This window comes from Lissotriton vulgaris, chromosome 5 (genome assembly GCF_964263255.1).
Source record: "Lissotriton vulgaris chromosome 5, aLisVul1.2, whole genome shotgun sequence".
NCBI lineage: Eukaryota > Metazoa > Chordata > Amphibia > Caudata > Salamandridae > Lissotriton > Lissotriton vulgaris.
Window position 1 is genome coordinate 1,033,920,806 of NC_141693.1, and position 72,089 is coordinate 1,033,992,894.

The window sequence follows — 72,089 nt, forward strand, 5'->3', positions numbered from 1 at the left end:
GTTTTGATACTCACCTGACCCTCGCTGACCTTTGTGCCCGAAGACTGGATTTGTAAGTGTGATACTTACTTGTTTATTGTTTTCCCCATTGGATAGCATAGAACTGTCCTGAAAATATTCTTTTGATTTTTACAAGTGACATTTTTTTCAATTTAACAACCTACTGGCCTTATTGCGAAGATCTTGGTCTTAAAATAAAATACAAACAAAATGCATAAATAAATATTAACTTAATTTTCCAGCAGATTCTTTCTGGGCTTGCACGCTCCTTCTCATAAACTAAACAAGAAAATAAGACAAAATCAAAAAATAAATCAAATATGTCCCAGCTGCCATATCATCTTTCCTCCAATTTGCCTGAATTTAAAATAAAATGAACATAATTTCCCAAATATTTGGAAGGGTAGGGAAGAAAAAGTGTGATGCGATCCAGTGATTCTATATATAGGGAGAGCTAATACTGTAACTACAGTGTTTGCACCTCTCTATGGCCATTTAAGCTCCTTTTTAAACTTTAAAAAACATTCACTGTCTTATTTGTGGTAATTACATTTGTTAGTTAGTGTTATGTGATAGTAACTTCACACGGAAATTCAGCAAACAGGTGATGGAGAAACAAAAATGTACAGTTCCTAGAAACAGTGCTTTCAAATCCTTCCAGTTCCTGCTAAGTCGAGAGGAAAACAGTTGTAGATCTGATTTCAGTGGCAATCTGCTCTCAGTATTTTATACTTCTGATAAAATGTTGACATCCCTACTCGCTTTCAGCGGACAACTATATTCCACAAGTAAAGTCACAAGAAAAATATTTGCACATTTGATTTCATTAAAAACTGGTAATGTCATGAAATACTATACATTTACCCAACGAGGTAGCATTTACGAATTAGACAGTAGTAAGTACTCCAGTTGGGTAGAGGTGTTGCACAACTTTGTTTTTTGCAATTTTCACCCCGAGTGGGCTGGGTATGCTCAGACGTGAGTCCCAGGCTCGCCACACCACTGGAGTCAAGCTATCCAGGCTGAAGAAGGCTGATAGCCAGAAACCGGTCCTTGGATGCTTGATTCCGGTCTAGGAAAGACATGGCTTGGTAGTTTGGGCTGGACTGTTCCCATGAGGCACAGGGTCAAGGCTGATTTGCATATAGCCATTGTCTGACCTAGGGTGGTGTGGGGTGCAAAAAAACGATGGATTTAGGCCCAGATCTTTGTACTGGGGTGAATGTAAGACATTGTTCTGCATTCTGTCCATCAACTGTGTTTTTTGCAATTTTCACCCCGAGTGGGCTGGGTATGCTCAGACGTGAGTCCCAGGCTCTCCACACCACTGGAGTCAAGCTATCCAGGCTGAAGAAGGGTGATAGCCAGAAACCGGTCCTTGGATGCTTGATTCCGGTCTAGGAAAGACATGGCTTGGTAGTTTGGGCTGGACTGTTCCCATGAGGCACAGGGTCAAGGCTGATTTGCATATAGCCATTGTCTGACCTAGGGTGGTGTGGAGTGCAAAAAACCGATGGATTTAGGCCCAGATCTTTGTACTGGGGTGAATGTAAGACATTGTTCTGCATTCTGTCCATCAACTGTGTTTTTTGCAATGAAATACATTGAAGCACACAATAGTTCCGGATTCTTGGTGATCAGTCTCCGCCCATAAGCTTCTCAATGCACTGATATTCATTCATTATTCCAGGAGAGGATGTGGCTTGATGGCTAGAGCGGTCAACGTTGAAGCTGGGGAACCGGGTTCGAGTTTCGGCAATGGCACTCAACATCCTTTGATTCTGGGCAAATCACGTAATCTCCCTGTGCCTAAAAAAATGTGTTGGTCTGTAAAGCAACTGGTGCTCATGTTAAGCGCCCAGATACCAGATATCTTCGGGTCAAGTTCGCGCTATATAAAACTCCTCCCATTTGTAAATATCTACAACAACAGTTCTGGTTGCTAGTCACTAGGGGAGACGCTGAAAGACCTAGACCACCAACTAAAAACATTGCTGCGGCCACCTGGTTTGATCACTTCCATGCAGTATATTCGGGATCAGGTGTGACGGACACTGAAAGCTCTTCCAAGGATTATACCGGCACCCAGTCCAATAGTGATCTTTTCTCCTCCGCTGACATAACACAAAGCATAAATTCTATAGTTAAAAACAAAGCCTCGGGTCCTGACGGTGTACCCGGTGATGCCTTTCTCATCGACATTCCTTACTGGTCCAAATATATCTGGACACTAGCGAATGGAATTGCTGCTGGGGGCCCAATACCTCCTTTGTGGAAGGGAGCCGAGGTTATTCCAGTTTTTAAGAAGGAGGATCTGTCAATGCCCTCCAATTATAGGCCGATTAGCCTAATTGATGGTGCACAGAAGGTCTTCTCCCGTGCTCTTCTTACTAAAATCACTGAATGGATGGAGGAGAATAACATACTGTCCCCCTTTCAAGCCGGGTTCAGGACAAAAATCAGCACCATCAATCAGGTCTTTCGTTTCACTCTATTGGCCTGGAAGACAGTGACAATTGAACAGGGCAGTCTTTACACTGCCTTTATTGATCTAAAGTCGGACTTCGACCTCCTTCCCAGGTGCAAACTATGGCTCGTTTTATACGATCTGGGGATTCCAACTGACATATTGGCACTTCTAGTCCAATTGCATGAGGACAATTACGCTAGGGTTCGCTGAGGGTAATCAAGGGCAACTGTCAGACTCAATCAAAGTCGTTAGAGGGGTACGGCAGGGTTGTGTCCTGGCCCCCACCCTGTTTTCGCTCTTTGTCAACGGAGTGGTGAAACATCTAGCGGAGGTCCATGCTGATGCCCCCACAATGGGGAGTATAAAAATAGCAACTTTACTGTTTGCAGACGATATACTACAGGTTTCCAAGATCCCCAGTGGCCTTCAACTGTTACTTGACCGCTTCATGGCCTTCTGTGGAATGAGAGGATTGGAGGTTAACACCTCGAAAACCAAGTTCATGCTGATGAACCCCCACAAATAGTTTAGAGGGAAACTGTTGCTGGGATGGGACTTCTCTGGAGAGTGACCACTTTCGATTATTTGGGTGTAACCCTCCATCGTAGAAAATGACCTGGAAACATCACATCTCAAAGTGAATCCTTCGGCATGGAAAAACCACTGGGGAGCTGATTAAGGTACATAGGGCCTCTCAAACCAGACCGATTGCAGCTCCGATCCAGATGTATGATCAGAAGGTGGTTGGGTCAGCTCTGTATGGGGCTGAAATCTGGGGGTTTGACAGTCTAGAGGGCCTTCTCCGCACAGAAGACACGTTTCTTATTCTCTGCTCTTACCCCAGAGTACCCAGCTTCTCCCACTAAGGCTAGATCTGGGTAGAACCACTATAGTGGACAAAGCGAGGCTTCGCCCCCTTCTTTTCTGGCTGTGCCTAAAACAAACACCTGAGCTTATCCACTATGCAGTTTGCTTTGAAGAAGTCCTCAAATGTGATTGTTTTTAAAAAAAAGTGGGTGGTTTACCAAAATCCAGACACTGCTTTCCGCCATAGGCATGGGGAATCTGTGGGATGCGTCCGACCCCAGCTTACTGCCTAGCAGAAAATATGTTAATACCCATTATTGGAATTGGGTGGAATTGTTCCTCACACATCTGGAGGCCGCCTCATGTTTGAATTCATGGAGCTCAAGTTGCTAGGTGCTTCTGAGCAATACATGGTGGTCATTACTATCCCACATGACAGAAAGCTATACATTCAATTTAGATTCGGTTCCTTCCGTCTGAAATCATTCACAGCGGCATGGCATCACCGTCGCATCACATAACTGTACATTTTTCCCCAGGATTGTCGAGACGATCAAGCACGTTTTGCCTGTCTACTATATAAATCCCAGAGAAACAAATGGCTAACCCTGTCTGTAGGCTGATGGGAACCCAATACCACCAAGAAGCACTACGTACCCTAAAATCTGACTCAAGGCCACTAGTATTTTGTGCAGTGGCCAAATTCTTGGGGACTATGTGGTTTATTAGTAGGCAGGCACTCAAGGCCACTAGTAGTTTGTGCAGTGGCCATATTCTTGGGGAAAGTGTGGTTTATTAGGAGGCATGCACTACAGAATAGCTAAAGCAAGCCACCAGACTTTTCATTGATTTTATCTTAGTTAGTCCAGCGGCACATTTTATGTCCCTTGTAACAATAGTATTCTGAATAGCATCTACTCTATTGTGAACATGTAAATGGGTCATGTTAGAAATGGGATTTCTGGTAGGCTAGGGCTTGCGCCTAAGCCACGCAGAAACCACTACTCTAGTCAGGGCAAGGGAGTTACACACTGAAGAGAACCCCTGCTCACCCCCTTGGTAGCTTGGCACGAGCAGTCAGGCTTATCACAGAGGCAATGTGTAAAGCGTTTGTGCAACACACACATACAGCAGCAACATACTAGGCACACCACAAAAGAGACTTCACACAAGGTTATATAAAAAATAGCCTTTGTATTATTCAAAACACATTAGAATCATAATCACACATATAGACTGTGCCAACTGGCACTAGGCAATATTCACAGGAGATTATATACATAACAGGGCAAATCGGGCCACTGTCAGAACTATCACAAAGCACAAGTGGTAAAAATAAACCACTAACAGTAACTACTGGCGAAATACTGTACTCAGTTAAAATAAATGACTACCAGTAACTACTGGCAAAATACTGTACTCAGCATTAGCATTAGCAACATAAACATATTATGGCTGCATCACATTAGGCATAAAGCACATTATGCATAACCATAGGCATACACACATTAGGCATAAACACTGGCATGAACACTGGGCATAAACACATTATGCATTCCCTTAGGGCCTAGAGCCCTACCAGTAGACACATGAACCCAAAATGACCCAGGTCAACTGGCCTTCATTGGGGCCCAAATGCCCGTTGGCCCGGAAGTCAGGGCTTGCCTATAAGGCAGATTGCTCAAAACACGATCAGCAGTAGGGTACTCTAAAATGCCTATCGCAAGGTATATCTCCTGAACACCTCCTGCGACCAGGTGAGCACATTTCCAAGCGGGGACCCCGTCCTGGGCTTGCCCCACACAGCCCCATTACACACATGGGGGCTTGGGCTAGTGTGTGTCCCTCAGGCAACTGTCTGCCATCCGGTGGTGCAGCTGCAAACACTAATTTGTGCCCCCAAACTTAGGGCACACACCCAGCCGCGGCCCGTGGAGGGAGTTCCGTGGGGCAGGCAGGTGGGGCGGGGGAGGGGCAGGGTAGGGGGTCGTAAACACCGGAATATGGATGATTGCAGGTAAGTAAACAATTACATTTAAAAAACGAATTTCTTGCGCACCCTGCATCACAAAATGCGATGCAGGCGCGCTTCGAAATTTGTTTTATTAATTTAATTGTTTACTTACTTGCAATCATCCATATTCCGGTGTTTACCACTCCCCATCCTGCCCCTCCCCCACCCGCCTGCCTGCTCCATGGAACTCCCTCCAAGGGCTGTGGCTGCACACACCATAATTATTCCTGCAAGGGCAGCTGCCCACTACCACTCAGGGCAGCTGCTCTATGTGGGCAAAGTGGTGCCAGCAGCCCGCGCTTGCGGTGCAGCTGTGCTCTTTTCAAACAGGCACCAACAGTGCCTCCTTAGCCCCCTTCACCGGGGCTTCTATGCAGCGCAACAATGCTTCTGGGGAGCCCCCCTCACAGGGGCTCTTCTTGCCTAGCATGTCACGGGTACCCGTAGGCACCGACAGTGCTCCTCTCCCAGCCCCCACTCACCGGGACTTCTCCTTGGTTCCACTCACAGAGGAAAAGGCAGGGAAAAGAGTTGGTGCTACCTAAGCATCTAATGAAATAAATCTCAATGGCCCTTCGGGACTGGGCACCAGCAGGGTGGCCCGGGGACAAGGGGGCACTCACCCGGTCTCCTTCAGGACAGTCCGCAGGTCTGTGAGGTTCTCTGCTCCCCCTTGTGCCTCTCCTTCAGCCGAGGGAAGGCTCCCTCTTCTCAGGTAGAGCCTTTCCGCTCCTGTATACACAGGCTCTCCTCCTCCTGGATCAGGGCCCCACCCACAGTCAGGCAGCGTAGCCTGGCTTCCCCTCGAGCTGCAACAGCCCACTAGGCTCACCTCAGACCTCCTATGCCTCTCCTGGGGTCAAGCCCACTAACGACTCACCTTCCCGCAGCCTCAGGAGTCCGATGCCTCTCTGTACTCCTCTGCGACCCCCTCCTAGCTGGTGTCGGGTCAGGCTGTGCACGTCACACAGACTTTCCCTTTGTTTGGGCAACATGGGGGGCTCTCCCTTCCCTCACGGGAGCCCCGCCCACAGTCAGGCTTGAGCTGCCTGACTTCCTTTTTTGCTGCTCGACTCGGCGGTGGCTCTTCTAAAGTGCGGGGTAGGCTCCCGCCTTGAAATACTTGCAAACGTGGGCTCCGGCCTCAAAGTGGCATAAAAGAAATGCAGGATAGGCTCCCGCTTGCAGGCAGTGCAGGGGAATCCCACACGCTGGGATTCCCTTGGAGCACGTCGCAGCCCAGCGCTGCAGGACACACGTGCTCCTCTTCCCCTGGCTGAAAGATATAGAGCTCACGAGGCACTAGGGCCTCCAGTATTAGAGGGGCAGAGCGGGGCACAGGCAGGCCAGCACATTGGGAACCTCAGGAGCCAGCAGCTTAGTTCCACAGCGGTTATTTCTGTCGCCCAGCAGTCCTACGCCCCAGAACAGTTTCCAGCAAGCACACTTTCATGGGATCACAGTCCCAATATTTATACTACATTTTCCTTTCCTCTGCGCTGGCATAGGGCTTGGGGGAACCAGTTCCAACTGGTTCTGGGGGGTGATGAAGCACTTTGTGTACGTTGCTCACACCCTCCTTTGTTAAATGGGGCTCAGTCATCAGACCACCACAGGTGGTGGAGCCAGCTTTCACTCAGGCAGGCACAGACCTATTCAGGGTCAGGGGACTTCTCCTTCCACTACTCCAAATGCAGATCTACTATTCAGCCTAGCGCTGACTCACCCTGCCCTCCTTGGAGCCACACACACCTCACCAGCCCCTGCCACTCCAGAGCCAGACATGCAATACACATCAGGCAGGCAGACACATGATACACAGTAATGTCAACTTCTAAAAGTGGCCAACCACCCCTGAGCACACTTTGGATCTACGCAATAGTATTCTAAACCGTAATATTATACATATAATTCATATTAGCCGGCAATCCACAATGATCAAAATTATTTCAATTCCAGTCTTCAAAAGTTGTAGTCACTTTAAATCTTCATAGGTTTATTCCAAAAAGTTCTGAATACAATTTTCAGTACATCAGTCTCTGTGAGGATGGTACATCAGCCAACACGTGTTTCTTCGTGTCTATGTACAACACATAGACTTCCTCAGGGCTGCAATCAAATAGATATTACCCACTATTAAAATAAATCAAATATATGACTTGAAAATGTTGTGCAAAACCTGTCGTGTAGGCATTTTACGTGAGAAAAAAAGAGAAAATTATGACCCAATCAAGGTAAAAAAGTTAGCACTCAAAGTATCTGTGACTACCTTATACCCCAGTAGCATTTAGGTAAGAAGTAATATAGAATATTCACCTCGAAATAGTGATTCTCTCCTGGAAATATGACTTCCTCTTCTTGTTACCAGGTATAGCGTCTAAATGGTAAAATGAGCGCAAAAGAAATAAACACCAAACAAGATTACTGTATCTCCATATCTCACTGTCTCAGTAGCTACCTTAGTTCTAATCAGAAGTCTAACGACCCTAGTAAAACTCATATATGAGATTTGATATATATATTAATTGTTAGGGAATTATCTATTACCCTGGCAGTATGTAAATCCTATAAAAACTCCACGTTCCTGCTAAACCGAGTATGTACGTAGGCTAACAAAAATTATATCTAAATCAAGGTGTGGGGAGTGACACTCACCTAAGTTATCAAAACAAGAATCCAGTATTCCTCACAAATGTTTCACAAGTTTTGGTGTCCACTTCGATTTGAGTTTCAAGCCACTGCTTTCACTCAAATATCTATTGATCTCAAGGTCATCTAATAATTTAGCCACTGTAATCGGATCTTGTTCATTCTCAGTAAGTGATAAAAGAAGCTTAGTAGCATTAGCCCCTTCAATGCTCAAGTCACCCATAGTCTGTAAGTAGTCACAACCTTTATCTTTAATAGGTGCATGTACAAAGTGCTTCTTGATTTTCAGAAGTCTGACAAATTTATAAACGTCAATTTTTGTAAGATACCAATCTGGCATAACATTAGGACAAAATCCAAGACCTTTCTTTAACAGAGAAATCATATCTTCAGTTAGATTCACATGTGACAAATTAATTATTTCCAATTCACAGTCTAACCTGTTATGACTGTCTATTACTCTTTGCTGCTGTTATCAAGGTATGCTCTCAGTGATGTCTCGCCTACCCCGATCGTATATAATATTTACGATATTTATATGCAAGATTATTACATAGTCTCCTCTTTCTACAGGAGGAGTTTATATGGGTGGAGGACACGATCGGTTGTTACTGACATTGGGTAAGCATGTGGCAGATATTGAGTATTTTGGATCTCGGAATGGGAGTCATGAAAGTGATTTAGTTCTTTATGTAACAGCGATTTTTTGATGATAAAGTTCTCTGGACTTATTGCGATTACGTTTGGACACGTTACGATTACTGTGAAGAGACAAGTTGATTGGGGACGCCAGGGTAATTATATATTTTTGTGGTAAGATCTAGAACGATGAATACAGAGGCGATAATATGCTTTGGTGTTTAGATAGAAGTTTGAAGCAGATGTATATTTTATTTCACCGCACATGTCCTCAAACTATATTAAGAACGGGCGGTTTGGTGAGTTATGGCACTCTACTTTTGTTATAAATCACCCGGACTTATGTGATAGATGTTAACATGTATACTATGTGTTGGTAATTACAGATATTTAGCAGCAAGTTGATCGCATATTATTCTCACTTCGTTTAACTACTATAACAAGGTGAGCTGGTACTATAACTTACTATTGGAATAAGTACAGTGACATGAGAATGGTATAGAACACATGAGGTACTTTGTCTTTTTAGGAATTACCTAGAAGTGACTGAAACATTTGTGAGGAATACTGGATTCTTGCTTGATAACTTAGGTGAGTGTCACTCCCCACACCTTGATTTAGATATAATTTTTGTTAGCCTACGTACATACTCGGTTTAGCAGGAACGTGGAGTTTTTATAGGACTTAGATACTGCCAGGGTAATAGATAATTCCCTAACAATTAATATATAGATCAACTCTCATATATGAGTTTTACTAGGGTCGTTAGACTTCTGATTAGAACTAAGGTAGCTACTGAGACAGTGAGATAGGGAGATACAGCAATCTTGTTTGGTGTTTATTTGTTTGCGCTCATTTTACCATTTAGACGCTATACCTGGTAACAAGAAGAGGAAGTCAAATTTCGAGGAGAGAATCACTATTTTGAGGTGAATATTCTATATTACCTCTTACCTAAATGCTACTGGGGTATAAGGTAGTCACTGATACTTTGAGTGCTAACTTTCTTACCTTGATTGAGTCATAATTTTCTTTTTTTCTCACGTAAAATGCCTACACAACAGGTTTTGCACGACATTTTCTTGAGGTGAAGGGCACTATACCTTCTTTTTCCTTACAAGTCATATATTTGATTTATTTTAATAGTGGGTAATATCTATTTGATTGCAGCCCTGAGGAAGTCTATGTGTTGTATATAGACACGACGAAACACGTGTTGGCTGATGTACCATCCTAACAGAGACTGATGTACTGAAAATGATATTCAGAACTTTTTGGAATAAACCTATGAAGATTTAAAGTGACTACAACTTTTGAAGACTGGACTTCAAATAATTTTGATTATTGTGGATTGCCGGCTAATATGAATTATATGTATAATATTACGGTTTAGAATACTATTGTGTAGATCCAAAGTGTGCTCAGGGGTGGTTGAACATTTGGTTTCTGTTATTACAGAAGTTTGAGGTGTTGGATACACGCCCTCCCTCTAGATGCACCAAACGTAGATCAGTATAAAGAATAAGATTGTCCCTGATACCCAGTGAGGAGCGCCCAACAGGCTGTTAGTATCCCCCTTTTCTAGTGTTCTAAAAGTGGCATTTCTAAAATAGTGATAATAAATGTTATGTTATGTTATGTTATGTTAAATCTTTTTATATAGCGAGGTCTTATAAATCACTTTCACCTTATTCACAAAAAAAGCAGCCAAGTCCTCACCCTGCTGCTCAGGTGTAAATACAGAAATGGTGGAATCCTTCCTGCTTTTAAGATCGTTTAGAATTTTAAAAATACATCTGTGCACACCATTGCGTAGCATTTACTATTACTATTCCAAACATACCAAACTTGACCACACTGCTCCTCTCATATCAGGAATTACCACTGAAACACTTATTAGAATGTATTATTTTGCCGCTGCTATGCAATATATGCAGGGGTTAATAGGTGGGGGTGGTAATGAGCAAAAAGTGACAATTATATCTACAGAAGTGTATGCAGCTGTTTTAGGAGAGGAAGCAAAAAACTGCTTCTTAAACTGCACGGAGTATGGTTACTATAAGAGGACCAGATTTAAAATACTTAACGCAGCAGTTAGGATTTGGAATGCCTTTTTGAAAAAAGCAGGACTAGGAAGATATAACAGATATACCAGGCTGTATAAGAACAGGTCATTCCCGGCTGCAGTTTTCGCTGATGGAACAATGGCTAGATGGGCCGAAAAGGGAATATTACAGATCGGCGATTTGAGGGATTCGGAAGGGATAGTACAGTTTACAGATCTTATGGTGAAATATGGCATTGATAGAAGGTCTTTTTTTAAATACCTGCAGATTAGGAGCTTCCTGAGTAACAAACAAGGAGGGCCTGCAGGGTATGATAGAAATGAAATTATGGAGAAAATACAGGTATGTGCGGATTGCACAATTAAATCTTTTTATGCATGTCTGATGAAGGGGAAAATGGATGATATGGAGAGGTATTGTAATAAATGGGTAGAGAAGCTGGGCATTGCACCAGAAAATTTTCAGGAGTCCCTTGAATTGGGTCGTACTGTATTGTGCTCTGCTCCCCTTCAATCCCATTACAAGAATGGGGTGACCCTAACGGTATGGACCTGGGTATCAAATAATACAAACAAACAATGGTCCTAGACCTATAGATTTGTACATTGATCAAATCACGAGCAAGAGATTATTCAAGATGATAGCACCTTCAATTAGTCTGCTATCTGTAGAGGACTGAATCTGTTAAGACAAAACTTTTTCCACCACGGTATTTTAGGAAAAATATATATTCTTGTTTAATTTTTCAAATTTTACACAATTTGGTCAATATTGTCAATAAAAACATACAGGTTGCCCCAAGAAGGGAGTGCAGATAGAGAATGTGATTTCAAAGGGTGAATAAGTGAGGTGAAAGGAAATGGCACAGTGGTAAATAAGAAACAAATTTATAATTTAAACAATCAATACTGAATCCGGAAATTCACGAAATAACAGTATTGGACCCCTAGCCAACAAATATTAGTTCATTTGAATTTGCGAACAACGACATTGTAGGGTTCTCATAACAATATTTATAGTCTTGCACTGCCTACAAAGTTGAAGAGGTACTGGTCTAGGGTATGTATGTAAAGAATGTCGACGTTTCGACTCGACTTTTCCCAAACGGTAATTTAGACCAGGGGACTGCGAGTCTTCATCAGGACAGAAAACAAACAACGAGGCAACCAGGGAGTATTCAATAACCCTAAAAAACAAAGCGAAATCCGGAATTATTAACCGTGGTGTAGAGGTGCAGCCTATCCCCAAAGGGAAATGGCAAATACTCTTACCCTTTATGGCAGAGAGAATATTTTGTTAGGTGATCCAAATTCACCAACGTCTCAGAACAGGAAACCTGTAGAGACAAAAATTGGGGTAGGGTCTAGAATGAGTCCCAATCCCTAGGTAGTCAACATCCACCTACAATGATGTAACAAGGGCATCTAATTACCTTATAGTTGTATTAGGTCCATAGAAAAAAGGGGGGTTGTATTTTCTTGGACACGATGGAAGATACCTGCAATTAATTGGACATCATCAGTATACCCTCTATTCACTATCAGAAGGTAATGGTATATATGTATTTCTACAGTGTCAATTACCTTTCATGTATATGAACCCAGCCTCCATGAAGTGAAGGATTACATGTAGGGTAGAGATTCAAGATGTCACTCCTGCGTGGTGCACTGCAAAAGTAACAATAGTCACTGGTTGGTTTGGCTGGTTGGAGAAGGTTATGTAGAGGGGTTCATTTAAGTAAACCAAATGGGCTTACCTGAATGTATGCTTCAGGAGGAATAAATCCAAAAAGTTCCCAGATACAAGCTAAATTAAAGAAAACATAAGTGAAAAAACGGTTTCACTAAATAAACATGGAGCCTCTAAGTGGATCATTTCACAATGCATTACAAAGAGGGGGGTCGATTTGCAGAAACGACCTACCAGCTTTTCAGACGATTAGGCGTCACAATCCGAGCCTCTCAGTGCCATCGGATGTCGAGGTAGTGTGAAAGTTAATTTCACTCGATTCCGGACGCTGTTTTTAAAAAACGGAAGGATATGTTCAAATACCATATCAAGAGCATCGGACGGGAGCAACTAAGAAACAACAGGTCAGTTACACAACCTACCCATATCTCGGGTACCGAGTCTGCCGATTACGAGCCTCACAGTGATGCGGTATGCCTTCAGTTGTGCTGGCCGTATTTCCGCATTAATAAGTACCCAGACTGCAGTGCGCAGTCTACATAGAGAGAGGACTGCTCTAACAGGGTTCCCTGCTCCCGGGCGATTGTGATTCATAGCGATTACAATTAAAAATATGCTGTTTTAAGCATTCAAAGTTACTAAATTTCCCATCTTGCATTTTCAATTAAGGAATTAAAGAATTAAGAATTCAAAATTGAAAATTGAATCCAGTCATTGTAAAAACGGGACTAGGATATTATTCGTCCCGAGGGTTCACCATTGCAATAAAGATAGAGGTTCCGCTCAGTCATCTTGTGTTTAAGTGAAGGTCGGATCAAAATAATTGGGAGTTTCGAATAAAATCGAGCCATTTTCGTTTGGGAGTAAGAAATAAGAAATCGACAAGGGACTAAACTCCTATCTAATTCATGGAAGTAATACATGGAAGTAATACAGAGTTCATCCGACTAATATAACTATGTCACCAGAGGTGTCCATTGTATACAAGGGATATCCATAGGCCAATGCCTGTTATGTTGGTATCTGTCGCCCCTGACGTGGACTCTATGGACACATTTAAAAAAACGCATATAACAAGTTACATAGATGGCATATCATAAGATACTGCAGACACATTAACCACACAGTAAAGAAGAAGAAAAACAAGAAGAAAAACAATTGTCATCTCGTTAATTCGTGCTTAACATGTGCCATGTTTAAATGTATTTGTAGACATAGATGATTTGGAATAATTAACATTTCACATCAACAGTGACACTTGTTTGTTCAACTCTTCCAATTCATTTAGCCCCTTATTTACAGTGTCAAGAGTATATATCCATTTACATTCTCTCCTGTTTAGGATGTTACGTAGATCCCCCCCTCGGGGTTGGCCGTTATCTTTTCGATGACCCACCACTTGAGGCTATTTTCATGGTGTTCAAATCTTTGAAAGTGGTCCACGAGTGGCGCTCCCTGGGTCTTGCATCTAATGCGGCTCATATGTTGTAAGATCCGGCATTTTATTTTTTGAGTGGTTTGTCCCACATACAAAAAACCACAGGGACATATTACCGCATAAACTACCCAAGATGTATTGCAGTTGGTATGCTCGGTTAGCTTATATGTTCGCTCATTGTGATCAAATTTATCACCTTCTTGTGTGAGAGGGCACGCTTTACAGCTCCCACATTTTCTGTGGCCTTCTACTGGTGGAGCTCCCCAAATAGTAGGTTGGGCTGTGGGTGGTTTGTGTGGTAAAAGGGCTTTCACCAAATGATCACGGATATTCCTGCCCTTACGGAAAGCATGCAAAGGTGGAGGCATTCCACCAAGCTCACTGCTGATCAGGTGCCAATGGCGATTTATACATTTTTTTATGTTGTTACTTTTGGTGTTAAACGTTGTAACACACACGAGCCTCTCTTCTTTGGATTTTTGAGTGACACCAAGTAAATGTTCACGGTGATTATACCAGGCCCTTTTTCTTGCTTTTTTGAGGAGTCTGATGGGATAACCTCGGTCATTTAATCTAGACAGCAGTGCTGCTGATTCCTCTAGATAGTCTTCCTTCTTGAAACAATTGCGACGCAACCTCAGAAATTGCCCAAAGGGCAAATTATCCCTAAGGTTGCGTGGGTGATGGCTCGTGTACCTGAGCAGAGTGTTACGCTCACTACTTTTTCTATAAAGTGTGGTATATAATTTTCCTTCCTCAGTTTTTATTTTTAAATCTAGGAAATTAATGGACATATGGTCACATTCCAGAGTGAATTTGATGTTATTGGAACAGGTATTAATCCAAGTATGGAAATCCCTAAGGTTAGAGTCACTCCCGTGCCAAATTAATAAAACGTCATCAATATAACGTACCCACAAAGATATATTGATTAGGTACGGGTTACATGGATTGAAGACGAAATTATTCTCATACTCGCTCATATAGATGATGGCCAAGTTTGGAGCAAAACTTGCCCCCATAGCTACTCCACTGGTTTGGATGAAATATTCATTTTGGAAGACAAAAAAGTTTTTAGTCATTGCGATTTCTAATAATTTAACAATGAAGTCGGTGGGTACTCTATGAGGAGCAGGTCTTGTGTTAAGGGCACGTTCTATACAAGATAGGGCCTCATCTTGAGGGATGTTCGTATATAGCGATGTGATATCCATCGCCGCCAATATACAGGTGTTGTGGTCATAGGCGAGGCCCTCCACCAACTGAATGGTGTGTGTGGTATCCCGCACATATGTTGGGGTAGCTATGGCTATGGGCTTCAAAAAGACATCAATATATTTACATAATGGTTCTAAAAGTGACCCACACCCTGATATTATAGGTCTTCCCGGGGGGTCATTCAACCTTTTATGAACTTTAGGGAGCGTGTATATGGTTGGCATTCTGGGACTCTTGTTGTTTAGAAATTCGTGCTCTTGTTTGTTAATAATCCCCTGTTCCAACGCTCCTTTTGTTAATCTCTGAATCGTATCACTGATAGTTTTAGTTGGGTCTTTCCTCAGGTGCATATAATTGCCAGGGACGGTCAACTGTGTATGTATTTCTTTCTTATAACCTTCCAAGTCCTGTACAACAATAGCCCCGCCTTTATCGGCGGGCTTGATGACAATGTTGTTATTATTCTTTAGGGACTGTAGTGCAGATTTTTCATCCCTGCTGATGTTGTAAGGGATATATTGTCTTGAGTTCAGAGTGGCACTAATGTCCCTTAATACCACTTGTTCATAGGTTGTTATTTTGTTGTCTATCAATTGTGTGGGAGGATTAAACTTCAAAGGGGGTCGCAATCCACTCCCTGAGAACGTTGGATTTAAAGGGATTTTTTGGAAGTAATGTTTAAGACGTATTTTGCGAAAGAATTGTTGTAATTCTACCCTGAGGTTGAAGTCATTGGGTAAGTTGGTTGGAACAAAAGATAGTCCCTTCGATAGAACTTGTTGTTCAATGGGGGATAGTTGGTAGTTAGAGATGTTAATTATTGGGTTATCTGGGTCGTTTGTTACCACTTGTATTGCTGCCTTCTCGTATTGATTTCCCCGTGGGAATTCTGCTGGAACTGGGTTTGCTTTTTCCCTCGCCCTGTCCCCCTGTTCCATGGACGGGATCTCGATCCCCTGGGCCTCCCCCAGGGACGGCCTCTCGTAGATGAAACCCACCATTGGTCCTCCTCTAAAAAAGGTTGCTGATCTTGGTAATTCTGATTGTGAGAAGGGTTTGTGGCAGGACCAGTACTCGTACTGGGGCGTTCAGAATCACTGTCTGAACCACTTCCAGATGACCCTGAGAAGTTGTTATACCTCCTAAAACCACCTTTTCCTCTACTGGTCCAACCACCCCGTTGGTCTTTCTCAAAATATCCCTCCTGAAGGTAGGGGTACGTGATCTTTTTGTCGTACGCTTTTATATCCTTTGCCACTTTATCTAACTTGATACCTTGCGTATAAATTTCAAAATCCTTGATAGTTTTCTCTAGTCTTTCCAGAGCTTCTTTGGCATTAATTAAAGCCTTGTCATCAATGATCTCTCTACGTAGGTCTGCAATCTCCTTGGTAAGTCTCTCGACTTCCACAACAGCAGTCTCTATGCCCAACACCATCCAGTGTCTAGAACACGTGTTGGACACAAAGCTGAAGTTCTCTTTAAACTTGGGATTCTCAAGGAAAATTGCCGGCTCGTTTTTTACCTGGAGACCAATTGGGATTACATTAGATCGTAAATATTTCGCCAAAGTATGGCCATGCAGTCGAGTTCTAATCAACTTCTTTTCTAATCTCTCTAACTTCGAGATTTTTTCATTAAGAGAAAGATCACCAGATATTGTACTACCAGCTATGAGAGTACCCCCTCCTTCTTCTTCCAATAATTTGTCAATATAGTCTTCACTATATGTGAGGGTTTCTTTCTCGGACATATTCTGGTACAGATGTCTGGTTAAGCAAAAATTCTCTATGGCTAATAGTCACACATTAACTGTTTTAACATTTACACAAGTACATTTACAAAGACAAAACAACCCTCGCAGCTATGCTGCACAAAGGTAACCATTACAAGAATGGGGTGACCCTAACGGTATGGACCTGGATATCAAATAATACAAACAAACAATGGTCCTAGACCTATAGATTTGTACATTGATCAAATCACGAGCAAGAGATTATTCAAGATGATAGCACCTTCAATTAGTCTGCTATCTGTAGAGGACTGAATCTGTTAAGACAAAACTTTTTCCACCACGGTATTTTAGGAAAAATATATATTCTTGTTTAATTTTTCAACTTTTACACAATTTGGTCAATATTGTCAATAAAAACATACAGGTTGCCCCAAGAAGGGAGTGCAGATAGAGAATGTGATTTCAAAGGGTGAATAAGTGAGGTGAAAGGAAATGGCACAGTGGTAAATAAGAAACAAATTTATAATTTAAACAATCAATACTGAATCCGGAAATTCACGAAATAACAGTATTGGACCCCTAGCCAACAAATATTAGTTCATTTGAATTTGCGAACAACGACATTGTAGGGTTCTCATAACAATATTTATAGTCTTGCACTGCCTACAAAGTTGAAGAGGTACTGGTCTAGGGTATGTATGTAAAGAATGTCGACGTTTCGACTCGACTTTTCCCAAACGGTAATTTAGACCTGGGGACTGCGAGTCTTCATCAGGACAGAAAACAAACAACGAGGCAACCAGGGAGTATTCAATAACCCTAAAAAACAAAGCGAAATCCGGAATTATTAACCGTGGTGTAGAGGTGCAGCCTATCCCCAAAGGGAAATGGCAAATACTCTTACCCTTTATGGCAGAGAGAATATTTTGTTAGGTGATCCAAATTCACCAACGTCTCAGAACAGGAAACCTGTAGAGACAAAAATTGGGGTAGGGTCTAGAATGAGTCCCAATCCCTAGGTAGTCAACATCCACCTACAATGATGTAACAAGGGCATCTAATTACCTTATAGTTGTATTAGGTCCATAGAAAAAAGGGGGGTTGTATTTTCTTGGACACGATGGAAGATACCTGCAATTAATTGGACATCATCAGTATACCCTCTATTCACTATCAGAAGGTAATGGTATATATGTATTTCTACAGTGTCAATTACCTTTCATGTATATGAACCCAGCCTCCATGAAGTGAAGGATTACATGTAGGGTAGAGATTCAAGATGTCACTCCTGCGTGGTGCACTGCAAAAGTAACAATAGTCACTGGTTGGTTTGGCTGGTTGGAGAAGGTTATGTAGAGGGGTTCATTTAAGTAAACCAAATGGGCTTACCTGAATGTATGCTTCAGGAGGAATAAATCCAAAAAGTTCCCAGATACAAGCTAAATTAAAGAAAACATAAGTGAAAAAACGGTTTCACTAAATAAACATGGAGCCTCTAAGTGGATCATTTCACAATGCATTACAAAGAGGGGGGTCGATTTGCAGAAACGACCTACCAGCTTTTCAGACGATTAGGCGTCACAATCCGAGCCTCTCAGTGCCATCGGATGTCGAGGTAGTGTGAAAGTTAATTTCACTCGATTCCGGACGCTGTTTTTAAAAAACGGAAGGATATGTTCAAATACCATATCAAGAGCATCGGACGGGAGCAACTAAGAAACAACAGGTCAGTTACACAACCTACCCATATCTCGGGTACCGAGTCTGCCGATTACGAGCCTCACAGTGATGCGGTATGCCTTCAGTTGTGCTGGCCGTATTTCCGCATTAATAAGTACCCAGACTGCAGTGCGCAGTCTACATAGAGAGAGGACTGCTCTAACAGGGTTCCCTGCTCCCGGGCGATTGTGATTCATAGCGATTACAATTAAAAATATGCTGTTTTAAGCATTCAAAGTTACTAAATTTCCCATCTTGCATTTTCAATTAAGGAATTAAAGAATTAAGAATTCAAAATTGAAAATTGAATCCAGTCATTGTAAAAACGGGACTAGGATATTATTCGTCCCGAGGGTTCACCATTGCAATAAAGATAGAGGTTCCGCTCAGTCATCTTGTGTTTAAGTGAAGGTCGGATCAAAATAATTGGGAGTTTCGAATAAAATCGAGCCATTTTCGTTTGGGAGTAAGAAATAAGAAATCGACAAGGGACTAAACTCCTATCTAATTCATGGTACGTAACATCCTAAACAGGAGAGAATGTAAATGGATATATACTCTTGACACTGTAAATAAGGGGCTAAATGAATTGGAAGAGTTGAACAAACAAGTGTCACTGTTGATGTGAAATGTTAATTATTCCAAATCATCTATGTCTACAAATACATTTAAACATGGCACATGTTAAGCACGAATTAACGAGATGACAATTGTTTTTCTTCTTGTTTTTCTTCTTCTTTACTGTGTGGTTAATGTGTCTGCAGTATCTTATGATATGCCATCTATGTAACTTGTTATATGCGTTTTTTTAAATGTGTCCATAGAGTCCACGTCAGGGGCGACAGATACCAACATAACAGGCATTGGCCTATGGATATCCCTTGTATACAATGGACACCTCTGGTGACATAGTTATATTAGTCGGATGAACTCTGTATTACTTCCATGTATTACTTCCATGAATTAGATAGGAGTTTAGTCCCTTGTCGATTTCTTATTTCTTACTCCCAAACGAAAATGGCTCGATTTTATTCGAAACTCCCAATTATTTTGATCCGACCTTCACTTAAACACAAGATGACTGAGCGGAACCTCTATCTTTATTGCAATGGTGAACCCTCGGGACGAATAATATCCTAGTCCCGTTTTTACAATGACTGGATTCAATTTTCAATTTTGAATTCTTAATTCTTTAATTCCTTAATTGAAAATACAAGATGGGAAATTTAGTAACTTTGAATGCTTAAAACAGCATATTTTTAATTGTAATCGCTATGAATCACAATCGCCCGGGAGCAGGGAACCCTGTTAGAGCAGTCCTCTCTCTATGTAGGCTGCGCACTGCAGTCTGGGTACTTATTAATGCGGAAATACGGCCAGCACAACTGAAGGCATACCGCATCACTGTGAGGCTCGTAATCGGCAGACTCGGTACCCGAGATATGGGTAGGTTGTGTAACTGACCTGTTGTTTCTTAGTTGCTCCCGTCCGATGCTCTTGATATGGTATTTGAACATATCCTTCCGTTTTTTAAAAACAGCGTCCGGAATCGAGTGAAATTAACTTTCACACTACCTCGACATCCGATGGCACTGAGAGGCTCGGATTGTGACGCCTAATCGTCTGAAAAGCTGGTAGGTCGTTTCTGCAAATCGACCCCCCTCTTTGTAATGCATTGTGAAATGATCCACTTAGAGGCTCCATGTTTATTTAGTGAAACCGTTTTTTCACTTATGTTTTCTTTAATTTAGCTTGTATCTGGGAACTTTTTGGATTTATTCCTCCTGAAGCATACATTCAGGTAAGCCCATTTGGTTTACTTAAATGAACCCCTCTACATAACCTTCTCCAACCAGCCAAACCAACCAGTGACTATTGTTACTTTTGCAGTGCACCACGCAGGAGTGACATCTTGAATCTCTACCCTACATGTAATCCTTCACTTCATGGAGGCTGGGTTCATATACATGAAAGGTAATTGACACTGTAGAAATACATATATACCATTACCTTCTGATAGTGAATAGAGGGTATACTGATAATGTCCAATTAATTGCAGGTATCTTCCATCGTGTCCAAGAAAATACAACCCCCCTTTTTTCTATGGACCTAATACAACTATAAGGTAATTAGATGCCCTTGTTACATCATTGTAGGTGGATGTTGACTACCTAGGGATTGGGACTCATTCTAGACCCTACCCCAATTTTTGTCTCTACAGGTTTCCTGTTCTGAGACGTTGGTGAATTTGGATCACCTAACAAAATATTCTCTCTGCCATAAAGGGTAAGAGTATTTGCCATTTCCCTTTGGGGATAGGCTGCACCTCTACACCACGGTTAATAATTCCGGATTTCGCTTTGTTTTTTAGGGTTATTGAATACTCCCTGGTTGCCTCGTTGTTTGTTTTCTGTCCTGATGAAGACTCGCAGTCCCCAGGTCTAAATTACCGTTTGGGAAAAGTCGAGTCGAAACGTCGACATTCTTTACATACATACCCTAGACCAGTACCTCTTCAACTTTGTAGGCAGTGCAAGACTATAAATATTGTTATGAGAACCCTACAATGTCGTTGTTCGCAAATTCAAATGAACTAATATTTGTTGGCTAGGGGTCCAATACTGTTATTTCGTGAATTTCCGGATTCAGTATTGATTGTTTAAATTATAAATTTGTTTCTTATTTACCACTGTGCCATTTCCTTTCACCTCACTTATTCACCCTTTGAAATCACATTCTCTATCTGCACTCCCTTCTTGGGGCAACCTGAATGTATTTATTGACAATATTGACCAAATTGTGTAAAATTTGAAAAATTAAACAAGAATATATATTTTTCCTAAAATACCGTGGTGGAAAAAGTTTTGTCTTAACAGATTCAGTCCTCTACAGATAGCAGACTAATTGAAGGTGCTATCATCTTGAATAATCTCTTGCTCGTGATTTGATCAATGTACAAATCTATAGGTCTAGGACCCCTTCAATCCCAGCATTATAAAACCTTGTATTCATTATATTTCACCCCAGCGAGAATAGTTAAATGGGGAGGTACTACAGGTATCACCTGCCCACGCTGTAACTCTCTTGAGGCAGATATCGTACATGTATTTGCTACCTGCCCCCAATTGCATACCTTGATTAGAAATATAGAAGGCTTTTTAGATAGGTCATTAGATATTCAAATAACTCTAACCCCCTCCTGGCTATTGCTGGGGGTAGGCCCAGATGGGGGAAATACGCAGAGAGAATTTATTTTTATGGCTGTCGCAGTATATAGATTAACTATAGCCAGGGCATGGCTTGATAGAAATCCACCAGCTATGCAAAATTGGTTGGCTAATTTATTAGCGGCTTATAATTTGGAGAAACCTATATATGCTCGGAAAGGTATGAGGGGTAAGATGCGAGGATTAAGAATTTGGGAACCTATAGCTAAGTGGAAAGACAACATGGGCCCACATTAAGATTCTTTATAATAATGTATAGATAAAAACTGTACTGTATATATATAAAATGATATTTTGTAGCGTATGAATGATATGAAATGTCTAAATGTACAATGTGCACAATTTGGAAAAATAAAAAGATATTTAAAAAAAATAAAAAAAAATAAACACTTATCAGGGAATCCCCATTGCATTCCTATGACAGGGCTGCCCCACAGCAGTGAGAAACCCAAAATGGCTGTTTGTCACTACCAGGACATGTCACATAGTTAAGGTATATGTTCTACCTTTTACCTACAATGCACCCTGCCCATAGGGCTAGCTAGGACTTACCTTAGGGGTGAATGACTGCAGTAAAAGGGGGGTCACAGACATAGCACACACTTTAGGTGCCACGTCATAGCGGCAGTAACACTGCGCGCACCAGTCCTGCAAAGGCAAAGGCCTGAGACAGGCTTGAAAGGCTACTTTGGTGGGTGGCTCAAGCAGTGCTGCAAACCCACCGGTAGCATTTAATTTACCGGCCCCAGGTATCTGAGATACCACTTTACAAGGAACTGACAGGTAAATTAAATATGCCAAACAGGTGTAGACTAATCTTACCATGTTTACAACAGAGAGCACATGCACTTTACACTGGACAGCAGTCTGCCAAGAGTCTTAGAACCACCAACACCATGTCAGAAAACAAGCATTTGCAATGCAATAGGTCTCGCATTCACGCGAGTTTGAGCTATTAGCATTGTAAATGACAATGCCTTTTATTTACGTTTTAGGTTTTAACCCCTTGCATGCTGATGACGGCCCCCATCCATCATGCACTACGGCGCTCGTGTGCTGATGACGGCTGGGGGCCGTCATAAACCCGCCCACTCACGATTTTGCCGCACAAGCGCAGAATCGCGGCCGCATGCAAGGGGTTAAAGCATAAATAAAAGGCATTGTTATTTACAATCCTAATGGCTTAAACTCTCGCAAGTGTGAGACCTATTACGCTGCAAATGCTTGTTTTTTGTTCCCTGTAAAATGCCAAAATCAGCCCAATGAATTATCATTTCTAAACCTTTCTAAAATGAAAAGGAAAAGAAAAGCATTTTGCTAGATATAATAGAACAATGCTTGGAAGTGAAGAATAGCTATGTCCCCGCCCCGTGTTAAGCATACTAAATGGGAAGTCTGTCTTCAAATTGCTGCATTTTATTTCTATAATTCCGCTGAATTTCCATTTCAGCAAGCAGGCATTTATATTTCTCCAAGTTCACAACAGCTGCCTGGCATCTAACAAACCCCTACTAGTTACTCACATGTTAGGAGTGGGCCCGAAACAGTCCCTGCAGCTCACGAGATCCAGAAACAGGCCACAAACCAAAATCACTATCTCCACCCAGCCTCCCCAGCTGTTTCAGTCAGGGGCGTAACAGAGCCCCCCGCATCCCCCGCGGTGCGGGGGGCCCCCGAGCTGCAGGGGGCCCCCTTAGCACAATACTCAAAGCTGCATGCTCTGGATTAAATCCAGAGCGGGACCCTATATGTACACTGCAGGGGGTCCCGTAAACTTTTGTTACGCCACTGGTTCCAGTTAGCAGAACACCAGCAGCACCGCTCTGCCGATGCCCGACCATGGCGCCTTCTCGCGACTGGTGCACCCACGAAGCTCTACCTGCACTTCTGTGGAAGGCAATAGTGATGTTTACTGATTGGTAGCGAATGTTGTTCGTCCTAGGTCACTCAAGTTTAGCAAAGTCCCCAACACACGCCCGGAAAGAGAAGCAAAATGTGCTGAGCAGGGCCTGGCCTAGCTTTCCCCTTGTGAGCGCTGCCTGTTGAAAACCAGCGGTATAAACATATTGCCTTTTTAGCTTCCACTGTTGTGGCCCGATTACATTCAATCCTGATACCTCGCCTATTCACTTACTAAAATACGTGCTAGTTATCATGCATCTAAGTAATTAAAAGCACTGCCACATGTTGAAAGAGTAGGCAAAAACTTTAGCTCCCCTGGTGTTAAAATTGACAAAGCTGTGAATTAGTTTGGGACAAAATGTGCAGCCTATTGACCTTCCATGCTCAGTCCAAACCACCAGCAGACAAACGTTAAAACTCACGGCAGCAAGACCAACATCACCACAGATATCCTAACATTTTCTTCTTATTTAAAAACTGCAGCCCGCTCCGCTTGCCCCCATATAAACTCGGAGGAGGGCGTGCATTTAACCACTGAGGCACAGTTACCTCTGTTACGCTCCAGTGCCTCGTGAAACTATAGGCACAGTACTAGAAAGAACGGAAACCATAGATCTAATAACCCCATCCCAACAAGCATTTACAATGCAATGGTTTTGCCTTTGTTAAAGTTAGAGCTATTGGCATTGCTCTTGACATTATTTTTATTTATGTTTTTTTAACATAAATAAATGGCATTGTCATTTACAATGCCAATAGCTTAATCTCTCGCAAATGCCACACACAAACACCCACAGAGAGCCCCCCCCACACACACAGAGCCCTCCACACACACACCCACACAGAGCCCCCCACACACACAGCCACACAGAGCCCCCCCACACACCCACACAGAGCCCCCACACACTGCGAGCCCCCCCCACACACTGCGAGCCCCCCACACACACTGTGAGCCTCCCCCACACACTGTAGCCCCCCCCACACACTGCGAGCCCCCCCACACACTGCGAGCCCCCCCACACTGCGAGCCCCCCCCACACACTGCGAGCCCCCCCCCGACACAGGAATGACTGGAGAAGGCCAGGCGCTGCGGCAAGTAAGGATGGTGGGGAGGGGCTTTTCTGCGTGGCCAGGGTCCAGTGGCAGTACATTTCTGGTCATGGGCCATTGAGCACAGCTCCCAGGGATCCAGCGACCGGACAGTCTCCACTGTGTAGGTAGGCAACAAGGCGCAGAGCAGGCACTAGGAAGGGCAGTCGGAAATAGCCAGTGCCCGCTTTGTCTGAGAAGGCCGCCTAGGAGCAAGATAGCAACGCAGCCCACGGCCAGCAGAGCAGGTAGGCCCCAGCAGAGCTGTAGGGGTCTGCCCTTAGACTACAGGAGCCGCACCTGCACCTGGAGACGCCCGCCCCTACTCCCTGAACCACCTCTCCCAGGGCGAGGTGCCCCGCAACAGATGCTAGAAGAAAAGGGGCCCGGTGGTGTAGCAGCGCCGTAGGTACTGCGTCCCCCCTGGGACACCGGTTGGATAGTCATTTGATTCGAGTAGTGTGTATGGTGAGTGTCCCGGGCCTCAGGCACAGCAGTGGGCAGGGATATATTTCACGGTGCTCACAACTCTCCGCACCTAGACTCTGGTCAGTAGGCTCCTCCGTGGTCTGGCAGGGAGCAAGTTAGGGCCTGTGATGTGCCACGTTCGCCTGGTCCCGCCAGCTGTCCCTAGCCAGACACCTTGTGGCAGCGGGCCTTGATTAGGGTCTCTGCAATAGTCCGCTTGCCAACATTAAGCAGCATCGCAGTAACTGCTTCAGCTGCAGGGTGACTCCAAAGTCAAAACCGGGGACACAGGTGCTTCAAAGGTGTATTGGTTGCCAGGATTAATGTCGGATAAGGGGCAGCAGTGCGGTGCTTCCTGGCCTAGGGTGCATCCGCCATGGGAATCATATTCACTCCCTGCACTCTAATACATCATTCACCCACCAATGTCTCACACACAACTGTCTTCCCCAGAGGTTGCTGTACACGCATCACCCCCACTCAGCAGGTATGCACGGTTTAATGTACCCTCGGTGCAGTGCTCGATTGTGGGTGTAATCTACACAAACATCACAAGCGGTGTCCTCACCCTGCCCCTGACATGGAGCCCGGCTCCCCTGCACAGTGCACTCCCCCCATCTAGAGTGCACCCGGCTTCCCTTCCTCTCCTCGTAGCCTCCTACTACGGGGAATAAACAGATTTTCCAGAGACCTGGTCTGCTAATGCGTTATCGATCACACATGGCGATGCACTGTGTGAGGAGGTGAGCTTCCACCATGCACCCCGGGGTGCTGCTCCGGGGCTGCTGTAAGGAGGCTGTGTATAGAGATGTATCACAGCCCCCCACGTCAGGGGTGGGGACATAGGGGGGCATGGTAAACGGAAAATTGGGGTTTCTGTGCTTTTCTCGTGGGGTTTGTCGGTGTTAGCTCTTACCATATAGATGTCACTATCGACCATGTTACTTGCGGCAATTTTGCCAAGCACATGAAAATAAAAGACCGAATATGCCCGGCTGGGTTCGAAATCCGTGGCCTGCCGGCGCACAACCAGCTGAGCAACTTCAGCCCGGTAAAATGACTTATACACGCATTGGATGCATATAAGGGAGCATTTATAGAATGTATGCATGTGTGATCTCCTATGCTGAGGGAGCGGTTTCTATGGAAGGGGTGAGCTTGAAGGAGCACAAGGGGCGGCAGCCCTGAGCCTGGAGCATGTGTTCAGCGTGTGTGGGGGTGCGCATGTATATAGAGGCGTGGTGTGTGGGGGTTTGCAGCATTGTGGGACCATGGGGTTTCTCTGTGGAGATTAACGAGGCAATGTCTGTGTGCGCTGGAGGGAGGTGGGAATGCTGTATTTTCTGGAGAGATGGGGATGTGTGTGTCTGGGTGCAAGTGTGTGAAAGGGGTGTAGAGGAAGGAGTGATTTATGTGTTTTTCAGCAGGGAGCGCTCTGATTTTAAACAAATGGCGCAATCAGAGCCGCCCATTGTGCAGCGCCGGGGACACTTGGCGCTTTGTTTACAGCCGTGATACCTGAACCTTCTGCCTGGGGGCCGTGGGGAGCCCCGCCCCCAGCCCAGCAGGCAGCGCACACAGCGCCTCTCTCCTTTTTCAGTTGACATGAATAAATCACATTCAAACGCGTTTTTGCCATGAAAGTGAAAGAAGAATGTGCGCTATTCTGGGAGAATAAGAGGCGTAATAAAAAAAGTGCGATAGAGATTGAATTCTGCTCTGCCTGCAGCCCTCCTTCCTTTCTGCCGCCGCCCCTCCTCAGTCGGAGCTCGGCAGCGGGAGGGGGGGGCGAGAACGGGCTCACGGGGGAGAGAGAGGAAAGATTAACATAGAACGTAAAAAAACATATACACATTCAAAACTAACCGCACTTACCTGAATAAGTGAGTAGCGTCGGCCTATGTCCACATGATTATATAGGAGAAGCCCGTCCCCCCTTAAGTTGTTCTGTGTGACCCTCAAGTGCGTAGACTTGTGCAGGGGCCTTCGCGCGCACTCCTTGTCACTGTATAATCCTCCCGAGCATGCTGGTACAGTGTGAGCTGCTTCTGGCTTGCAGGATTCTACGGAGCTGGCCTCGTGTTCTCATGACTGTGCCAGGGGAGCCTCACGTCACTAGATTGGTACAGTTTGAACCTCACAGTCCTGGAATCTCACAGCGTGAGCCTTGTCTGCGGGACTGGACAGAGTGTACAATGTGAGCGCCTAGACATAAAACGTGTACTGTGTGAGCCCGCTGTCCTTACCATCGTCCGGCAAGATGCCCATGTCTCTAAGAATGGACGTTAAGAGCGAGTAGCGAGGCCGTGTCTAAGGGTGTTCCGTACGAGCCTCACATCCACGGGTGTGTGCACTAAGGTGTGTCCAGGGTGCCAGAAAAAGGAATCCGCTTAATATCGTGCACTGTAGTACATTTACTTTTCGAGGTGAGATGACAACTAGATGTTGTTCAGCTGCGTCTGCAGGAGGGTCCCCGTCCCTCTGCAGGCCTCGGAGGAAGGAAGGGTCACTGGGAGTTCATGGCAGACAAAAGAGCGGCCGGATCACAGCGCGTCCCCACATTAGCATTCTGGCCTTTGATTCCAACTGGCCCAACAAGCGCCCGTACAAAACACCAAAGCCTCAGTGAGAGCTCAGCCCCCGGATTAAGATGTCGCGATGTGTGCCTGGCATGAAGATGCATGTCAAACAAGGAACAATGGCTGACCTGTGCCTACAGTACCGTGCCCGCCCTGCCCACGTCAGGACTGCAGCAGGTTTGCGCTCTCAGGGGGAGTGTCAGACAGACTCTTAGTGATTTGCGCCCACAAACCGAAAGCACTAATGACGTCATTTCTGCTCTTGCTAATATTAGAAACCAAGACCAAGATATTAACTTATTGTTATATCTTGGAGAGCGCTCCGTACCTGGCCAGCAGAACGGTTCCAATACAAAGCACTCAAACCTCATTGAAACAGTACGTTCCCAGAGACGGCATTTTAGGTCATACTAGAGATAACTCCCATTTTTATCATCCTCATAAAAACGTGGTTAGGGCTAAAGGTATTTAAAAGCCCTCTGTAAAGAACTATGGATAACGCCAATCTTACACCCCATCGACAGCGCTTACTACTAGCCAGAGGAAAGACAACGCAAAAAGTAACCTGGATTGTCGGATCTGAAATCAAACAAGCATTCAGGCACTTCGATTAAATGAACCCAAGTCTCTAAGCACTCAAATGTGACACCTTGATTGCCGCATCCCAACCCTCTAACTGTGCGAAACCTTACATTGCACGTCACGGTGTTTGCCATATGTCACCAGGGTCTCCTCGAAAAATAGCGATCTACTTTGAGACACGTCCTTTCTGTTGCGGTGAGTGTACACGCGTAGTTTGAGGATTTCATCGAATACTACATTCAACCCTAAATGAATGCGAGTTTATGCAAGGCGCTCCGACGGAATGGCACCCAAATCTGTTTCTACGAGATTCCAGCCTATTTATAATCAGGGGCCTGGTTTTAAACGGACTGGGGTGTAACAACATTTATTTTCCGTGTTTTGGTGCGCACATAACATGCCACACAGCCATCTTCTGAAAATTCAAAACACGTAGCACATTTTTTGGAGCAGAGAATTTACCACATCATGCCAGCCAGGGGGCACTTCGAAAGATCAGAGGAGACCTCTAGCCTGGACAAGACGCCCCCGCCCACCTTTGCGAAGGCCAGTTTATACAATCCGTTGCAGAGTATTCCAATAAAACGTTGGTTTCTGCGAGGCACCCTTCTTGCCGTCAGGGAGTGTCCATCCCTTACCTATTGTAGACGGGGAGCGATGGATCGCACTTATTACCTTTACAATCTTCATTTTAAAACGAGTAGAAAGACACCGTGCATTACCGAGGGTGGAGTTCACGAAGCCGCTCCGGCTGTACACATAATCGCTCCTCGGCAAACTCAGGGCGGCTCCAGCGATGACGCGGCGGCTCAAGAACCAATCCTAGCGCGGCGGCACTGAGGGGGCTCGACCGCCTCAGCCAATGGCAGGGCAGCTCCTTCGTTCTTCTCCCGCTCCTCGGACACACTGACAGTGGGGAGGGAGGGAGGGAGGGGGGGGGGCGCGAACAGACACACACGGACTCACTGACAGCGGAGGGTGGGGGGGGGGGGAGCGGGAACAGACACACACGGCAAAAAAAACAAAGCACTCACGCAAGCAGGAAGGCGGGTGCCGGCTCAATGCCGGGACAGATTCGGGGGCGTTCCCGGCTTTTGGCTGACGTCGCGTGACGTCGGCAAAAGCCAAAGAATCTCGGGAACGCCCCCGTGTCTGGTCCGGCATTGACGGACAGGCCCCTCGTCCAATGGCAAGGCTCCGTTTACGGAGCCAGCCAATCAAGGACGAGGGCCGAACCAAGCCACACTACAGTTCTCAACAGGTTTTCGCCTGCGCCGAAAAGATGCGCAGAGCGCATCTTCGGCGAGGCAAAACCTAAAAAGAGAGAAACATCCCAGCCTTACCACTGGAGACCGCGCTGTTTGTGTGGCAAGCAGTTCAACCACTAGATGGGGAGTAGAATTTGAAAGTGTGCACAGGATCACATGTTGTGGTGGTGCTGCGGTTTCATCGTCTATTAGACGAGTAAAACAAAAGGCGTCCAGTTTACCAATTAAATTGGCTCCAGTGACACGGGTGAAGCAGACACTCCCTCCCATACACCATCGGGTGCACACAGCTGTGCAACAGCAATTACCAATCACATCAACCTTCATACAAAATATGCACCTTATAAACCAGATTCATTCCCGAAGCATCCATTGTCCCATATTAGCACTGCGTTTCCTCCAACACAACCAAATTACCCCCCACCCTTGCAATACACACTGCAGCAACCAAGCACACGAAAACTCAAGGAACTGGCATCCAGCACCCTGACCGCGACTGCTCCCCCCTTCATGCCAGGAGCGGTCCCCAAAGCAGCCACTGCACCCAGGATGCCTAAAGAAACAGGAGTGCTGACGTCAGATCCTCTGCCTCATAGGCTCACAAGGAAAGCAGACTACGAAACGGAGTGCTCTCTCACCAGGAGCTGGGCAGCCAGTAAACTACAAGCAGGCAGTATGCAGATTTATTCACCGACGGCCGCACGGGAATGAATGAAGGCCGTCACAGACTGAATGAGCAACAGCCGTCTGAGGCTAAACTCGGACAAGACCGAGGTACTCATCCTCGGAACCACCCCCTCAGCCTGGGATGACTCCTGGTGGCCGACCACACTGGGAACAGCACCAACACCCACCGACCATGCACGCAACCTAGGATTCATCCTTGACTGCTCCCTCTCCATGTCTAAACAGGTCAGCGCCGTCTCCTCCTCCCGCTACAACACCCTCCGCATGCTCCGCAGGATCAACAAGTGGATCCCGACCGAAACAAGAAGAACGGTGACACAGGCCCTCGTCAGCAGCAGACTGGACTACGGCAACGCACTCTACACAGGAATCCCAGCCAAACGCCTATGATGACTACAACGCATCCAAAATGCCTCCGCCCGACTGATCGTCAACGTCCCCCGCCGCAGCCACATCACCCCCCACCTGAGAGTCCTACACTGGTTCCCTGTTGACGAGAGGATCACCTTCAAGCATCTCACCAACGCACACAAAGCACTCCACAACGCCGGACCAGCCTACCTGAACAGCAGACTCAGCTTCTACACCCCCACCCGCCAGCTCAGCTCCGCCAGCCTTGCCCTCGCCGCTGTACCCCGCATCCAATGAACAACCTCCGATGGCAGATCCTTCTCCTACCTCGTCGCCAAGACCTGGAACACCCTCCTACCCACCTACGGCAGACCCAAGACCTACTCGCCTTCCTCAAGACCTGGCTCTTCGAGCAGTAGGGGCACCCCCTCCCCTCAGCACTTTGAGACCCTCACAGGTAAGTAGCACGCTTTACGAGTACTCTGATTGATTGATTAGAACACCAATAATGTTTTGGTTGGTAAATCAACCATACTGTGGGTTGTTCAGTTACCAAAGAAGAGCGGACTTATATCCCAGAACTGGGATACAAGTCTTAGTGGGCCGCAAATTTTAAACAAATGTCTTTCTTGTCAAGGTGGTTGGCCTACTGTACTTTTTTTTTTTACAGAGTTTTATATAGTACGAACCGGGTATCAAAGCACTTTACATAGCACCAGTAGCATTACATGAGGACACATTGATTGAGATTAAGTGATTTGCCCAGAATCACAGGATGTTCAGCTATCATTGCCGAGACTCGAACTTTGGGGCATATTACCAACAACTAGCGATAATTATCGCTATGTTGGCTTAGCAGCAATATTTTTATCGCCGATCTGCGGCGATTTTTATCGCTTAGGAACCTTGCTATTATCAAGGTTTATCTCCTAAGCGATAAAAATCTGCCGAAATGCATGAATATCGCTGAAAAGTCAGCGATATTCATGCATTACCGAGCTAATGCTCTTAGCCATGTTATCCACCTACCATTGGATAACATGTCTAAGAACTGCTCAGGGGCAGGTGTTAGCTTTTGGAGATATTCACGCTTGGCGCGAATATCTCCAAAAGTTGGTAATAGGAGATAGCGATGCTAGCGACTGTTTCCAGTCGCTAACATCGTGGCATGCCCACTTTGCATGCCATTAGTGATAAATGTCACTGACATGCAAAGCGGGGCCCAAGATGGTCGCTATCTCCTACTAGCTGTCGCTAACTGGTGTTAGCGACAGCTAGGTAATAGGGAGATAATTTTATCTCCGCTTTCTTGGCTTTTAAAGCCAAAAAAGCGGAGATAAACCCCCTTGATAATATGCCCCCTAGTTCCCCAGAATCGAGGGCGATAGAAGTAGCCGTTAGGGCAACTCCTCTCCCTGTACTCTGCACAGATTAAATAGGATGATTACCACAGTTCCCGATCAGTGATTTCATTGTAAGTTAGATGGAGCATGGGACTGGCTGCATATTTATTTTTACATGCTTTGCTCTCCATGATTTCCGGGAGAGTATTTTCCAGATGCTTACAAATAATACGCACCTTCCTTTATCCCTGGTACCTATACTTGTATGCTTTGGTTCCTCTCACGCCACTCGAAAGGCCAATAAAAGCGTTCAGAGCTTGCTGTATATTTGCATTAATGTGGCACGTAGCCTACTTTTGCAGAAGTGGAGAATGGTAGAGATTCCTTCTCTGGGACACTGGCAGACTAAATTGCAAAGAACTGAGGTATTTGAGGAGGTTTACGCCAGACGGGTGAGGTGCTCGTCAAGGTTCTCTGCAATTTGGACTAGTTAGCAGTTTGATCAAGCTTAACATTGGTGGGAAAGGGTAAATACGGATGATACTAGTTAAACATCTATCTGATGAACCGAGCCACTGATTTTACCAGTGAACTAGACAGCTATCTAGGGTGCATAGAAGTATGAAGATTTTATTCTCTGTGTGTTTTCAGATATGCCAATTTACTCTTTTCTGCATGCGCTATACATTTACTTGGTTCATTATACATGTAAAAGTCCTAAAATTGTCTGTCTTCCGGCACTATACAATATGTACTTGCTCGATGAACTGCACTTGGGACTTTCAAGCTAGCACTTTACATTGACTGTATAGAATATGCTACATTTTATTTATTTATTTTTTATTTTATGCGTTTGATCTGATGGGTATTGATGCATTTTGTATCAGTATCAAAATATTTGCGTTATTTTTATATCATGTAATGGCTATTCACTGCTCAAGATTTTTTTTTTAACAATATAGGTGGAATGCTTGCATCGTATAGCTTCAACAAATTAGTAAAATGCCATCTTCCATAAGATGTATACACTTTATATATTGCATTACTGTAAAATCTCCTTGGTATCCTGCTGCTCTAAAAGCTTTGCAAAAGACAAGTCCTATGGAAAAAAAGAGTCCTAAATAAGCAAAGACCCTCTTTTAGAGATTGGAGGGAACTGAGAATCCTCTAATTTCTGAAGGAAACACTATTGAGTAGAAAATACTGGCTGTATTTCCTCCATCATAGAGATAGTACTGTGGATGAAATGCAGGCGGTGGATTTTACTGTGCATGTAAAACGTCCTTTGGAAATTGATTGATTTTCCGTTTCCTTCAAATTCTAAATCAGACTCATAGTTTTTGACTTGCTCTAGTCTGTTTTTATGAATTTACCAACTAAAGTTATTTTCTTTTTTCTTCTCAAAAATACAACATATTTACTTTTGGAAATACTTATTTTCAAAAAACGTGTTTTGGAAAACTCATTCAATGCATGTAAACCTTGTTCAAGGCCTAATGATGTTAAACCAAAAATCACTATCTCATCTGCACAGATTCATGTGTGAATCATTTTATATTCCCTGTGCCACAGAGTCCCTGACATTACCATTTCTTCTTACTATGCGGTTCTCCTCCTGTTCACGTTCAGCTGACCCCCTCCATTTGTTCTCCGCCTTCTCTCTCTATTACCCTTCACCCACTTCTGTCTTTGCTAAATACCAACACACTCTTGTAGCTCACCACAGAAGGAGAGGTGCAAGGCACTAGAGACCAGAAAGTCCCCCAGGAATGCACAAGCCTGGGATATCAGCAGAAAACCTTTGCATGCGCAGTAGCACCTCTCCTTCTCTCTTCTCAAGAGATCATATGTTAGTAGAGCATGCTATGAGAACACTGAATCAATCAACCTTTATTTTGTTAGAGGACTGGCATTTCTATCCCCAACACTGTTTTGGAACATTGGAAGCAAAGGGGTTCACCAGGCTAGGCAATTTTAGGTCTCACTGAGTCAAAGCACATGCGCTGCTCAGAGAGACATTTAGAAGCTGCTTTAGGAAGTGCTCCCAAAGCGGCGACCAGCTTGTTAGAACGCGCTACAGGCACGCGCGCTTGCGCGCGCATGCCTTGCGTGTTTAGCGCGTCATCGCAATGACTTTCACTTTCACAGCGATCGCGATGACTTTCGTTGCCATTGCTTGTTGTTGATCTGTCTGCAGACTCAACAGTCACTTCATATTGAGCTTGCAGTGTTTCATAACCGTGACGTCAGGTGGCCTTTGTCTCTTTCGTTCTAAGAGGTCAGCTGTGCTATTGCATTCTTATAGCCTTCCCTGGCCCTTTAGAGGAATTCTATGATTGGTGACACACAGAAAATATGCTAAGAATTTCCATCTTACAACACAAATCCTACATACACTCCACCCACCCCTGACAATCCCAGATTCCTGTTGTGTTCACTTTTGATTTTTCGTGGAACTTTGGTGCCCGTAGTAGTAAACTACTGCAGCGGTATTTATTACATGAAATGGGCAACGAGGCAGAATCAGCTAGAAGCTTCACGTATCTTGGAACTGTATTAATTCCACCGCCTACCATTAAGAGGTGCCTTGATTTAAGAAGAGGGAGTTTGGTCTGCAATAATTAATCCAGAACATTCTGGAAACAATACTTTACACCATAAATATGTTCTATTCTCTCCCATCAGCCTAGAAGACTACACATTACTGCAAACGTAAATGTTTCATCAAACACACATCATTAGAGCAATGCCTCTCGGGGGCATAGCCAGTTTCTTCCTAGACTCTCACACTTACAGGGAGTTACCCCATATCCCCTTCTTAACGTAAGAGATGCACCATTCTGCCCACTGAAGTCCTTCTTCTATGGCCAAGGCTTTCAGGAGCGTATTCCTACAAGGGATGCTCTGGGAAGCACATTTATTGATGTGACAAATTGTAGTGCTATCTATAAATGGGTTAGGGGCAGGATTGATTGTTATGTAAAGCACAGTGTAGACCTTTTGGGAGAAAGTTCTCCTTTTAAGAAACATAGATTCTGAACCCAGAGGCAACCCTCTTTTGTTCAAGAGCAGTTGTGCCTATTCCTGAAACTGCCATTAGCGAGACTACCAAATCCACTGTGGCACAAAAAAATTAAAAAAAACAAAATCTACCTTGGATCACAAAATATAACAAGCATTGGCATAGCCAATAGGTCTCACCTTTGGCACTTTATAAGAGTTTAGCCATGCAACAGTTGATGTTGTTGCACCAAGGATATTGTGCTGCATAACTAAATACTTATAATGTCCCAAAAGCGAGACCTATTGGCTATGCCAATGCTTGTTTCAATGGTGAAAGACACTTAACTTGGGACAAAATAACCCTGTGCCTGGGGGAGGAAGCCAGAGGTTTGATATTCAGTGGCCAGCTGACAATTAGCCTTCTCTCCTCAACCTACTCTATTATGAGCCCTGAGACGCATGTGTTGATGCCTCATGTATATAAAAGTCAGTTAACAGACTTGGGGAACTGGTACCAGGCTCTACGTAAGAACTCCAGTTGTGCATCTTACCCTCCATTACATACACTTCCCTCTGCTCTAAGCTTCTCTTACCCCATTATTCACCCCATTTCAGTTACAATTCACTTACCTTCCACTTCTACCGCATAGGGGCTGACATAAAGCGGAAGAGAACATAAGGACATACATCAATCTGGAGATTTCCTTCCTTTAACTCCATCTCTGATCCATTTGTCCTAAAACTCCACCCCTCCTATTCTTCCTTCTCCTCCCTGCCCACTTTCACTCCTATGGGCTAGTGGGTATGCAGCTGGAGTGGGTAGAATGACCTTCTATTGTACAGGATGCAGTAAACTGGCAGCATAGATAGGTATGCTCTCTAATCACATTAAGCATATCTGTGCACTGAATGTTTAACAGCAACAGAGCTGTCTCGGCAACCTGGCCAGACTCAAACCACCACGTTTGGAATGCACTGATCAGAGTGATTACAGTATTGTAAAACGACGTTCTTCTTGGCATATGATACTTCTCCATAAATGCGCGTCATCAGGGCTAAAGCCCCTATGCTATGTTGTTACAATAGTGCGGGTGGAAAAATGTTAGCATAGTATGAAATGGCATTTAGGTGAGAACAAAAGTGGTAACACTTAGTTAGACCGGGTGCCATAGTTACATGAATCATATCAAGTTTAGAAAACAATGTCACTCGAATATTTTGGGTGTTGTAGTGAACTTTCGAGAGAGGTTGTATGAGTTAATATCCCAGATCCGTCTGTTTGGGTAGTTTGGAGAGTGTGCAGACAGAGTAGGTGCAGAGTTATTCGATGATTCTCCTCATTAAACACCATATCCGTGATGTTGAAAAGCAGCAACCTACTGATACATTTCTTGTTTGTGAGGTCTGAGAACTAGGGGTTTGAAGTGCATTAAAAAAGTATGGAAACTGTGATGCACCTCGCAGTGGGGTGTGGTGGCTGAGGATGGAGGCGGGATCAAAGACGCAGCTAAAAACACTAAATATTCTGTAACTTTTTTCATCTTTCACCTTTGGGTGACTACATATAAAATAGCTCATAGCTTAAATGAAAATAAATGCAAGTTAAGTTAATCAGCGGGAAATGCTCTATTTTACATTATGAAACCTCTATTAGTTAATGTACTGGAGAGGTCTGTGTGTGTAACCAGAGAGCCACAGAATTAAAACCTGGTTGGTGCAGTGGAGAATAGGTATTTTAAACTTCCTTACACACATTATAAGACAGACTACTCCAAAATGTGCAAAAAGTTTTAAGATAAAAAATGATTCTAAAATATAGATTTTAATAATACCCAGACTGTATGTAGAGCATTTTTCTTTTAATAAATGTCAATTTAAAGCACGCACTTCACCACTCTCTTGTAATACCACTCAAGGAGAATAAACTTATCCTCAGGAAGCTTCAGGTGATTCTGTCAATTAAAGCCAATAAGGGCTTCCAAACAGCATTTACGTTTACAGCGGTGGCGGATCCTTTAAAGGAGAAGAGGAGCGTTGCCCCGCTGGAAAATATTTACATTAATTTTAGGTGAGATTTTGTTCATAAAGCTTACTTTGATGTCACATCCAAGATGCAGGGAGGGGGGCGTGGCAGTTGTATGTAGAGGAGAGGAGCTGCAAGATTAAGCTGCTCATGACAGACTGGCCGGTCTCTGAACTCGGCCAGCGTGTCATGCGCACTTAAGGCTTTGCATTTCAAATTCACTCTGCCTTGATGGCAGGGGCTGGGCCAGCTTACACGTCCCTCGTGGCTTCACTGGAGGAGCTGTTTTACCTTATCCATCCAATCCCGGCAAAACTCTCATGCTATTTGATACAATAACTATCATAAGAGTTACGTTGGTTGCTCTTGGCGGCTGTTCCCCGTGTTAAGAGAGCGCGCCTGGGTGGCCGCTCCTTCAGCCTGCTGGCTCCACAGATGTGGAATTCGCTTCCGCTCCCACTCAGGGGGGCTTCGAATCTGCTTGACTTTAGGAGAGGTCTTAAGACCTGGTTGTTCACTCAGTAGTCTCTCTAGCAGTCCCCTCTTTTTTGCCTGTGTGTTCTTTGCTTTTTTTTAATGTGTTATGTTATTGTGAATTAGTTCTCCTTACCCAAAGCGCCGGGACACTCTTTTTGAGTAACCGTTGCGCTATACAAAAGAATAAATAACATAACATAACATAAATAACGTTGGCATCAGCTCTTTGCCACAGCAACCTCCAGGCTTGGGCCCAGTCTGCCGGGGTTCCACTCCTTCCATTAGTGAGTGTGAACGTATGAACTTAAGAAGTCTGTGCTGAAGCTGAGCTACGTGTTGTTTGTCAGACACTACAAACAAGTAAGGCACCTGCAACTGTAGAACTCGGTTCAGGGATAGATTTAAGTGAGATAGATCCGGAGTATGCAATTAATTATAATTGCACCAGGAGTCGAAAAACCGTATGGAACGGGCATCTTAAGAAAGGCCTTTGTAATCCACTTGTACAACATAAAGTTGTCCTAGATTCTACATTTTTTTTCTTCACAAGCACACTTACTCCACCAGTGTCCACACTATAGAAGCGTGTGTTTGTAGCATGGGTGTGACCATGTCCTTTATGTGCAATGGCTTAAAACAAACGGACGAGCACTTGTGCGGGCTGACTGTGTTGTGAGATGCATCGCGCACACCAGGCCCATCCCAGTTAGGGTTTTTATGGCCCTGCAAGGGTTAACATCTAAACAGACCATGTGCTGGCAAAGGGTTGGTTTTACCCAGACCTGGGCAAGGCAGCAAACAAGAAGTAAACAGGTCGTGCTCTGGGGTGTGGGGTTTTAGTAGGAGATGGGGGACAGGTTGTCTTCAGTAGCAGCATGTTCCCTCAGATGCACAGCATTCTCTTTGATGGTAGCTAAAATAATTGGCAGCCTCATGTTGCATGAAGCTGCAAAGATTTTTAGAAACATTATGCATAATTGTGAATTATTGTACTGTGCATATCCCTGTATGAAACAAACAAATAAGTATATAATAAAGTTTGATTCAGGACCCATTTATTGAGTATGTACCCTACAATTATCAAACGGATTTGAGTATGTGACCGTTGAATGTCTTTAGTCTAACAGTTCTTGAATGGATGCCTTGATTTTTGGCTTTTTGCATCTGAATTGTCATGACTTAATTTGAAATATTGCAATCATTGTCACTTGTTTTTTGACTGTGCTTATTCTCTTTGACTTTACACTTCCTTGAGCACTCCCCTCCCTTCCCTATCCTTCCTTTCCCCATTTGGGGCTATTTATTGAATGTGAATGTAATTTGATAATGGTCGATATCTGGTGTTGAAAAATAAATGACAATACCTGTAAAATCCCTTTGATATTTTTGTTTGTTAGTCTATAGTAGTGTTAGTGTGTGTAGCATACAACACGCTTCCCTTGCGGGGACCCCTTCCCTAGCTACTTGCCAGGATCATAGCTAAACGTATAGTCCCGTACATTTCTGATCTGGTCCACTTGGACCAGCCGGACTTCATGCTGGGCTGCGCCACGAGCCATAATATATGACATGCACACAATGCCATTGCTTCGGTGGACCGTCCGGGCTAACCGGCTGCTTTATTGCTCGCAGACATAGATAGGGCCTTTGACCCTCTTAGCTGGACATATCTCTTTGTGCTCCTCAGTCACCTTGATTTTGGTCCTCATCTCCTGAAATATATCCAACTTCTCTACTTAGATATCACTGCCTCTGTCCGTGTGGCGGACACTGTCTTACAAACCTTTCCAATCGGGCGTGGCCCTCATCAGGACTGTCCCCTCTCTCCATATTTCTTTGCGCTCGCTATGGAGCCTCCCACAGCTTGGGTACAGGTGGATGCACTGATCCGTGAGTTTGAGTGGTCTGGGGAGACATCCGACTGCATAGCTTTATATGCGGACAACGTATTATTCTTCCTTACGCGACCAGACCGATTGGGACCCAGACTGCTCAAGATATGCAGATCTTTGGCGACACATCTGGGTTATATATGAACCCCAATAAGTCTTACCTGGGGCCTATGCGCAATGCAGGCCCTCTGGGCCTATAGTCAGAGAAGGTGACAGTGGTATGTGATGGCTTTAAATATCTGGGGATTTTCCTGGATGCCTCGCAGTCCCTGTCCTGGGAAATAAACCTAGCTCAGCTGTGGCTGCAAATTAAGGAACAGACTCACTCCTGGTCACACTTGCCCCTTTGTTTATTCCGTAAGTCTGCCATTTTCAAGATGGTCTCCCTGCCCCGCTTTTTGTACCAACTTCAAAATCACTCATATTTGATACCTCCTAGTTGGTTCACGCAACTAAACTCTACTCTTCAGCACTTTCTCTGGGTGGCTCAGCCCAAGTGGCATTAAAGACATGCTTTCAATCAACATACTTTGGTGGACTGGCAACACCGGGCGTTCAGCGTACAATACGGCCTTGCACCTCCTCATACTAAATGATTGGTGGTACAGGGATAGGTCGGACCCTTCGTATGCAGTCGAGTGGTGGCTGATGGCCACCACTCCCTTCCATACAATCTTTTATGCGGGCAGACCTGAAAAGCTATGCAACCGGCGACCGTCACAGTCTTTCTATTATGGAAATGCACACTTTGTCAGCTGGGATATTGGGGCGGAATAACAAAGGAGGCTCCCCTCTGGCACAATGGCCTCTTGCCGAAACATGCTGGGCTACCTGACTTCTCGGGATCGGAGGTTATGGTAATCTCCACTATGGGAGACGTTCTCCATGGTCAGACCCTGAAGTCCTTTCAGGAATTACAGCAAGAATATGTGATCCCTCAATCACAATTTTACAAATATCTTCCATTTCACCATACCTTCTCTCCATACCTCACACTCCAGGAGACTATACCTGATTTCAGCCCTCTTGAGGCAAAGGTATTCATGGGAGAACTAGGGGAACACAAGATCGCCAGAATCTATTGTACACTTGTCACAAACAGCCATACTATGCTTTCTAAAAGAAGAGAGGCCTGGCAGACAGACTTGGGCCCTTTGGACGATGAGGATTGGACCGAGGTACTAGCTTCCCCACGAGGTGCCACCATACCGACTCAACTACGATACATACAGTTCAAGTACCTCCATAGGATATATTACACTTGGCATCGGCTCTGGTGGGCAGGACTTATTGCTTCTCCACTCTGCTTGAGATGCCACGTGGCTGAGGGAACTCTCACCCATACAGTAAGGCAATGCACATTACTCTTAGGGTTCTGGCACTGGGTTATTGCATGCTTGTCACAGGTTTTGGGGTGGGACATCCCTTATTCACCTAGATTAACACTTCTGCATATAACTGACGATATCTGGGGCAATATACATAAACGCCACCTACTGTTACTGGACATTACACTGGCGAAGCGGGACATGACGAAGGCCTGGAAGGACGCCTCCCCGCCCTCTCTTGGGGCTTGTAAGAAGGGCCTTGATTTCTGTATGGAGCTGGAGATACCTATATTTGCTGCGAGGGGCTGTCCCCAGAAACATCCCAAGATCTGGAAGAGATGGGCAGACTTCCGAGGGATTTGCTTAGAAACTATCCCAGATCGCACAATAGAGTGACATTAGCCACAACTACCACAGGGCCGGGAAACACGGGCTCAGCTACTTAACTATTTACTCTGGGGATGACTTGACATGCATTGTATTACATAATGGATATATGACACTCCAGTTGTTTGTTAATATGATATGTTGTTATGCATATGATCCTACTATGCTTATTTGGCTACAAAAGGTCGACATCACCATGGTTGCAATGTATATTTTGCTGTTATGGTACTTGGCTGTGACAGGCATATTTTGGCTGTTGACAATAACATTTTGTCTTGAAAAAAAGATAACGGTCTTTGAAAGACGGTGGAAAAAATAATGCTGTTGAGAAATAGAGCGAGGGACAAGGCGGACTGGCAGTAGCAGGCATCAGGTGTTTTCCCAGTGTGCTGGAAGGGCGGGGCCGGTTGCGGAGGGGGGGGTCGCTTTTGTTACAGGGGGCTGGTTTTGCAGCAGTGCTGCAATATCGGCCCCCAGTAACAAAAGCAGCAGCAGTGCTTCTCACTAGCACCCCCTCCTCCGGCTGGTGCTTCATATTAGCGCTATATAAATTCCTGTACATTGTGGTTGTACACTTATTTAAACCCATCTGTATACATGTGCCTGCCCAGTGAAAGCGGAGACAAAGTCCCTGTCCTTCACCCTGAAACTCCCTTGGGTTAGTTGGTGTCACACGGTCATCTTATTCGGTGAAAGTCAAAGGTGACTTTTACGCCTCACACTTCCAAACATCACCAGCCGTCACTGATTTAAAGCTTGACCAGTTAAGCACACTTACATTTCTTTCAGGCAAGGCCTCTCCTTTGATTTCACAGTGCAGGAGACTCCCTGCTGTGGTGTCTTGGGCCCTAGGCCCTCATGCAGCTGGAGTAATGACCTGGAGGCAGCGTCGGATTGGTAATGCGGGCACTCGGGCAATGCCCGAGGGGCCGGTTCCCAGTTACAGCAGTGGGCTGCTTTTTTGAGCAGCCTGGGGTGATTTGGGCGGTTTCTGCATTTTTTTGTTAAACCCCGCCCCCTGTTTTAAAATAAATTGTCACCAAAGCAGTGTTTTGCGGAAAGGCAATATGCAAATGTGGGCCAAAATTCTTTTTAGCTGCCCGGGCCGAATTTTAATCCCAATCCAACCCTGTCTGGAGGCACAGTTCTAGTTACTGGAACTGGCCCAGGGCGAGTGCACCCGGCCCCTTTATTTGCAGGCCCACGTCACTTGTGACACCTGTGGCGGATGGGTGTGGGGTAGGTATGGAAGCCAGCCGTCAGGGAGTGGCTGGTGACAGGAAGCATTTATGGTAACACTAGAACGTGTCCCTCAGTTCCTTACACCTGCCTCCCACTTCAGTTGAAGCCGTCAGAATTCACGGTCCCCGGAAAGGTTGTCTTTTCACAACAAGCATTAGAAATGCAATAGGTCTCGCAGCATTAGAGTTAGTGCTTTTAGAATTGTTAATGGTTTTTTTTGTAAATCTTTAGCATGAGGTTGAGGGTGAGTGAGGGTGAGTGAGGGTGAGTGAGGGTGAGTGAGGGTGAGTGAGGGTGAGGGTGAGTGAGGGTGGGTGAGTGTGAGTGTGAGTGAGGGTGAGTGTGGGTGAGGGTGAGGGATTGAGGGTGAGGGGTTGAGGGTGAGTGAGGGTGAGGGGTTGAGGGTGAGTGAGGGTGAGGGGTTGAGGGTGAATGAGGGTGAGGGAGGGTGAGGGGTTGAGAGTGAGGGGTTGAGGGTGAGTGGGGGTGAGTGAGGGTGAGGGGTTGAGGGTGAGTGAGGGTGAAGGTGAGTGAGGGTGAAGGTGAGTGAGGGTGAGGGTGAGTGAGGGTGAGTGTGGGTGAGTGTGGGTGAGTGATTGAGGGTGAGGGGTTGAGGGTGGGTGAGGGGTTGAGGGTGAGTGAGGGTGAGTGAGGGTGAGGGGTTGAGGGTGAGGGGTTGAGGGTGAGTGGGGGTGAGTGGGGGTGAGGGGTTGAGGGTGGGTGAGGGGTTGAGGGTGAGTGAGGATGAGGGGTTGAGGGTGGGTGAGGGTGAGTGAGGGTGAGTGTGAGTGAGGGTGAGTGAAGGTGGGTGAGGGGTTGAGGGTGAGGCGTTGAGGGTGAGTGAGGGTGAGGGGTTGAGGGTGAGTGAAGGTGAGGGTGAGTGAGGGTGAGTGAAGGTGAGGGTGAGGGTGAGTGAGGGTGAGGTGTTGAGGGTGAGTGAGGGTGAGGGGTTGAGGGTGAGTGAGGGTGAGGGTAGGTGAGGGGTTGAGGGTGAGTGAGGGTGAGTGAGGGGTTGAGGGTGAGTGAGGGTGAGGGTGAGTGAGGGTGAGGGTGAGTGTGGGTGAGGGTGAGTGTGGGTGAGGGTGAGTGAGGGTGAGGGGTTGAGGGTGAGTGAGGGTGAGTGAGGGTGAGTGAGGGTGAGTGTGAGTGAGGGGTTGAGGGTGAGTGAGGGTGAGGGGTTGAGGGTGAGTGAGGATGAGTGAGAGTGAGGGTGAGTGAGGGGTTGAGGGTGAGGGGTTGAGGGTGAGTGAGGGTGAGGGGTTGAGGGTGAGTGAGGGTGAGGTGTTGAGGGTGGGTGAGGGTGAGGTGTTGAGGGTGAGTGAGGGTGAGGGTGAGGGGTTGAGGGTGAGTGAGGGTGAGGGTAGGTGAGGGGTTGAGGGTGAGTGAGGGTGAGTGAGGGGTTGAGGGTGAGTGAGGGTGAGTGAGGGGTTGAGGGTGAGTGAGGGTGAGTGAGGGGTTGAGGGTGAGTGAGGGTGAGGGTGAGTGTGGGTGAGGGTGAGTGTGGGTGAGGGTGAGTGAGGGTGAGGGGTTGAGGGTGAGTGAGGGTGAGTGAGGGTGAGTGTGAGTGAGGGGTTGAGGGTGAGTGAGGGTGAGTGTGGGTGAGGGTGAGTGAGCTACATCTAATGACTTCAGAGGACTGCTTATAGACTGTTTAAATTACAACCATTGTCGATAGTAAGTACTATTGACCCTGATAACGAAAACACACAACACCAGCTGTCACGGCAGACTGAAACACCCCTCTAACGCACGCTGGTTAATAAAACGAGGCACAACACCGAGGAATATTGACCAGATCACTAATAAGATTGGAGCGCCAATTGATTTTGAACCAAATCAATAGGAGATTAACACAATATTTGTAAAGCAGTGGAATGTGGTGGGGACGTGGCGCAAACAATAAGTGCAGCTAGATCATATACTCAAATACATCCAAGATAGGGTGTTAACGAATAGCGGGTAATTTAACTGAGTGATGCGGCTTCGCACTATGTCCTCAAAGTAAAATGGAGATTAGCAAGCTGGAAAATCTGGAGGGTTACTTACATGCCGCTGGTACCAAAAGTGTCTGCCCGCTTCCCTCGATGTGTACACGGGCTTGTCTTGGCCGATTATTTTTAAATAGGTAAGCCAGAGCGCGCCAAACCAGATTGCTCGGTATTTCCGGGTCACGTGATCAGGGCATTCAAGTCTACGCAGTGCCAGACTCTATGGTGCGTGCGTGCTGGTACAGCAGGCAACACTAGAATGCTGACCCTTAAAAACAAATCAGAAGGCGCTTCGTGAAATCGGCGACACAATAATCTTCGGCACAATAGTAAAAGCAAGCACCAGTAGAGGCGTGTTTGGAAACCGAAGACTGGGTAAGGGGAGAGATGCATGGATTGGAGAGATGCAGGCTGTACTATGCAGCCCCATTAACGATCCCGCCCAAGCAACCATTTTGTATTTATTTACCTGGACAGCCGCAGTGGCGGACTGAGGAACGCTCGCGATATTTACAGGCAGCGCTACTGGATATGGAGCCTGCGTGTAGAAATAATTGGAAACAAGGCTAGCGGCAGGCAGGCAGGGGAGGAGAGGAGGAGGGGGGAGGAGAGTAGGGGAGGCACGGCCTAGCGGCCGTGCAATCAAGTAGTGAGGGGGCGGAGCTGGGGGAGGCTGTGGAAGAGAGTAGGCAAGGCGACACGGTGGGAGGGGGCGGAGCGGGTAAACAAAGACGGACATGCACGCGCCCGTGACTTTTAAGGTCAATGCGCATGCGCATAAGCTTAATGCGCATGCGCATTGACCTTAAAAGTCACGGGCACTGCAAGGAATCGCCACGATTCCTTGCAGTGTGGATAAAGAGTGGATAACTCGCAATACTCTCGCCTTGCTCGATGCGCATGCGCATCGACAGGCGAGACTTAAAAAACGAGGAGAAATAAAGACATTTCTCCTTATTGTGCCTCCCTTGGTGAGGCGTACGTTTTTGGCGCTCCCTCAGACTTACAATTTCTGGTAGGTCTGGGGCAGTGTCAAACAGCCATGCATGTTACTGGACACGCCCCCAGCAACACCCATGGAACGTCTCTTTCACCCAGCTTGCTGCGTGAAAGGGGCGCACATATTTAAAAGGCCATGAAAAGCCATGTGATGTGGCTTTACGTGGCCTTATAAATGTACCAGTGGTACATTGCGCCACTGGAGCGTCAAAAAGTGACGTTCCGGCAGCGCAACAGTGCCGGTATGAGGTCCCTCAGTATTTTCCTTTGAAATCTAGACAAGTTAGATATTCTATCATTTTATTTCCCGTTTTGAACTTAATTGCAATTATCACTGATCTCTGATCTATTCTGATACCAGAAGCGAGTGCTATGAAGCGCTTGCAGTTGACCATGTTGTCAACCCAATAAACAAGAATGACACACATGATGGTGTTTCCACAGCACAAGTGGTTGATCACAATCACTCAAGAATCTGACCTCACTAAAACATGTCATGTTAGGACCAAAGGAGGTTGCACTGCTACATTTCACCCAGGTCTGCAAAAAATACCTCTGTAATTGAAAATGGTAGATTGTTGAAGGCTCTCAGATGGAATTTGTGAAGATGGGGAAAGGGTGGGAAAGATGGGTTTTTGCAGTAGACCAGCGGCCTATTGGCAAAAATGGAATCAGTGAATTCGAGAATCTTTACGAGTCCCTCATAAACACGAGTCTGCAATGGCGTGTGGATTCCTATCTGTGCAGACATCACCACACCTGCAGGATTATCTAAGCAGGACTTTCACCAGGTAAAACCTGACAAAGTTTGTGCAGAGAAAAATTGCAGCTCACCGAGACGTACCTGTACTAAGGATGAAGAGACGACGGTTAAAAGGTGCGCATCCTTCTTTTAAAAGACCAGAGCGGGAGGCAAAGTGTGTGCGCGAGCAGGGGGTAGAATGCATATAAATGCACCCGCCCTGACAAGTAAAACGCTGCGCCAAAGGGAAGCAATTTGTGGCTCGAATGGGTGCAGGGCCGCCGGCGTATGGTTAAGGGGATGGAGACGAGAAGGGGGAGATTGAAAATATGCACGACACCGTAGAAAGAAAGGATGGAGGCTTAAGGCACGCTGAAGGGCGAGGAAGGCGAGGGAGGGAGGAGAAATGCGAGAAACGTGTGAAGCAGGGGGCGGGGGTAGCGGATACCTTTGAAGTGCACTTCAAAGGCTTGTTTGCAGAGCGCACGCTGGGGGATGACTGTGGGAGGGAGGCTGGTGTCTGTGCACGCGCTTTTAATGGCAATGCACATGCGCATTGAGCGAGCTTTCACGGGCACTTCATGGAATCGCCCGATCTCGGTAAGCTCTGTATAAGCCCCTTTATATCGAGCTCCCGCTCTCAATGCGCATGTGCGCATTGAGATAGGTCGCTCGACCTAAAAATTAGGGGGGTGGGGCTGTTTTTCTTAAATTGAAAATGCATGCCCCTCGGATCGTGCCCACTTCAGCCACTGCTATGAACCAAACGGGCATCCGTATATTGTCACTATAAATGGTCTTCCCAATCGTTAGAAATGCTCACTTGGGCCGAGCACCCTTGGCCATCCAGTGCTGAGGTAACACGCACTTAAAATAAACCTCTGCAGTCCAGGCAGCTTGGAACTGTTACCGCCTCTCCCCGTCCCCTCTCCTCCATCCCTCCCCCAACAGCCAGTTCACTTTCACTGTTGCATTATTGACCTGCCATTAGTTATAATGCCGGAGCCCAAGTGCAAGGTCACCGCAGGCTGGCCCGGCCATAAATCACCGCAATACTGGAGCGTGGCAGCGGGAAGGGAGGCGAGTGAAGGTGACAGAGACAAGGCCAAACCGGCATTCTAAGGATGGAAGACGTCAGCAGAGCCGTATTTCTTCCGGAATACGGCCGGGCCCGGCTAATTTCCAACAAGGCTCTTGAATTTGACATGATTGATGCTCGCAGGCGGCCGACAAACAGCTGGCCCACTGCAAACAATAGGATGCCACATTTAAGAAGAACCCGTGGTGTTTTCACAGTAATTTCATGATAATCACATGCTTCACTGTGATTGATGGAATGTGATGTATTGGTTATCAATTTTCCCCCGAAAGAAGTTAAACGAGATAAAGGGGCTTTATGTTATCTGTTAAAAAAGTATTCTTGGTGCAATATCACTAGTCTGATTATTAATGCAAAGAAGCACTGATTTTGAAAATAGGCTAACTCACCAAGCAGTAACTTTTACAAGTGTTAATTCCTTTATTTTCAACAGAGTTAACGATTCAACTAGCCATGCCATAATTAAAATAGGTCAACTTCAACGTGTACACAAATCACTTCAGTCGGCATATTCACCAACTGAGCATTTTTTTCAGCCTACAAAATGGAATAAAATGGAATGGATAGAAAGGAATGTACTGTTTCACAAGGTCTGGTAATCCATCGTTTAGTTCCATGCCACTCTTTGTTCCACAGAAATCAATCGAACTTTCCATGGTTTTAGAGCCTCGCATACTCTTACATATTCTTGCAGGAGTTTTTCGCTTCTCACTATGTAATGGATGACGCATCAGTGAGGCGTGTCCTAGAGATGACCCCTCGTCGTGCGCTAGTGCTCCAAATTCGGATGGAAACTTGCCTGAGATACCACAGAAGTGTTGGAGAACCACCAGTTTTCCAGACGCACTGCTAATGTTAATGTATTTATATTTCACTATCTTGTGTAAAAAAGAACCAACACTTTTCAAAAACATGCAAATTAGACACTAATCTGAATAAATTAATTATTCATTGTATTTAAATGCAACCTGGCTCGGTTGGAATACATTGTGTTCAATACAAAGGATTGCAAACATCACACTTCTTCACAGTGCAATATGTAAACAATGATAAAAAATGAATTTCTGTGAAACAATCAAAAGCTCTTGGTCATGCCCTCATGCCCAATGCATTTCGGGAAGAAAATCCCTTCTTCGGGGGCCGCTGTAGGAAATAAAGAACAAAACAAACAGAAACAAGGTGTAGTATTGTGGGATGCAGTCTAGTGGTTGCAGGGTGGAGTCAGAGGGAGGAGCAGGAACAGGAGGAGCCGGGGACAGGAACCAGGGAACAGTTAGAGTAGGGACAGGGACATATGCAGATGTATGAATAAAGAGCTCCTAGATATACAAGTCGGTGTCCGTGTGTGATTGATATAGGACACGACAGCTGGCGACGAGGGTGGGATGGGCATGACCATAGCCCACGGAACCCCCCAAGAGAGCCCTGTCCCCAGGCAGCCTCGAGGAGAAGAAACGCTGCCTAAAGGAGACGAAGTTGCTGCCTGAGGCAAGAAACCAGCAGCAGGTGACCCTGTTTCCCCCAACAGGTGAGAGGGATCTAAGAGGGAGCCGAGACACTGAGCGTTAAAACGCTCGAAGAAGAAGAGACCCCTTCGCGCCAAAAAGCGCCTCACGCTGGAAGCGTGTGCCCCGGGTGAAGAGCCCGTGTGCAGGAATCGGGAGCCCACTCCGACCCTGTGGAGTGCCCAGAGAGGTAAAGAAGTGCCCCAGAGTTGTGGAAGGCGTCCTTAACGTGCCGACAGCAAGCGCTGCTGAGAGCGCTGCAGTTCGAGACCGGGCGCCATCGGACGTTAGAAAACCTCACGCCTAATGCGTGAGGTCCGGCAGGTCACTGGCGAAAGAGAGAGCGGGAATTCAAGAATCGAGTTGGGAGCCCACCCCAACCCGATCTGGTGACTGTGGTGGCCAAGAGACACATAAATCAAGGGGTGGATTGCCCCACGAAGGCCTGCTGTCGCACGCTGCTGAGCGCGCAATGACTGGAGCCTGGACTCCGATGTCGGAGAATCTCACGCCGGATGCGTGAGGATTGACCTGTCGCCGCCGAGGACTCTGCAAGGGAAGGCGGGAGCCCACCCCAACCTCACCTGACAGCAGTGGTGACCAGAGGGAGTCGAATTGGAAAGATCCTGCTCCTGGAAATGACTGCCGGTGAGTCCCGAGTGAAGAGGAGGGCTGAATGAAGAGAAAGAAAGTAGTGCCTGCAGATAACCACGGCGGCCATCTTTGAGTCAGGCAACTGTTGGGACATCCTCCCTGTGCAAACTGTAGGCGGCCATCTTTAAGTCAGGCGAGCAGTGGGAATAAGCATTGGTAAAGGAAAAATAAACAAACATTGGCAAAGACCAAACAATCATTGGCAAGGGCAAGAGGCATACAAACAAGCATTGGCGAATGCAAGTGAAGAGTAAACAAACATTGGCAACCGTAAGTGAAGCAAGCATTGGTGACTGAAACAAAACAAACATTGACGCATGCAAACAAGCATTGGCGAATGCAAGTGAAAAATAAACAAACATTGGCAACTGTAAGTGAAGCAAGCATTGGTGACTGCAACAAAACAAACACTGACGCATGCAAACAGGCGTTGGCGAATGCAAGTGAAGAATAACAAAGCGCTGAAAAGACGACAAACAAGCCCATGCAAATGCAAGAAGCAATCTAAGAAGACAAACATTGATGCATGCAAATCAACAAGCATTGGTACATGCAAAGACAAAGTACTGGCTAAGAGTAAACAAGCATTGGTACATGCAAATAAACAAGCAGTGATACATGCAACTAGACAAACATCGATACGTGCAAATCAACAAGCACTGGTACGTACAAAGGAACGAGCATTGATCCCTGCAGAGAGACACAAGCATCGATACACGCAAACCAACAAGCATTGGATAAATCGCAGCCAAGAAAGAAAACAAGTATTGCTGAAAACCAAACAAGCACTGGTGAACATAACAGAATCAAGCATCAGCAAAAAACCAAGCGAGCACTGGCGAAGGCCAAACAAGCATTGCTAACGTCCCAGCGCATGACCAGACCACAGGCTTCAACCAAATACAGATCAATTACGAAGACGAGAAGACAAGTGAACAGCCGGTGCTCTGCGAGCATGATTCATCAAAATCCTACGCTTATGGCGGGGGAAGAAATCGCACAACAGTTCAATCCCTGTTTTGAAGCACCACCCCCAGGGATGCAGACGGATACTTGGAGTTTGTGTCTCAAACGGAACCAATGGCTGGCCACATTGAGTGACTTCCTGGATGCCAATGGAGAACAAAGAGAGAGGAAGTGTCTAATGCTGCTCCTCCATTTGGTGGGTCCAGAGGGCCGATGCCCAATCGAAACATTTTCCGAAGAAGACACAGACATCTATAAAAGACTCCAAGAGAAGCTATGTGCCCGTCTCTCCGCACAAACGGAAGTGGATCGAGAGCGCATCGCTTTCAACACAGCTCGGCAGGAACCAGGTGAACCACTGCCAACCTTCATCACTCGGTTAAAAAACCTGGTACAAGGCTGCCACTTCAACACCTTCACGAATGAGGACGCAGTCCGACTCCGGATAATTGAAGGCTGCGCAAGCCCCGACACGAAACTCAAGATCTTGCGAGGAAAGTGGTCACTGGAAGAAATCATCAGGAAGGCTGAAATTGGACTGCACGTCAATGTAAGAGACAAATCAAAGGCCCCGAATCTGAAAGCAAATGATCAAGACGCCCGGACAGATAACCCTCAGAAAACAAACAGAACTGAAAGGAGAGAGAGGGAAGACAGACCAGCAAAAAGACCATGGGAAAGACACAGTGACAAAGAAAATAACACGGATCACTCAGAGTCGGATTACTCAGCATCCGACTACTCAATGTCAACCAAGGACTGCTCGGAGTCAGATGACCCAGAGTCAACCATCCAAAAGACAATTCCAAAAAGTTACTCACCCCCCAGGAGTTCCTCAAAGAGTCATTCAAAGGAGGAAGAAAGAGCATCAAGTGGGACAGATCGCACTCCTGGACAAGAAGGCATCCCACACAGCAAGTGGGAGAGAAAGACTAACCATAGAAGAAAGGGTCGCACTGGTCAACACCGAAAGTCGGCGCAGGGACATCAGTCGACAAGCAGTGAAGACGAGTCCAAGGAAACATCTGGCCGGAGAACACATAAACCCCAAGTCAGAGGTGTTGGAACATCAAGCAATTGGGAAGGAGAACCAGATAACACAAGATGGACTGGTCCCTCACAACAACAACAACCAGCAAGAAAAGATCCATGCCTTCATGGGCCCCAAAGCATCCATGGGCCCCACGAAAACGACGAAACAGAGCGTAGATGGGTAACATCAGACGAGAAGGACGAAGAGGCGAAAGCTTGGGATCAAGGAACAAGCATGGAATCTTCAAACAATCTCCCAAATGAGACAGCGTTGAAGATATTCCAACAAAGACACATGGAGAAGCTTTTCAAACACAATTCCGAAGGGGAAAGCAGCTCGTCACGGACCACCAGGTTCCGAAGACCACCTAGTAGGACATTCCCAAATGAACACTCACAGAGGGAACTGACGGAACACCCCTCTGATTCAGAAAGCACGTCGGTCCGATCTTTTGAGTCGGCAGAGTCATGGTCCCGACAACGACCACGTGCAACACTCTTAAAGAAACATTCTCAGAGAGAAGTGAGGGAGAACTCCTCTGATTCAGACAACATGTCGGTCCGATCTTTTGAGTCGGCAGAGTCATGGTCCCGACAACGACCACGTGCAACATTCTTAAAGAAACATTCTCAGAGGGAAGCGAGGGAGAACTCCTCTGATTCGGACAGCATTTCGGTCCGATCCTTTGAGTCGACAGAGTCGTGGCCCCGACACCGGCCATGGCGCCAAGCACCTGAACACATCAGCAAACCAAGGGACACTCCTCACGTCGAGAGCGAAGTGTCCCACACCAATGTCAATGCACACTCGATCACTCCACCAGACAACCTGTCGCATCGAGCACAGGTGCATCGTGACACCAATACCACACCGTCACCCCGGGTAGGGGCAGCAAGGTTGACTCGAAGGCCCTGGTCCTGGTCCTATAAAACGGAGGTCGGCCTCGTGGCCAATAGCACCCAAATAAAAATGGACCAACCAGTCAATCAGCAAAAGAAGCCAGACACGTCAGGAGAACTAAGTCATCATCGGAGGAGAACAAGACACGCCAACCTTCAGCTGACCCCAGGGTCTGCCTGTTCCACGCGCGAGCAGGCGTGGGAGAGACAACCCGAGACAGCAAACCAATCTCCAAACCATACCAAACTGACCTCCGCCGTTCATACCTCACCGGCCGGCACCCCAGACTCGAAACAGGAAGACAGTGTTGTTCTTGACCTGACGAAGCAAACGGCAGTAAAAATAAATGCAGTGAATGAATTACTGAACCAAGCCAAGACAGTCTCGTCCGATAGCACCATACTGTCTGGCATACATGACCTGGAACCGGAGGACAGCGTTGTCTTCAACCGGACAAGACAAACGGAGGCCAAAGTGGATGTGGGTGCTTGGAAGAGGACCAGAACACTATCCACCCACGAAAGGGATCGAGCACCTGAACCAACAGTAGTTACACCACTGGAAAGAGACATGCTGACTGCGGAATGTGAGAGCAAACAGTACACACGTAACGTGATCAAGGATGCCCTGATCAAGACAACAGAAAGATTGACCAAAGTCAAGCCCACCGTGGATTCGACACTACTGAGGCTTGAAGAACAGGCTGTCCGCCAACCTGTGTGGCGGATTGAAGAACTGCGAACACTGGGGACATTAAGCTCATTTTGTTAAGAAAGGGGGAGATGTAGTATTGTGGGATGCAGTCTAGTGGTTGCAGGGTGGAGTCAGAGGGAGGAGCAGGAACAGGAGGAGCCGGGGACAGGAACCAGGGAACAGTTAGAGTAGGGACAGGGACATATGCAGATGTATGAATAAAGAGCTCCTAGATATACAAGTCGGTGTCCGTGTATGATTGATATAGGACACGACCCAAGGTTAAGTCCTTGTTAAGTACAAACTGCGAGATACAACTTGAAAGCATCGCCAAGTGTGTTCAAGGGAGATACAGCGAAAGGTGTGGGGGGAAAGACCTTATATGCATCAACTAACAGTCAATATCAGAAAAAATTAATAGAAAAAATAGTGCGCTGACTGTAATGTCGTGTTGTACCCAGCAATGATGACGCTGCAATCATGTATGTTTAACAGTCTTTATTCAGACACGTCTATCCCTGAAGAGCGCCGCGCCTCAACTGACCAAACGGTCTTCCGCGCCAACCCACTACGCAGCCGCGTATCCTTGCGCGGGCGCGGCACGTCACGTGGCTTACGTGACGTGCATACACTAGTGCGCGCTACTACATATCTCCCCCTTTTACCCAACGTGGAGATAGTCCCTCATTGTCCACTGTTCAACTCATAGTCTTTATATTTCACTGGTTTAACCACCACCCTTCCACTTCGGGTCAGTCTTACCGGGGTGCTGGTGTTCTCACATTCGTTACTTCCTTCTGACTCCTGCGCGGCCGCGCTTCCTTCTCCTTCTCCGCTACTTCTTCGGGCCATCCACTCCAATTCATTCTCTCTTGTCTCTAGCTCCTGTGCTTCTACTCCTTCCTCCTCAAGTGCTCCCTCCGGAGCCTCTTGCTCAGCCAACTCTGTTCTTTCATCCTCCCAGTCTGTGGTTCTTTGATTCCAGTTCACAACCTTGTTACATCTTGCCATGCGGTCTTGTGACCAGACGTTGCCATCACTTAGTAGGGCCGCTCTGCCTCTTACTTCTCTCACTTGCATCGGCTTGCTGTACTTACTCGCTCCCTTCCTCTGCACGTTAGCCAACCTCACACGTACCCACTCTCCTTTCTCTAATCCTGTGCCACGTACATCCCGTCTGCGATCGTAGTGTTCCGTGTAAGTTGCTTGGGCTTTCTCAAGGTTGGCTCGCGCCACTCACTGGTAATTGTCTTTTCCTTCCACACTCGATTGTCCTGTGTGAAGGGCTCTCTGCCTCGGAGTATTTGGAACGGGCTGTATCCTGTACTGGTAGGTGTTATCCTGTACGCCCAAATCATGTGCCAAATCTCCGCCTCCCAGTCTCTGGCATCAGTTATGGCAGCCTGGATTGAGCCCATCACCACTCTATTAAAGCGTTCGACCAAACCGTTGCCGGCTGGGTGATAGATAGCCGTGTGCCTAGCATCTATGCCATTCCTTTCCATGAATCTGTTCCACTTCTCGGATTTAAACTGGGGTCCATTGTCACTAAGTACCACCTTGGGGATGCCTTCTCTCACAAAAGTGTCTGCCAGGAACTTGATTATAGCATCTGTGTCCATGGTCTCTCTTATCATAATTTCAGGCCATTTCGAATACCTGTCTATCATGACACACACGTACTTCTGTACTCCTTGTATGTCCAGAACCGGGCCCAGTATGTCCACGCTCAGTTCTTCCCACGGGTTCTTTGGTATTTCAAACTTCCCCATCTCAGGTCTTAGAAGTTTCAAGGTTTTATCTGCTCCTTGACACCTGGTGCAGTTCCTGACATGTCTTTCTGCTTTCAAGTCCATTCCCGGCCACCAGTAATTTTGCCTGGTCCTCAGCCTCAATTTGCAGATCCCCAGGTGTCCCTCATGGAGTGTGTCCAGTAACCGGTCTATGAGGTTGGCGGGTGGTATCACTCTCTCTCCCCTGTGCACAAATGTTCCATTATCTCCTACCGACAGTTCCTCTCTAACCTCGTAGTAGGGTCTGATTTCCCTCACCAGCACTCTCTTCCCAGGCCAGCCTTGTGTCACAAACTGCTTCACTTCCCGCAGCACTGCGTCCTCCTCGTACGCCTTCCTCCATTCTGCGAGGCTGATAGCACTTTCTTGGTCCTCTGTGAGTGCCACCCATTCCTCTGATCCTTCCATATCTCCTTCATTGGGTTCCATCGCAGCAGCTCTGCTTAGGTAGTCTGCCACCCGATTTCGATTCCTGGGTACATGTTCCACATCGTACCGGAACTCCATTAGTTTCAATGACATTTTTGATATTCTCGGTGTGGCTTCAGCATGCCCAATTGACGTCAGTACCTTGAGCAGGGGTTTATGGTCTCTTCTCAATAGGAACCGTATCCCCCACAGAAATTGCCTGAACCTCGCGGTGGCCCACACTACTGCCAGCATCTCCTTCTCTATTACGCTGTATCGTTTCTCCGTGTCCGACAGCGTGCGCGAGGCAAAACTTATGGTTTCCATCTGTCCTTGCCCTCTGTCCTGCATCAGGACTGCTCCTAAGCCCTTATCACTGGCATCCGTGGTTAGGACCGTTTTGCCTTGGGGGTCATACCCTTGAAGGGGAACGGCTTCCGTGATCGCCTTCTTGATGTCATCAAACTCTTTTTGTGTCTCTGCTGACCACCGGAACTCAGTGTTCTCCTTCGTGAGTTGCCTCATGTGATGGGTTCTGGAAGCGAAATGTTGCACGAATTTTCCGTAGTACTCGGCCATGCCGAGAAATGATCTTATCTCCTCCTTGCTGGTTGGAGGCGGTGCTTCACGGATTGCCTTGACGTTCTCCGTCTTGGGGGTCACTCCGTCTACGCCTATTTCATGACCCAGATATGTCACTGACGACATTCCAATGCGGCACTTGGACCATTCCGCTGTAAGACCCTTTCTTTCCAAAATCCGCAGCACGTTCCCTGGTTTTGCATCATGATCCAGCTTGTCTCGGCCCATTATCAAGATGTCGTCTTGAAAGTACTGGATGTCAGTGCTCTTATGGAAGAGCTGGTGCATCAGTTTTTGGAACACTGCCGCTGCAGACGCCAGTCCGAATGGCATGCGGAGGAACTGGTAACACCCGAACGGGGTGATAAAGGACGTGAGCCGGCGGCTTTCTGGATGCAGGGCTATTTGGTGGTAGGCGGATGTCAGGTCGATGGTGGAATACCATTTAATGCCTCGGGTGTTGGTCAGCATCTCTTCTATCCTTGGCAGGGGGAATTTTTCCACAACTATATTCTTATTCAGCTCCCTGAGGTCCACGCACAGCCGTACCTTCCCGTTGGGCTTCTTGACCACCACCAAGGGCGATAGCCATTCCGCACATGTGATGGGTTGAATGATCCCCTTCCTCTCCAGCTCTTGGAGCTCTTCTCGTACGGCCTCACGTACTGCTATGGGGATGTTTCTGACTCGGTGGTCTACCGGTACTGCCCTGTCCTTCAGGATGATCTTATGTACAAACTTCTCCAGCTTTCCCACCGTGCCTCCGAACACCTTGGGGTAGGTCTTCCTCCACCTGTCTTGGTCAGGCCACTCCTCGTGTTCCGTTAACAAGATCTGTTCCACTCCTCCTGGGTCCAGCTTGATGCCCAGGTCGCCCTGGTCCAGCCATCCCAATACCGATGGTCCTTTTTCTGCTATGTAGAGCTTGCAGTGGGCCGATCGGCCTCGGAATTCGAAACTCAGCTGTCGGAACCCTAACATGGGTATGCGGTCCCCGTTGTACGTGACCGGGCGTATATCTAGTTTCTCCAGTTCCGGGCCCAGTCGTGGCGCAAACTTCTCCTCCCACACGGCCCTCTGGACGATGGTATACGGCGAACCGGTGTCCGCTATTACGCTGATCGTGATTCCTCCCATAGCCATCTCCAGCACCGGTTTCATCGATCTTTTCCCATCCACGCTCATGACTTGCACATCCGCTCCCAGTACCTGATCATATATGCCCAGTACTGTGGTTACTTCCTCTTCCGGTGTGTCTTCCTGTGTGTCACTGTCCTGGCCGACTAGTCTCACTGTGTTCTTGGAGACTTTCTTTCTGCACACCTTCTCGAAGTGTCCTATTATACCGCAGTACATGCACTTGGCCCGGAACGCCGGACATTTCCTATCGTGCCAGTTTCCGCACCTGTAGCATGGTTTCCGGTTGGCGCCCACGTGCCTTCCTGAGGGCCCGCCATTGCTGTTCCCTTTGGCGCCATTTCCTTCCGTGGTCTTTTTAGTCGATTTGCCCTTACGGATCACGTCTTCATCGATCTTGTTCACCATAGAACTTGTTGCCGTCTCCTTTTTAGTTGCATCCACACATCTCCTCGCCAGCTCCGCTCTTTTAACAATGACCATTACATCTTTCAGGGTGGTTTCTCCGCTGGCCCACAACTTGTCCTGCACAGAAACGCACGTGGTGTGCATAATCACTTGGTCCTTTATGAATTCCTCCTCCCAGTTGTTGTACTTGCATGCGGCGGCCAGCCGTTTCAACGCCGCCACGTACTCCTCAACCGTCTCTCCTGGCCGCTGTTTTCTTTGCTGAAAGTTGAACCTGTCCACCGGCACACACACCGCTGGTTTGAAATGTTCATTCAGGTCCTCAATTGCCTGGGCGTATACGTCGTCATCCGTGTCGTCCCTTTGCTTCGGGACCAGACTTTTGTATACTCTCAAACCTTCCGGGCCCAAGTTCAATAGCAGGATACGTTTTTTCCTTGCTGGTTTGAACGTCTCTTCGCTCTCGTCATCTAGCACGCCAATGAAGTTGTCGATGTATTCCCTCCAATCGTCCCACTTCATTAGCGGCTCTCCTGGCCTGGGCAGGAATTGCACCGGCGCCATCGCGTATCCAGTTTGGATGCTCATTCTTTCACTCTTGATCGTGGGCTGGTGGCTTGTTTGTCCTTTGGGGCTTCCCGGGGCGCTATCACTTTCAGCTTTGTACGCGTGGTTCTGGGGACCACCTGTGTCTGCCCCCTCGATCTTTACCAAGGTATCCAACTCGTTCCTTGATTAATGGACGATACCTCATGGCTAGCTGCTGCACGTGTCTTCCTCGTTCCCTTCTCTGGGCTCTGGAGGAGGTTGTAGTTGTTCGGCCCTGCCGCGCTCTCCAGGTGGTTGCTTGGTTGTCGTCGGTTCACTGCGGGGTAGGGATGTCTGATCCCACCCTCGTCACCATTGTAATGTGGTGTTGTACCCAGCAATGATGACGCTGCAATCATGTATGTTTAACAGTCTTTATTCAGACACGTCTATCCCTGAAGAGCGCCGCGCCTCAACTGACCTAACGGTCTTCCGCGCCAACCCACTACGCAGCCACGTATCCTTGCGCGTGCGCGGCACGTCACGTGGCTTACGTGACGTGCGTACACTAGTGCGCGCTACTACACTGACAGAAACTGAAACAGTACCAAGCACCCGTGTTGGTTTAATCTGAGTGAAGAAAAAACATAACAAAACAATGGACGCTACTAGCTTGTTAGTTCGTGCACATCACAAAAGTCCCCTCACTATTGCAGCCATCGTGGCATATGTCGAACAGAACTTTCCACCAGGACGCACGCAGTCTTTGTTCAATTAGTATATACCTTAGCAGCTTTCTTTATCCAATAGGGAGTGCGCAGACTTTTCTAATATCTTTACCACAGAAGTGCCCATTTCTTAAAGGATTGGACGATGCTCCTATGGCTCTACGGTATAAAGTATACAAAAAGTCATGGATGGAAGGGTTCGATTATCTCAGCCACTGCTACTTACTTGTATCCGCATACCAGTTCATTGTTATTTTGCCCACCATGCCACCTCAGTGTGGATCCAGCCATATACAAATCAGTCTTAGCCGTGCTCCCATGGGAAAAGTTCAACCTGAACTGCCTAGCTAGGTCATCCCTGAAAAGGAACGTAAGCAGTCCAGGAACGTTTTGTCCTAGTTAGGGCTCATCAGCCAGGTATAGCTTGGTTCTAGTGAGAGTGTGCACAGGACCAACATCTGAGCATACCCGTCCCACTTAGGGTGACACACTAAAGTATACCCAGATGTGTGTCCTGTGGGTATGCCCAGACGAGTGTCCCATGGTCAGTGTAACACTAGAATCAAGCCATACCTGACTGTTGAGCCTTTATCAGGGCGAATCCGAACCTATATTGCTTGTATTCTTTGGCAGTATGAGCTGGACTATTCCCATCGGAGTAAAGTCAAGAGCGACTTTCATATGTCTGGGTTCATACTGAGCTGGTATGGTGGCCAAAAAATGACGGGATGGGATGCGGCCCAAACGTTTTCTGCATGCCCTGTATTTGGGTCCAGAGTACTTCCCTGTTCCCTCAGAAACTGCTTTGCGTCCAAATTTGTTGGTGGCACAATTACCCCAAGGATGTCTTCTTCCAGATAGTGATGGAAGAAATGAATAGGCAAAAAAATGTGCAGCATTCATTTTATATCCGGTGTCTGTAGTGAATGGAAGAATTTGTGACTATATTAAATTTGAAGACTGCCAAGTAAACACTTTTCTAAAGCTCAGTGATTTACTACATTGGGCTACCCTGCCACTGGAGCTCTGCTGCATATATTGTACTTGTGAAGGGACATCACAACTACCATTGGGATGTTCCTTTGAACCACAAAAAAACGAGTTGCCATGGGATGGCACTTTACCAATTGAAAAATCACTTTCAGATTCAACTCCATGACCTTCTCCCACAGATGCAGTCTCAGTATCAGAACCTGCCTCAGAACATTCCTCCAATATCTCAGGTGGAGCCGGGGCAGCAGTTAACCATGAGACACCATTGCTATTAATTACGTAAACCTTTCCTCTTTAAATACTATCCGCCTGATTCATGAAGCAAAAATGCACTCGCAAAGGGCAAGATTCTCAGAATCTTGCCTTTTGCGAGTGCAATTTTGGCATTTGGGATTCACAATCCCAAATGCTAAAATCGCTAATGAGGAATTAGCAAATATGCGAGGATTAGCATTTAAGGAATCTCTATTAGAGATTCCTTAAATGCTATTCATGACACTTGCAAAAATTGCGATTTAGCAAAATTGGGCCGCTATTTACCGAGAGGTCAGACCTCTCGGTAAATAGCAAAAACATAGAAAAATGCTTTTAAAAGCATTTTTCTAAGTTGCATGTTGCACACACATATGTCCTTTGGACATGTGTGTGCGCAACACCTGTTCAAATGTGCATTTTAGGGGTGCTACAGGGTGTCCTTTGGACACCCCTGGCACCCTTAAAATCGCTATCTGATTTGCGAGTAGCAAATTGCTACTCGCAAATAAGGGATACTCCCCATTCATTCCTATGGGCCTTTTGGCCCATAGGATTGAATGGGGAGAAATTCCTTTTTTTGCGAGTAGCAAATTGCTACTCGCAAATAGAGAACATGTAGGAATCGCTATTGATTTAGCAATTCCTACATGAATGCCGTTTTGCGTGTCCTCAATAGCGAGTCGCTATGATTCGCTATTAGGGCCACGCAAAACGGCCCGTACATGAATCAGGCTGCATGTCCTAGGTAGAATGTTGTGTGTGTGTGATATAAACTGAAATTCTGTGCAAGTGGTAATCTAGTGATGACGAAGAACGAGATCAATGCAAAGCAAAAAAACACTGATCTAACTTAAGGCTGCAATGGAAAGAACTTCACCAAAGAAGCTAAAAGAGAAAAAAGTAAATAACAATACTTCAGCTTGAAACACACGCAATAAGGCAAAAGCGCATATCAAGGCAGTCATTTCTGGCACTGAATGAACTACATTGTGTATAAATGTTCTCTTTGTGAGAGGGCAGTGGTTAGTTACTCACAATGAAGTTAGCCAATGGCTGAAGAGGGATGATGTATGCTAAGGTTGGTGGAAGGAAAATGTGAACAAATGGCTGAAGTTGACTGACATATTGCCCTATGTTGTGGTTAATTTTAGGCCCTCTAGGGGTAAACCCACGCCTCAGAGTCTGACACCCATGGAAAAGGATCTTTGGGGGCTAGTGGGGCTTCCTGAGAGAGGGCAATCCCCAAACAAGAATCTTTTTTGGAGCAACATCGCTGGAAAGGGAAGACTTTTCCTTTCCAGCGATGTCTCTCTTGCATCTGTAGTGGCCCTAAAGACGACACCCCTGCACCCACCACTGCTCCCTTGCCACCATCTGGCATTCTGATATCCTTAATCTTGGTGAGAGGGGCAGGGGAGGATGTTGAAGTAATTCCACATTGGCCCAGCTTTTTTTTTAAAGGGGAAATCCTCCAGCGGAAGTTCCAGAGGTTTTTCCAAGCCCCCAATCCATGATGAGGTTTTCACGTCATCTGAACCACGAAGGCAGTTCTCATGATGTGAAGATCTCGTGAACTGCACTAGAGCAGTTAAATTATCTGGAGCTGTTTTTAAACAAAAACATTTTTGAAAACTTCAGTGAGAGCAGGCACTGGAATCCTGTACTACTAACAACTTCCCCTGAAGCGGCCATTCGATTCCCCTCAGCAAATCAGTTACTATCCTAACGTGGGCGTAGGTAACTGATCAATGGTTAGTGACTGGTACAATCTCAAACTATTGATATGATGTCACTAACTTGCAATTGAGAAGGAATGCTCAAAACATGCCCCTTCCAAACTGCAAATCAGTCATAATTTGTAAACCGATTTTGCAAGTTGAAAAATACTTTCCAAAACACAAAATGTGTTTGAAGCATAAGAAAAAGTCAGTGATTTAGTGGCCACATGGTGTGTGACCACTAAATCACTTAATATATCTGGCTCATCATCTTTAGAATAACTGAGAATGCAAAAGTGCTTAATTTGAGCCGATGGTATCCCTTGCTCAGCATTGGCATTTATTGCCAACACCAGCTCTTAAGACAGTCTGCCACATGGTGGCACTGTTTGTTTTACTTAGAGGTGAAGACAACAGTTGTTTATTGATTCAATACACATTAAAAATGACTAATGTCGGCCACCAAACCATTCTTGTAGCTTTGAAAGCCTGGAATAGTCTGAATTGTCACACTTGTAGGAGTGTGATGGTTAGCAGGTGTGTTTGTATTGTTACCTGCATTACTGGCAAGGGCAATTGGTGGTGCAAGATGCAGTGCCCTCCAGAGGAGGGCCCTGTCGTGTATTTGTTTTCTTCTTTTTTACAAATTAAGCCCTGCGATGTAAGGTAGCTTTGGTGGTGAGAAAATGGTTCTTCCTCCAGCAGACTTTGGTTTTACAATTTCCTCTTTCTGCACCAGAACCATTGCTTAATTTGTGATAGAAAGAGTGCAGATGCCCAAAGCTCTGCTCAGATGTTCATTGCCAGTGAAATTAAAAGTTGGTGTGCCGACTGTCAAGGCTCATACAGGTACATGCATCATTGAAATGTTTAGCGATTCCTTATTAGCGACTTTTAAGGAATCGCAAATAAGGAATCGCAAAACGGAATGCATGAAAAAAATAGCGATTATTTAAGGAATCGGTAAAATTCGCAGAAAAAATTGCGATATTCCTTTTTTGCGAGCTCGCAAATTGCGAAATCGCAATTAGCGATTTCACAATTGCGAGGTCGCGCATTGATGCATGTTGATGACATCACAACCAGGAAATGTGCTGTCTAAGCCTCATTTTCATTGCTGAGGCTCAGGGGGAGGAGAGAGCTGACTCTGGGAGCAGAAGAGAGTGAGAGGGAGAGAGACTGTGTACACCAGGAAAGAACAAACAAGCACAGGACAGCCAAAGTTCAAGGAAGAGAAATATTAAATTCTCAGAAAAAGAACTAGAGACTCTAATTGAGGGTGTAGTGTACAGCAATGACAAGCTGTTTGGGAAAGCCTCACTGAAGGTTCCAGAGCAGGAAAAACGTGAAATATGGATCTGGATCCAGAACCAAGCAAATGCCATCGGGGTCACTCACCGTTCAACAGAGGAACTTAAGAAGAGATGGTACGATTTACGCAGTCGTGCCAAGGCAAGCATTGCAGACCCTATGAAGGAGGCACAGAAGACAGGAGGGGGCACACCACCACACACAGGAAACACTCCCATGGAGGAATTGGTGGAGTCTACCATCCAGCGTGAAGCAGTTGTTGGAGTCACGCAGCTGGACACCTCCGGAGCAGCACACACCTCTGCAGGTAAGAGAAATGCATGTCTCAATTGCCCCAAGTACATTCAGGATGTCAGCGGAGCACAGCATTAGCACACACTGTAAAGCCTGTATACTATTACATTACTGAGGAAAGTGCATCATGGGAGTTGTAGTTAGGCAAAGTACTGACAATGACACACACACAGATATGCTAAAAACTGTTAGAAATTGTGTAGCAGATGTCCAAAATATAAAGATTTTTATTAATTGAGAACTGTGACATGACCTCACAAGCATACATTGATGCAATTTTGCATTGATTAACCTCACAGATGCAGAACTCAATGAGGCCGGGGACATTGATGGTCTGGAAATGCACCACAGCAGCGCATCAGAACATGAGGACACACAAGCTCTGCCAACTACCCAGTCACGTGTGCCTCATTCCCGTAGGTCACCAGTCCCAACACTGCGTCCCATGGCTTCCGATGATGAGGGCAATGCTGCACCTGCAGTCCGTGTAAGGCAAACAGACATCGCAACACCCACACCAACACAGATCCAGAGAGGCTTTTGTAGATCGCAAAGGAGAAGACACAGAGCACGCAGACCACAGCAGGTGGAGGCGAGAAATCCAGTCTGGGGTGGCTTGGAGGGACAGATGCTCCGTTCACATCTCCTGCAGAGCAAGAACATTCGGTTAGTGAAGGAGGAAATTGCAAAGATGTCAGGCAACATTGCTGTACTGGCCAGTAGTGTCCAGGAACTCACAAAGGTCATGCAGGAGGGGCATGCATCGCGCAACAGACAGCACCCCCAACTGATGCAGCAACTCAAAAATCAAGTTAAGACCAACAATAGTCTGGCCACAGCCACGACACTGCTGGTGCGTAGATCAGTGACTTTGCAGACGGAAATGTGTCACTGTAGTGGAGATGTTGCCAAAGCACTGCATCAAGTGACTAATGCAGTAGACATGATGAATGCATCCGGTAGGCAAGTGCACATGACTGCACAGGATGACAGTAGTGAGTGTGCCTCAAGCATGAGCAGTACAACAGTGCCTGTTGCAAGTGCTGTGAGACGCACTACTCGCAGCGCTACCCCATCCACTGCCAAGGAAAGGCAAGAAGATGCAGCGCAAGACAGACGTCTGGGTGTTCGAGGGAAAAAACGCTAGTCTCCCATCCTGACATTTTGATTGAAATGGTGATTTAACCATTGACACGCTGTGACCATATCACTGACTCTCAAGTACATTTGATTTAAATATTGTTCTATTTTTTTTAATTCCAATGAGTATTGTGACATTAGTCACTTTTGGCTGTTTGCTTCTGTTCACCGGTCACAATACATTTACATAAAGTATACTTTGCATTTCATTTAATGTGTTTGTGTCTTCATTACTCACCTCAGAAGTAATTCTGTGTAATCTCCAATCTGCGCCGGCGGCCTTCTGCTGCGCCTGTGCCTTGTTGGGAAGGGTGGTGTGGCACTTGTTGGTTTCCATCCTCCGAGTCACTGTCAGACAGCTCCACTTCCAAACCTCCCTTTGTCGCAATGTTGTGCAGCATGGCACATGCTGCCACTATCTTGCAGCATTTGACGGGACTGTATTTCATTGCACCTCCGGTCTTATGGAGGCGTCTGAATCAGCTCTTGAGTAGGCCAAATGTGCGCTCAATCACGTTCCTTGTAGAGATATTTGCTGCATTGTATCTCCTTTGTGCGGCTGTATTTAGATATGGTGTCAGCAGGTAATTTCGCAAGGCGTATGCGCTGTCACCTACATGTGAGGGTAGAAAGGCTGTCAGTGGTTGTTAGAGTATTACATTTGTACAAGGGATGGAAAGATGTTTTACACATAATTACCTAGCAAATGTCCCTCTCCAAACTCTCCCCTTGCTAGACGGGTCTGAATGCCACTTTGCCTGAAGATATACAAATCATGTGCACTGCCAGGGAATTGTGACACGATGTCCGTTATAATGTTCTTTGCATTGCACACCACCTGAATATTCAGGGAATGATAACTTTTCTTATTATGATACATATATCCATGAGCTGCAGGGGGACATATCGCCACATGGGTGCAATCAATACAACCCAGTACTTGGGGGAAGCCAGCAATTTGATAAAACTCCTGCTTGGGATTGCATTGGTCCTATGGGTCTGTCGTTGCAGGATAGGGTCCAATTCATGGATTAGATCATGTATCATTTGGCCATTCAGCCTATACTTGTCATATATTTCATCATCCGCCTGACCAAGCAGAGTGACGCGGAAACTGATTATGCGCTCATTAATTTGCCTCCCTCTCTGTTGCTGGACGTTGTAACTACAAACGCCAGAATAATACGATAGGAGATTTTCACCAATTTTTTTAGATATCTTATCTGCCCAATTCCTTTTCTATACATCTACGAAGTCAGGCGAATAAGGACTTCAAACAGGTTATTCTACTAAGAGACATACAATCATTTTGATTTATGCTGGGTCGCACATTACCACCATATTCAGAATTTTCGTGATTGAGGGTCTTCCAAGATATGATTTTTTATGTCCTGAGGATGGTCTCGGAAACGCAAGAATAGAGACCGAAACGTCGACGATTGCTTTTTCTACCGGATAATAAATTAGATTGTAAATAGGTAGAAAAGCTTTTGCAATTGTTGTATAGAGAATTTTTATAGATCAATTTATTTGTATGTTCTATTACAACGTTGTTTATCTATCATGTACCCTTGTAACAAATATTAAATCCGAATACTCTTTCATATACACCCTTTCTCTTGCTCTCTTTTGTCTCAAAAAGATCACTATTCAGTGACAAACAGAAATTAACTTAAAAAGACATTTGTCACAGTTGTTGTGCATTAACGGCATCAAATATATCAGGTCGTACAATTGTAGATATTTAAAATAATATTCGAAACAATAAGACAATTAAAACCCTTGAAGGTTCAATTACCATAACATCCCTCTCTGTTGAGCAGCTTGCAGCCTCATCCTCCTCGCCATCAGGTACAGAGCAGCCATTTTGGAAACTGGGGCCTCATTGTGGGTGTTTTTAGATATGTTTCTGTTGGTCTTCAGCTGTTTCTGATTTGCACTTTTTTTTACATCCTGGTTGGGTCCCTTCTTAAATTGCGAATGCAATTTAGCGATTTTCCTGTATATCGCTAATTGCGATTTTTCATGCATTTGGATTGCGATTCCTTATTTGCGATTCTTTACTTGCGAATCGCAAACAGAAAATCGCAATGTTTTCGCAGAATTATTTTGCGATTCCTTAATTTTGTGAAAATTTCCGAATTTTCGCAGAATTAAGGTTCATGCATTTCAACTCTTTAAATTGCGAACGCAAATGCCATATTTTTGCAATTCGCATTTTTACCGACTTCCAAAACGCTTGATGCATGTGCCTGATAGTCTTAAACCTACTTAAGGCCTCTTTAATTCATTACCTGACACTCCCTGTTTGATTATTTCACTCTTGCAGGTGCTCACATTCTCTCTTCATTACTTTTTTCCATCTATATCTTCCTCCTCTTTCAGATGTGTTTTTTCCTCTCTTGCGCTCTGTAAGTATCTGATGTGGTAAATAAGTGCAGGATCCAGGAAAAAAGTGCTGGTGGCCCCATGTGCCAACCAGTGGCTCAAATTAAGCACAAAACCAAACCTTTGTTTTTTGCATATTGTTGGGAAAGCAGTACAATCTGGCAAGGTCTATAGTGGGTCTGCCCACAGCAGCCACTGTTTTTCTTCACTGTGGGTGTCAGCATTTTGCTCTTGCACATATTCTGATTTCATTTCATGTTTTTTATTTATTTTTGCACTGGGCCATTTTTTTCTGTACTTGTATTGCAAACATATGCACACTACATTTAGAAGGCAGCATTGTTACTTGTTATTACTCGAACACATTTGGTGTCTATTGCTTTAGTTTGCAAAAATATTGGGGACTTGCCAAGACCAGACTCTTTGACTTCGCCAGCGCTTGTTTTCATTTGGCACAATAAACGTGCGTAGAAACTAGATCGAGCTGAGTAATTACAAGAGTGGGCTTGGCTGTATTTAAAGCACATCAGAAAGTGTGTGCTGCATGGCTTGCTAATGTGATGTAGAAGTAGTTCAGTACTGCTTAAGTCAACAACTATTTTCCCCAAGTTGAAAGTTTCCTGGAAGACAATGGGCCACATGTACAACGACTGAATTCAGTGAAAGTAATTGCAATTTGGACACCGGCTATTACTGAATACATTGCTATTTTGCATTCTGACTTATGTACAAATAGGTCACTTCACAAAATACTGAATCTTAGTGGGTCAATTCGACCTACCTCATGAAGATTAATGTGGAAGGTCACAAGTTGCATCCCACTACAATTCACTGTCATCTCAAGAATGGTGGACTATGGGGTTCAGGAGACCACCATGTCTGTGTTTGCTTTTAACTAATCACTTACTCACTAATCAACTTAACAGTTATTTCTTTTTTAATCCAATTAATTTTCCATAAAGGATAATGGGATGCATTGTAAAAGAGAAGTTTCACAAACTTTTTTTAGGAGTAAGCAGTGGTCCACCACTGCCTACTGCTAAAACTATTTTTGTCAACATTCACAAAGGGGCAGGGAATCCCTTTCTGTTTGCCAAGGGGTTACCACTAAGGGCCAGATGCATCAAGCATCCATTTTGCGATTCCTTATTAGCGAAAAATAAGGAATCGCTAATAAGGAATAGCAAAATGGAATGCATCAAGCAATCACTATAAAAATAGCGATTCCTTAGAATTCCTTAATTGCGACTCGCAAATTGCGAGTCGCAATTAATGAATACCTCCCCGTTAATTCCTATGGGCCTAGAGGCCCATAGGAATGAATGGGAAGACAATCTCAATTTGCGAATCGCAATTAGCGATTCGCAAATTGAGATTGCGAGTTCAAGGGTGCAGGGGTGTCCAAAGGACACCCTGTTACACCCCTGAATGTGATCTGTGCACATATGTTGCGCACACACATGCCCTTAGGGCATGTGTGTGCGCAACATGAAACTTTGAAAAATGCACAAAAGTGCATTTTTCAAAGTTTTTGCAAATTACCATGAAGTTGTACTTCGTGGTAATTTGCGTGCCCTATTAGCGAATTCGCTATTTTTGATACTTTCATGCATTGCATTTAAGGAATCTCTATTGGAGATTCCTTAAATGCAAACAATCGCAATTTAGCGAATTCTCTATTTGTGATTTTTGCATTTGGGATGATGCATCCCAAATGCAAAAATTGCACTCGCAAAGGGCCAGATTCTGAGAATCTGGCCCTTTTGCGAGCGCATTTCGCTTGATGCATCTGGCCCAAAATTTGTATAGTAGGTAAAATATTAATGTTTAGGTTGCAAAACATTAATACCTACAATAAGGAATTGATATTTTGGAAGTGATGTCCTAAACGGGCCCTTAACCAAATGCCGATTTGGTAAGCCCATTTAACGAGTTGGAAAACCTTTTTGCAAATTCTTAAATGTCCTTAGTACATTTGTATTAAGGGTTTAGCATTCGCAAAATTTCTGAATTACAGAATTAAAGGGTTTGTGGCCCTAAAACCTTTGTACCTAAGGCTCCATGTTCTTCAGTGAAAGGCGACATACTTGCCACTTTCGAGGGCTTCTCAGACGACATTTCATAGCTCTGGATGTGAAAGAAAGCAAAAACAAAAAAAATGAAAGTCAGTCTTGCTCACTTTCGATACTCACACACAACTGCAATGTAGAGAGACATTCAAGGATTAACAGCTTTTATGCAAAGCGAAATAACAAGAAGAACCAGAAACTTTAATTAAAGCAGAAGAATGTAAATCGGCAATAACAATAAAAGGCACTTATTTAATTTGGACTCAAGAAATTAACACTGTGGAAAAAACAAGTTTATAGTTTATGAAATCATTTGGTTTTGTAACAATGCGACTACAGCACATATACACGAAACTGCCTGTAAAAGAAGCTTCCTCAATACCAATTGCTTCCTCACAAACCAGTGTAAAACCTCAATTTGATAATTTGATGACTAACACATTTTCACGAAGACTAATGATTTCAGGGTTCCATTCACAGATGCAAAAAAAAGAACATACATGCACATGCATCAAGCGATTTAGGAATCGCAAACGGTGCGAATCGCAAAATTCGGCCGTTTGCGATTCCTAAATCACTATTTGGGATGCATTATCCTAAAAGTGAAGAAATCGCTATTTTTGCGATTTTTTAAAGTGCTTGCTTTTAAGGAATCGCAATTTTGCGATTCCTTAAAAGCAATGCATGAAACTGAAAAAATTGCGATTTCGCAATTAGAGAGAAAAAATTACCATGAGGTTGGACCTCATGGTAATTTTGCGAAATGTTAGAAATATGCAATTTTGTGCATTTTTTTAACTTTCATGTTGTGCACACACATGCCCTTAGGGCATGTGTGTACACAACATATGTGCATTGTTTGATTTCAGGGGTGCAACAGGGTGTCCTTTGGACACCCCTGCACCCTTGAAATCGCAATCTCAATTTGCGATTAGCTAATTGCGAATCGCAAATTGATTGTCTTCCCATTCATTCCTATGGGCCTCTAGGCCCATAGTAATGAATGGGAAGGGATTCCTTAATTGCGATTCGCAAAATGCTAATCGCAATTAAGGAATTTTAAGAAATCGCAATTTATTTAGCGATTTCTTAATGCATAGGCATTTGCAATTCCTTAATTGCGATTCCTTAAAAATCGCAATTAAGGAATCGCAAATGCCGAGATTGATGCATGTACCTGTTGGTTCCTCCGTGTTTTAATTACCTGTGGTTTAGGTTTTGCTGCCAAAGCAAACACACCTAAGCATGCTCTCTCTTCCTGTTCTACCCCCACCTTGTGTATGCATCAGTCTCGGGGCACTCCTCTCACTCTTACCCTTTAGTCAGAGTTGTCTTAAATATTTTAGGGGTCCTGCGCAAGACATTTTAGGGACTCTTATTTGTAACAATTTTGAATTGTATTGCCAATACCAAAGCATGTGCTAATTGTAGACCGCACAGTGATAAACAAACGTTCAGAAACAGGCTCACACAAAACCAGTTGAAATAAGTCTTTCTTGGGACTGCAAAAATCCTTAAACACTGGGTAAACTAAGACAGAGGTAGAGGTAGGCAGAGAGACAGCGAGAGGTTGAGATATGGAAATAGACTGAGGTGAGCTAGAGAGAGATAAAGTTTAATTTCCCAGGGGGGCCATTGGAAGGTGGCAGCCCTGGGCAATTACTCACTTTGCCCATGCCTTAAAACGTCACTGACCTCCCTCACGCAATGGCTGTAGTTAACATGGACATATCTGGAGAGGCAGACCAGTGTGCTAATACTTCCACTGAAGAGATATCGAAACAATCTGAAGGTCACTGGTTCCAAACACATCAACTATGACTAGGACTTTCTTTCTTTCAGGATTGCTAAAATGAGAAACAAACATAACAATTGGGACATATTAATACCCATCAGTTACACTGGTCTAAAGTGACAACATCTGTCGTCGAAAGGGTTATTTCCAAAATGTTATTACACAATATTGTTATCATAATAAGTGTATGCACTCAAAAGTTCAGTAACTTATCTCTGATCGGACTGAGATGTACATGCATTGAATGCAAGCCACGCCTTAGTTATCCCTGGCATGGGTCACGTGTTGCTGTCTGTGTCATGCATCTGCAGTGACAGGGCTTCTTTCTACACATAGCAGCAGAGGCTGAATTGATCTAGAGTTAATCAATAATCAGCTGCAAATATATCGGTATTGAAAGTGTGCAGCTTTAAACCTTCAATATACCATATAAAGTAGTTGAAGGCACAGCTAAGCGACCACTAATGTTACTGACAATTCAAAAGACTCACAGGGCCAGATGTATGACCCATTAAAAAATGCTAAATAGCCTTTTGCCATGTATAAAGGCCGTTTGGGAATCGCAAAATGTGATTTCTATCTTGTAGACACCCGAATAGGAAATTGTAATCGTAAATAGGGATTTCCTAATTCCAATTTCATAGCACATGTACAAAGCATTTCCTAAATACAAATTGGGCACTTAGGAAATGCGTTTACCATTGACTCAACGTCAATGGCAACCATGTGCAATTGAAAAAAGCACTCCAAAAACATGTGCACCACTTTTTGCGGGGTGCTGCAAGGGGTGCCTTAGACCGAACATCACCATTGCATTTGCATTTCCTAATTTGAAATTTCCTATTAGGAAATCGCAAATTCAGAAATGCAAAACCATTCTTACGTATAGGCCTTAAGACCCATAGGAACGAATGGTAGGCATTACCCAAATAGCAATTTCCTAATAGCGATGGCTGCTTTGTAGGAATCGCTATTAGGGAATCTCTATTTCTGCACATACCAATCTGCATTTTCTAAATAGTGATTTCTAAGGAGTTGCTATTTAGGAAATGCAAAATAAGTATTTCGTACATCTGCCACACAGTCAGGTAGAGGGGGTCAAGCCAACAAATTAACAGGGAGGTACATGCCAGAGCAGAACCAGGGGTCTGGCTTGGCCCTAAGAGCCACTGAACAAGCTGAGCCTTAAAATATTTGTTATGTAAGTCATGCAACAAACAACATCTAGAAATATTATAAACACTCTTCAAAATTCAAAAAAGTGTATTTTTTTTTCTCAAACTTTCTTTATTACATTTTTGCAGGGCACAAATTATACATTGACAGTTTTATCTTCACATGAACCCATAAATGCAAGCAAGTGTGCTAAAGGTATACTCAGAGTCATAAAAGGTAGGTGTACATTGCATATTGAAAGAGCAGTGGAAAGGAGAAAGGAGTTTGAGTCAAACACCACCAATAGGTGAGGTAACATTCCAGCAATATAACTGCCTATTGTCAGGGCTTAATTTGTAAAAACAAAGAATAAGAGCCAGGGCCCCCATCAGGAAGGCACTGCTTCTTGCACCACCCATTGCCCCAGCCAATGTTGGCAATGGAAAAACCAACACAACTACTAACCATCACACTCCTATAAGTGTGACAGCTCTGATTATTCCAGGCCTAAAAGCT

The 72,089-nt window shown here is 45.4% G+C and overlaps 3 long non-coding RNA genes across 3 annotated transcripts; 1 reads left to right on the forward strand and 2 right to left on the reverse strand.

Annotated features, from left to right (window-relative positions):
• Nucleotides 1–12,225: 12,225 nt before the first annotated feature.
• On the reverse strand, nucleotides 12,226–12,663 carry LOC147711946 (uncharacterized). The gene is made up of 3 exons (XR_015295727.1): nucleotides 12,569–12,663; nucleotides 12,402–12,451; nucleotides 12,226–12,312 (listed from the first exon to the last, which is right to left on the reverse strand). It is a non-coding gene; the product is annotated as an uncharacterized LOC147711946 (long non-coding RNA).
• Nucleotides 12,664–17,938: 5,275 nt separating this feature from the next.
• On the reverse strand, nucleotides 17,939–18,376 carry LOC147711947 (uncharacterized). The gene is made up of 3 exons (XR_015295728.1): nucleotides 18,282–18,376; nucleotides 18,115–18,164; nucleotides 17,939–18,025 (listed from the first exon to the last, which is right to left on the reverse strand). It is a non-coding gene; the product is annotated as an uncharacterized LOC147711947 (long non-coding RNA).
• Nucleotides 18,377–19,983: 1,607 nt separating this feature from the next.
• Nucleotides 19,984–20,421, forward strand: LOC147711948 (uncharacterized). Its single transcript, XR_015295729.1, has 3 exons — nucleotides 19,984–20,078; nucleotides 20,196–20,245; nucleotides 20,335–20,421. It is a non-coding gene; the product is annotated as an uncharacterized LOC147711948 (long non-coding RNA).
• The last annotated feature ends 51,668 nt before the right edge of the window (nucleotides 20,422–72,089 follow it).